At 39.8% G+C, this 71933-nt stretch overlaps 6 protein-coding genes and 1 pseudogene across 8 annotated transcripts; 2 read left to right on the top strand and 5 right to left on the bottom strand.

Moving 5' to 3' along the window:
* Positions 1-2344: 2344 nt before the first annotated feature.
* LOC135467718 (transmembrane protein 127-like) lies at positions 2345-11907 on the bottom strand. The gene is made up of 3 exons (XM_064745539.1): positions 11390-11907; positions 10072-10242; positions 2345-9116 (listed from the first exon to the last, which is right to left on the bottom strand). Exons 1-3 carry the CDS (start codon positions 11760-11762, stop codon positions 8800-8802), a joined length of 861 nt encoding a protein of 286 aa, XP_064601609.1. The 5' UTR covers positions 11763-11907; the 3' UTR covers positions 2345-8799.
* Positions 11908-11973: 66 nt separating this feature from the next.
* Positions 11974-15282, top strand: LOC135468416 (mediator of RNA polymerase II transcription subunit 28-like). Its single transcript, XM_064746670.1, has 4 exons — positions 11974-12072; positions 12340-12406; positions 12779-12891; positions 13672-15282. The coding sequence occupies exons 1-4, from the start codon at positions 11989-11991 to the stop codon at positions 14008-14010; spliced, it is 603 nt and encodes a 200-aa protein (XP_064602740.1). The 5' UTR covers positions 11974-11988; the 3' UTR covers positions 14011-15282.
* Positions 15283-17640: 2358 nt separating this feature from the next.
* LOC135467895 (palmitoyltransferase ZDHHC16-like) lies at positions 17641-26467 on the bottom strand. The gene is made up of 10 exons (XM_064745812.1): positions 26415-26467; positions 24693-24733; positions 23836-24044; positions 23197-23388; positions 22557-22668; positions 21984-22117; positions 21028-21105; positions 19962-20198; positions 18892-18962; positions 17641-18553 (listed from the first exon to the last, which is right to left on the bottom strand). Exons 3-10 carry the CDS (start codon positions 24028-24030, stop codon positions 18433-18435), a joined length of 1140 nt encoding a protein of 379 aa, XP_064601882.1. The 5' UTR covers positions 24031-24044; positions 24693-24733; positions 26415-26467; the 3' UTR covers positions 17641-18432.
* Positions 26468-26498: 31 nt separating this feature from the next.
* On the top strand, positions 26499-45916 carry LOC135467893 (putative oxidoreductase YteT). Of its 3 annotated transcripts, none has more exons than XM_064745809.1 (13): positions 26499-26586; positions 27893-28037; positions 28759-28843; positions 29179-29252; positions 30071-30130; positions 40811-40975; positions 41556-41741; positions 42452-42544; positions 42818-42946; positions 43205-43306; positions 44184-44247; positions 44555-44658; positions 45258-45916. In XM_064745809.1, exons 2-13 carry the CDS (start codon positions 27936-27938, stop codon positions 45366-45368), a joined length of 1275 nt encoding a protein of 424 aa, XP_064601879.1. In that variant the 5' UTR covers positions 26499-26586; positions 27893-27935; the 3' UTR covers positions 45369-45916. The 3 variants fall into 3 exon arrangements, with proteins under 3 accessions (XP_064601879.1, XP_064601880.1, XP_064601881.1); XM_064745810.1 differs by lacking the exon at positions 26499-26586 and adding an exon at positions 27158-27341; XM_064745811.1 differs by lacking the exon at positions 26499-26586 and adding an exon at positions 27552-27615.
* Positions 45917-54877: 8961 nt separating this feature from the next.
* Positions 54878-59855, bottom strand: LOC135468588 (radial spoke head 10 homolog B-like). Its single transcript, XM_064746926.1, has 2 exons — positions 59712-59855; positions 54878-57526 (listed from the first exon to the last, which is right to left on the bottom strand). The coding sequence occupies exon 2, from the start codon at positions 57517-57519 to the stop codon at positions 54997-54999; it is 2523 nt and encodes an 840-aa protein (XP_064602996.1). The 5' UTR covers positions 57520-57526; positions 59712-59855; the 3' UTR covers positions 54878-54996.
* Positions 59856-63818: 3963 nt separating this feature from the next.
* Positions 63819-65567, bottom strand: LOC135468097 (tubulin alpha-1A chain-like; annotated as a pseudogene).
* Positions 65568-68846: 3279 nt separating this feature from the next.
* LOC135469147 (tubulin alpha-1A chain-like) lies at positions 68847-70774 on the bottom strand. The gene is made up of 2 exons (XM_064747686.1): positions 70552-70774; positions 68847-69976 (listed from the first exon to the last, which is right to left on the bottom strand). Exons 1-2 carry the CDS (start codon positions 70670-70672, stop codon positions 68847-68849), a joined length of 1251 nt encoding a protein of 416 aa, XP_064603756.1. The 5' UTR covers positions 70673-70774.
* Between the last annotated feature and the right edge of the window lie 1159 nt (positions 70775-71933).

The raw sequence follows: 71933 nt of genomic DNA on the forward strand, positions 1-71933 counted from the left end.
GATGTAAAACACATAGACCGCTATATTTCATCATTCTGAATGCATATACAAGTAGATCTATGAAAGCACTCGCCGAATGAACCTTGGCACGAACTATTTCACTGATACCTCCTGAGTCACTACTACCACTATAGAATCTGATGTTTTAATTAAATGTTTTTTTTTTTGCCTTTGAGAAGTGTCTTACAAAATGCACAACCTAATTTATTTAATGTATATATGGTTGCGGAGCGTAGAAAAGGGCAAACTCATGGGTTAAAGGATTCACTAGAACTGTAATACTATTTGTCACCCAGAAATACCCTGAAGCTTATCTAAACACAAATTTAAACACAACAGTTATTTATTTATTTATTTGATTGGTGTTTTACGCCGTACTCAAGAATATTTCACTTATACGACGGCGGCCAGCATTATGGTGGGTGGAAACCGGGCAGAGCCCGGGGGAAACCCACGACCATGCGCAGGTTGCTGACAAAACTTCCCACAACAGTTTTGTACGTCATGTCTACTCTATATCAAGACTGACGTCTCAAAGGTGTATATAACACACATGTTAGCATTCAGAAATCTATATAGGCCCTAGGCATACTTAAACCTTACCTGTTGTAAATAAAATAAATGTAACACCAATATTTTGCAAAATCCAATGCTAACTTTGAATTGCAAAGGGAGCGCACCAGTGATTAAGTCATGGAGACCTGGTTTCATGAAGTAAACCCAAACTATTTTAAAAGTTCACAAATGTGATACTTTTTTCTTTTACTCCAGATGATTTCATTCATTACTCTAACGGTTGTGATAGATCGATGACACTTGTCCAAGCATCATTTGATAGACCTTGTCGTCGCGCTTACTTTTCTATATTTGAAGAAGAAAACAATCTTACTCAATCTTACACTTCACTTAACTATTTGTGATCATGAACTTATGCCAGTCATCGCGTAGTTGTTTGTATTGATGAAACCACTGTGGTGAAAGTGCACAATACAGTTTCTAAGTGATATATTGTAAGTGTTAATGGATATTGTTTAGAAACAAATTTGTACGGTTGTTATTATTTGTCTCAACTTCATTATTATATGCATATGGCACATATTTTATATTGATTAATTTCGCATATGTATACTGTAATAGCATCTTACGCAAAGCCAATATATGATACGTGTATACTTTATCAATATTATAAGCGATCATTCCCACAATATGGATAATACTGACACAAGCGTACAATGTTAGAACATTTCATGTGACTACTTGTACAAAAGGCTGGATTTTGCAATATCAGAATTAAATTTATTTTTTAACGGTTTAAATTTAAATTATGTCCATATATCTGATATGGAAATTTGTCATTAAAGGCTGTTTTTCGTCAAACATGAGTTCTCTTTCATTTCCTTATTTATTTGATTGGTGTTTTACGCCGTACTCAGCAATATTTCGCTTACACGACGGCTGCCAGCATTATTGTGGGAGGAAACCTGGCATAGCCCGGGGGAAATCCACGACCATCCGCAGGTAGCTTCCAGACCTTGTCATGTACGGCCGTAGTTGTCTTTCAGCTATATATTAAAACAGTGCACTTCTGCATGATGGTAGAGAAAAACATTTCTCACAAAATACGGTAGCCAGATTAGTCATGTCACATGAAAGAAACATACCAAATATATCTGACAAAGATAACAAAGGTAAAAACTATATAAGAAGTAGATCTAAGAACTGGATTGACTGTCCAATGCAGAGGGGCTATCAGCATAACAAAGTGACGGCAGCATTTTCTGACCTCACGATTATCCGGGGCCGCTTGCTCTAAGCGATTGCAAGCTATGGTAGTTACAATCAACTTAGTGTATGATCGGTTTGTGCAAGAATGAGTCAAGTTAAGGACAGAATGGTAGCGTGGTATTATTATGGAAGAGCGATTCGAAAATGGTTTCCCATTTAGTTCACCTGCAAAACAATCGCTTCACATTACAGATTACATCAAAAAAAAAAACGAAGAAGACATGATACAGTGGACATAATGGTAGTCACAGCATTTGATTAATTTATTTATTTGATTGGAGTTTCACGCAGTACTCAAGAATATTTCTCTTACAGACGGCGGTCAGCATTATTGTGGTAGGAAACCGACCAGATCTCGAGGGGAAAACCTATGACCATACCTTCCGCAGCACTTGCAAATACATGCATAAAACAATGTAGAAGATATTTTGAGCTAAAGCTGGAAGCTACAATTAAATAAAGGTCTATTCTGTTTCGGAATGCAAAACAAACTAGATACTTACAACTAGATCTGAGAAAACTGAGCACAGGAACATTTGTAGATTGCATATATATCCACAACTGACGTCCACAGTAGTGATTGTATCAAGGGTATATCAAGAAATTTCTTAGAATTGCATGGCAGGGTAAGTACGTATACTTTCAACAGAACATGCGCGTTGCTATTCGACGTCTTTTCTTCCATCAAATTTCCCTGACTCATTTTAAACACGGTCATATAAACAGAAAAGATCAACAAAAACGAGAAAGAAAGTTTTAAAACATACCAAAAACCCGATCTCTTGGTGTGGATTCATGCAACGCTAAGTCTAGAGTACCCTATAAAATCCATTACCGCAGAATGTTTTCCAGAGTGAAACAGGTGTTAGATATTTCAGAATTCATTCAAGGCGTTAACCGATACATTTTTATGACATTTTATGATGAAATCTTTGGCAATAAGAATATCTAAGGAAAGTACAATATGCACCTTTTACAGAACTGTGGAACATTCTTGCGAACTTCACACCCGCTAATTATGTATATGATGTGAGAACATGCAGATTAAAAATTCCCACATGTACACCCAAGGTTGCTTCTGGACAAGCTTGATCAAGTGCTCCCTTATTCAACACCAATATATGGACTTTAATGTGCAGTTTAACATGTACATATACCAGTACCACGTTTTATCGGTGGAAGGTTTCTTTGATGGTTACGTTCAAACGTATGGGCATCTCACTGATAACTGGATGTTGTTTGCTGCTGCAAAGAGCTAGTTTACCTAGGTTCTCTAAAGTTATCACTTGCATGCCAAGCTGTTGGTAACGGTCAAGGCAATATGCCTATAACGTTTACTTCAGTACACCGTTTCTACATGCACGTGAAAATTTGACTTGAAAAATACACGATCATTCACAGGGTTTCAGAGATTTTCCTGTTTGTCTGGAGCTTACATGGTTGTGGTATGAAGAGGTTTAAATTTCCATCTCCCTGAACATCCATAAGCTCTTAGATGTTCAACATGGATCATAGAGTGATAGCCTGGAAATCACAAAATCTGGGGTGTATATGGGTGGGAATACCACGGTAAAGCTGGCTATCGCCCCTTGCCTAGTTGCATAGTATGATAGCATCCACAAATGAAGGACTGTGTCCATCTGGCAGTTGTGAAATAAGACATGCTTGCACATACTGGGCGAGGACACCACGATTGTCGTGCATGGAACCACGAAAGGCAAAGTACACCCATGACCCATGCACTGTTGCACATTTAGGGGTTTACACGCACATGTAGCAGCCTACCCTAGTAGTGAACAAGTTTTATTCACTAGGTGGAGTACTCAAAACATTACGAACTACCTGTTATAATAAAATCCAAGTTAACATGACCAGATCCACGTGGTTCACGGTTTAACGGCTCAGAGTTGCTCCACTTACAATGCTGTATGTTAACCAAACTGAAATATGTACACAGATCAAGTGCACTGACTCACTTGTCACTTACCACATTAACAAGACCCCTGCATGGGCAAAGCGTGTTATTTCTGGTCTGGAGCACAAAGCGGACTTCTTGCATTTGGATAACGCAAGTTTTCCATGCATCATTTCTGAACGGCTTTCGTGGTAATGTCATCGCTGGTGTTATGCATACGCAATACATCAGGCAGTATATATGAATGCATGAAACCAAACTACATAGCAGTTGCAAAGCAAACATTTCTGAACATTTTAAGCCGAAGCCTCATTTATAGACATTTATTACAAAAGAAGGCTGAGATTTATTACAAGTTCACCAAGCACACTGAATCACCCTGATTGTCATCTGAACACAGAAATATGAAGGAGACACCTACGTCAATCAGTCACAGTGGAATACAGGTCAGTTTTAACACGTTCACTGACAATACCTACGCTTATACACTGGTGTCGTTTCACACGGCGGCTTCAGAGCTAGCTGGGGATTGCCTTCATAAAACTTTCCATAGAGTGTTTATACGTAATGATCTTGCCTACCTTGCCTAGGTCCAAAGGCAGTGTTAGTGCATGCTACATGCTAGATGTAGATGAACAAGAACACGGTATCACAGTAACACAATACAAACTGCTAACCATGACCGCGACTGTACCAACGGACACAAAATCACACAGATCTGCCGACATTGCACATGCTGTATTTACAGTACTCGTTTTTTTCACCACACGTATTGGCTAACAGGCTAACTCCTAAGAATGATCTAACCGGGCATATCATCATATCTGTACAATGTGACTCATATAAAATAACATACAAGTATAAGCATTACAGTATACATCAGTGGTGTAGAAAATATTACTCTGTCATAGCTCTCTAGTGAACAACCACATCCTGAAACAGTACTGCCTTGGGTTTGTTGAAAAACACAAACTAAAAACTGTCAAAATCATCACACTAACATGATAACCACACGACCATAATCATCGCAATCTTGGATACCACTGAAAAGTGTATCCATCAAAAACGGAAAATGTCCATTTTTGTTGCTCATTGGTTCTTGCCAATGCATGCCTGTTTCAATGTCCACATTAACAGGAAACCATTTTAGTTCCCAAAGCAAGACATCAGTACTACAACAGTCGGCCAAATCGCTCCCAACTTCTTTTGATCCAATAAGACATAAATAGCATAATTCCAAAGCATAGATACTTCAGGTAAAAAATGAATAAAAAAAGTCACATATTTGACAATTCAATATTTGGACAAAATCAGTTGGACTGTCATCTTGAGGATATGTACATTTACTAAAAATGACAAATAAGGGTTTGTTGAAATTTGGACTTCTCAGTCTTTTGTGAAGTATCTATGCTTTTGCATCATGCACTTGACTCTGTCACAGAATGTATTCAAGGTAGGCTGGTGAAAACATGGCAGCAATACAGTTTGGAGGTAAAATACAAAAGTCATTTGTAAAAACACATCAAATTAGAAGAGATTTGAATGAAAATAAACAACACTCAGAGAATGCAGATGTGATGGTATAATGAACTCGAATCTCTGTCCAAAAATCATAATTTTCAGAATTATACAAGTCGATACTTCCAAAACACCCAGTGAAAGTGACTTCATACTGTTTTTTCTTCTACAACTTATAATATGATTATTTTTTTCTTTACCTCAACACGTTTATAAATTGTTTGATATTAAAACCAAAACTACTGTTCACAACAAATTCTTTGAAGTTCATTCTGACACAGGTAAATTGAGGTTCGTTTCATTAAAAATGCATACAATTTGTTTTATTAGCATAAAATATACCATATTATTTCAAGAAAAAGAGATGTATATCATGACCAGCCTGCCTGGTGAATAACAAATTATATATTAAGAGTTTGCAGAAGAAAGCATATATGAATTTTTGTTATATACTGTACATATCTTCACAAAGATTGCACTCTACCATATCAGTTCTGTTTTCATCAACAGGCATCACAAGAAAACAGGTTTTCACAATGTCCCTAATAAATTCTCAGGCACAAATTATCTTTCAAAAATGTGTAAAAAATAAAGCACTGGATACAATATACAAAATTTATGATACCAGAATACATAAAAGAAATTTAAAACACAACAAGTCATTATAAAACAGTGCACACAATTATAGCTACAAGTATGATGTACAAAAAACATGGGCTTTCAATGAAAACACTAAATACAGAATAACGAAGAAAGGTGAAAGAAATGAAGACAGTAACAGGTAGCAATACAGACTTCTGAGTTGTACAGTACCCGCAATGGAGAGACATCTTTCTGTGTATTATCAGTTATTACACTACAATTTGACATGATAAACTTTCATGCAGCTTACGGAAAGAAGCTATGTACAATGATGTATCCAGAGATTTTTGGTACAAAATTGATCAGTGTAAACCCAATCAAATTTTGCTATTATTTTAGGCCAGCCCAAATAATTTGAATACTACAAATAGCAGAGGCATGGGTCTGATATTTACTGAAAGGCAATAGTTTGAGCCATTCTTGATGTAAGTACGTAAAATTTTATATCATTACCGAGTACAGATATTTTGCTAAAAATCTCTGGCACAGCCTCCTTAACATTAGGTAGTATATACATGAACGGTAATTATCTCATAAAGTACAGTGTAGTTGTGTAAAATCAGGCAATGGTGATTCAATGACTTTGAAGGCTGTGAAATTCTGGTGGACTTATAAACTCTGTAAACGTGTGGCCTCAACTAAAGCCATGGTCTACATTAAATTACCATTCCATACGTAGAAAGATGTCACTCAGTTGCCGAAACATCACAACTTACGAACCATGCACTGGCATTGAGAATGTTGAGTTTAAACATTTCTGGTATACATGTAATACATATGTTTAAATGTATGTATCTATACACTATACAGATATGTGCAGATAGAATGTATACTAAACATGTGTATACTGTTTTATACACATGATGTACATAAAGGTTAAGAACTTATCTTGACCTACAGAGAAACATGAAAAAAGAATAAATACATATCTACAGATTAAACAAGTGTAAAGACCATAGATTAAATGTAGGAATAGCTTAAATTCTATTCATATTTAATTACCACCACTGCTTAGCAAGACAGCTGTGTTCAGAGCAGTGCTTACAGAGTTTATTTTACACTGAATAAATATATCCATCGTTCACACATATAATATTACCATAAATATACAGATGTACATGTATAAAATCAGTGAGCTAATTTACATAATATACTCTACCACAGGACAACAGTTAGACTGTTGGCAGGGGGTGGGGTGGCGGGGATGAGGGATGCTTTGGTTTCTCTCTCTTAGTTTGGCATGTTTGGTTAACCTTTACCATGGACACACTGTGTCACTCTTCTTACCACAGAATATTGACATTTCCATTGCTAACATAATTAATTCCATCTTCTTGCCACAGAATACTGACATTCCCATTGCTAACATGACTAATTCTATCTCTATCTCCAGTCATGACAACACATTATGAATCTGCCATATTATTCATATATAAAGATACCAAGGAGTTTGAAATAGCAATTCTTTCATAGAAACCAAGAAACTGTCTGTGTTGTAATCAGATGATGCCATTCATTTAGAGCCTTGCCTTAGAAACAATCAGATATTTCTGATATGTGTAATAAATAAGCAAAGTCACTCTGAAGAAATTCATTTTGACGATCTCAATATTTCAACTTAATTAAGTTATCCTCAGGGGAATTGTGCCCTGTGAGGCACACTTTAGCTATTTATACATGCGCACAGCATATATAGCTGTATGAATATCACAGTTACATGTACTTCGCTTATTTATTGTGCTAAGCTGTTCAGTTAATCAACTAGATTCTTATGATCTTACTACTTGTTTTAATTTAATGTTACATGTATATGTACACAATTTTTTAATAGCTTTCCATCGAACTATAATCAGACACATACTTCTGTGTAGACCAATATAAATGGTCTTTAGTGCTGTTTTTTGCTCAATTTTAGACAAGGGTAAGCGACCAACCTAATACCACCCCCTGCCTACCTTCACATGTAAACGCTCTGGTCAAGACTTCTTTCTTAGGAGTTAACTAACAGCTGTGGCCCCTTTTGACTCACTATTATTAGAATATACCAGTATAATTGATAATGTTTTAGCTTTTTTTTTTTTTTTTTGTTAATTTGATTTAAGTGAGGCTGGAGTAGCATAAGCCATTGGAATATGGGATCTGAATGGCGACCAGACAATATGACAATATGACAATATGACAATACGACAACATTGTCATATTGTAATGTAATGTATTAATCTGGATTATCACTACCACAAATTGAAACACAACACTCAATTTGATTATTTATCATAGCAATACAGATAAAGGTAGTTCACATATCACAAATGCTGCAACAACACATGAAGTTTTACAGATCATGCATGTCACAGCAACACAATCTTTGCATATCACATCTCCATACATACAGGAATTTATGCAGCGTGCAATTCAGATATTTTTTAAAAAGTCTGCACGTCAGCACATTTGTGTACATATATCTTTAGTATAAAGCAGATGAAAGCTACAGATACTCTGTAGCATTAGACGAAGATTGCTATTCACAACGGAGCCAGAAGATTAGCTCAGATATCACCAACACAGGTAAACAATCATAATACATGTACATACATGTAAGCAAATCAAATACAGTAAATCTGCTCACTGAGTATACCAAGGGTGGATGATGCCTTGCATACACTGAATATATATATTTATTTATCTATACAAACCAAGTACACACACCTCAATTCTTCAAACTCTTTGTACAAAAAAAAAAAAAAGAAAAAAACACAGGGTTTTTCATCATGACATTCTCAGAATTTTCAAGGTTCCACTTTCACTTTTACAGAACCATACATTTTGGCAAATTCCTACATGCAAGCCTGCCTTCAACATGAACGTACTGCTTTTAATCTAGTTTTAATACAAAAGGTTTGAAGAATTAGGGAATGGTGTATGATCTAGGTACTGCCACCTCAAGGGGAATATGCGGGTGGAGGAGGCATCTGTGCCAAGGCAGAAGCTTCAGGTCCGGTGGGAAGCAGTGCCTCCACCCCATCGTAGTCATCCAGCAACGACTCTGTCTGACTCTCCTCATAGATCGGATAACGACGCAAACAATTTGATGCCGTCGCAAGAACTGCCACACCTCCCGCTGCTGCCACCAGATAGAAACTTACATCGAAATCTACCTCAACTTTGCTACTCTGTTTTATTTTTGTATTTCTCTGCAGCCTTTCGATTTCGGTGGTCACCCAGTATGTAAATCCATTTACCACAACGCAAATCACAACTGAAAAGCAAAAAACAATAACACTTGTTAATCTGACTTTCCTTCCTCACTGGTCTTCCCGCAACATGCGGATATGCCTGGTTTTCTCCCACAATAGAGCTGGCCGTCGTCGTATTAAAAGTGAAATACTCCAATCAAATAAATCGCTAAATAATTTGGTTTTTCAGTTTACATAATAGGAAAGATCAGAAAAATGGAGAATCGAATTGTGAAATAATGAATAAAAGGAATGGCCAAATTTCACTCAAGGGGTTCTAGTATCCTTACAGGGAGGGGCAGACAACTCTGAAATTAGTGTGCACATGAGCTATGAACACTGAGATTATCTCTCTGTGAAGTTTAAGGGCATTAGGGCAAAGACGATTTGCTATTTGTTACAAACGCAATTCTCTGGAAATCTTCTGATTTACACTACATACCTGATTTTCACAGTATTGTCACTAAATTACCGAGTACCATCAATTAACATGTACTGTTAAATCCCACTGGGTTACCTCCCTTGGTGATCACATTCCAGTGGTAGAATGACCAGTTTGACCATGGGCACTGACAGGTATTATTTATTACAGATTCTTTCAAGAGACTCAGTGTAAATAGTTAGCACAAAACTAGTAACTAGCTTCTGTTCTTAAACAATTACATCAGTGTCCTTTGTTTTTAATGTACTTCCTGAAAAAACCTCCACCAAAGCACTCAAATCTAATTATATCAAACACATAGCTTACCATTCATAAATGTTTTTAATGCAATAACATGTGGAATACATTCAAATAAGATAAAAAGGTAATAATAGATATTATATTACTTCTATGATTTTGTAACATATGTATATTAAGATCGTATTTGTATTATCTGTTGTGATAATAACAGATATAACACTTGCTAAAAACAAAAAGGAAATGTCAGCCTTACAAGTTGCCAAGACTTTCATGTGAACAAATTTCTCATGCATTACCTGTTAGAATACTTAAGAAAGCATTGCGTCGAATCATTTTCAGAGATCGTCTCAAAGGCCCAATTAAATCCAAAAGGAAGGCGAAAAAGCTGCACAGTATCGCAAAGAAGATGAACCCAATGATAGTTTTCATCAGAGCCACAGCCTTTGGGGTTACACAATTTTTCATAACTGTGAAGAAAGAAAATGGAACAATGAATAAATACATGAACATGTATTTTATAACCATAAAAACTTACGAGGAACGCTTTCAGTGTAATCTCCAAAAGCAATAAATATATTTACATGTTTATAATACTTAACTACACAGTTTATTTGTTCAACATTTTTCAAGGATACCCTAAATGACCTGAAATTTTGTCCAAAACTAAGATGCGCATTTTTCCAGATTTTACGAGTTCTATAGATTTTAGAAAGGTGCTTTGAGGTGTTTAAAATGTGGGATGATATCCTACTGGAAAAATGTAAATTTTTAGCACCAGAAGTAATATTTCAAAGAGATTTATTTGCCTCCAAAAATGCTCTTTTGTGGCTGAATTTCAGGCCATTTAGGGTATTTGAGATTTCAGCCGCACAAAATATAGTCTAAATAACACTGAAGTTAATACAGTCCAAAATTATGTTTTTTGATGTTCACAACTTACGTATACTTTGTGGATTGTTGTATTGTATAACATTCTATAATTTCCGGTTACGAAAATTTCGTTTGTTGTTCTCCTATGCCCAATACTATCCCATCGATCCTGTATGATCTTTCAACTCTTCGTCCGCTATCCACTTCTGCAGGCTATGTAAAGTGCCTCGATATGCATGGTCGTGAATATATATATATATATATATATATATATATATATATATATATATATCGGTCAGCCAATACAAAAGTGTTGCCATAAATAGATTGGAAAAGAAACCCTGGCGCCCAGCCTAGTACATCACAAACCTACAATTTAAGCATTGGCTAGGACAGTTGTAAAACAAGTCACACTAATAGGATTCATCACTGGGTTACATCACTTTTGTTCATCACATTACCTCTACGTATTCTATTTAACTTTTTTTCCCATAAATACCTGAGTACTGCAATAACATGCTATAATCATTGACATTAACAATACTGACATTTACTTTTCTTAGCTAAACAACAGCCAGCATTACATGACGGGAAATGTGAAAACGAACACAAGGAAAAGCAAGGAAAGTGCACCAAATTCTATCAGATCTCCTAGAAACAAAGTCACTGGGGTCAGATTTAAACTCTGATTCGCTACATCACTTGGCAATTTAATTCAAACCATAGATTCTTATATATACTTACTTCTACCAGAACCGTAGTGATAAATTTTATCTGCAGACTGAGTGTACTGAATGGGAAGATTTTGAGATTTGTGTGGACTGAACGACGTCTCAAAGAAGCCACTGAAGAAAAACTGATAGGCTCCGATGTATCTGAGATTGCAGCCTCCGCCGCTCAGTGAAATCCACTTGGACTCAGCCAGGGCTGTACACAAGATTACAATCACAATCATGCTGCAAACGGCCGCAATAAAGTTCCTCTCCTTGTGTTTCAGACGAAATCGACGGCTTCTGTTACTGTTGGAACTTCGGTGGCGATGCGGACGTGAACCGCTACTACTGCTCTCCCTGTGGACGCCAGAGTCGCGATTTCGTCTGCTAGATCGACCCGGCATTGTCACCTCAAACAAAGATCACCTGCGGCTGAGAGCTTAACAAGACAATGGGCAAAGAAAGATGTCGATATCACACATCTGGTCGTCCAGAAAAGCGTCAAAGTTGAGAGTTTGTCTTCAGGTAATTTATCACTTCCTTCCACGATAGCTTTCATTAGTAATGACAACGCTAGGTGGCGCTAGTTTCAGACTTCCGTTTCCTTTCAATTACCAGAACAAACAAAGCATGGCAGGTCCGCCAACCACTTCGTTTCCTTCTACGAACGCTTCTGGTGGTCATTTGGTGGAAGATTTAGAATCAGCTTTTCAGGTAGAAATATGATGAGTAAAGTACATGCAGAAGAATATCAAATTTGTATATGGGAAATAAATTTGTTCCGTCAACGACAAATGTGGACTGTTGGAAATTGGCACTTGAGTAAGCTTACAGGTACCATCATTTTTGGGATTGGGGCACCGCTCTCGAGCACATCACAGACCCTCCTGTCGATCTAGCACTCCATCATAGCTTCCATGACTGATGTTATTTACATTCTCACATACATGTCTGTAATATGTATTTGCTTTCTTCACATAGGACTGCATAAAGACCCTCACTGCCCAGGAGTATTTTAATGCAAGTGATTCTGATGAAGTGAAATCAAGTAAGAAATCATGCCATGTCTGATGTTAAAGGAATGTAATTAAACTGTTCGTATGGATGTCGCAGGACGAATGCAAAGGATGTTGCAAAGTGCATGTTTAATTACCAAAATACAATTGTAACAACTTTATTGCCCGATGCCAGAAAAATTTCAAGATGTCAGGGATCGTCCCCGCTGTGGACACTGGCACACACGGTGAAAATACTTGGTATGAGAACTTTCAACTTCCACTCTAAGTCAATCATTCTTTATGTGGGAAGGACTTGCTGCAGGTTTCCCCTAGGCTGTGAAATGAATTAGTGCACACTCAAGCCAAACTGGTACACTTGGGGTACTTATACATTCATGCAAAGGTTTTCAATTGTTACACAGGTGTAGAGCAAAACCTTCAGAAGTTTCTAGACCTGGCCAGGCAAACTGAGGCAGTATTTCTGCAGAAAAGGCTGTTGGTGTCAGTGAAAAAACCTGAACAAGTTGTGAAAGAGGTAAATTCCCAGAGGCTCAAGGTTTAAACAGTTTGTTTTTATCATAATATTTTGTGGCAAAGTGTTTACATCAGTGCATTGTTAAAATGTGATAGTTGGAGTGGCAAAATATACGTGCGATGTAAGGAAAATGTATGATCAAGTAACTGTATGAATGTTAAATTATATTTGTAATGGTGCATAGACAGCACATAGACACAAAATGTACATATGGCGTTAATTTGGTTACATGTATTTCAGGATACTCAACAAGTCAAATTTACAATACTAACAAGAAATGTTCTCACTATGTTATGAATTATTACAAGGATGAAAGTTTGTATATCCTGTATTATCGAGGGCTTCCCGATGACGATCATCAGAAATGTTGTTCTCAGTGCAGACAACAAGTCCTGTATGATGTAGGTTGTGGGTTCAAACCCATGCTGATACTGGTTGCACCCTCACTTCGCTGTATTCTCCACCAATAAACGTAGGGATACTGACAGAAATGCTCAGCACTGAGAGGTTAGAGCAAGGAAACAGGACTGATTGGCTCGACGTCAGTGTAATGTGACTGGGGGGTGTTGTGTGTGGTGCCTCAGTGGCGGCATGGACACACACACTTAATGACTCCCCTTCATCATACATGACTGAACAATTGTTACATACAATGTAAAAACTTAAGCATATGATGCACACATATATTTATATAAATAAAATAATAACACATACATAGACTCATGTATGGGTTCATCACATTTTGTACATGTACCAATATAATGTATCATTTTTTCCAAGGACATCCAAGAACTGAGGCAGGAGTTAATGCGAAAGGAAGCAATGCTTGTAAAACACCAAGAGAAGCTTCAGCAGTGGCAGAACCTGATGAGGTCTATACAGTCTGGACAGCCAGTGCCTAATCAAGCAGCAACAGGCCTATCTCACCCAAACCAACCGTCCCAACAGGGCATGCCCACAAACTTACCCCACCCAGGACAGCACTCCCAACAGGGGCAGCAGCCTGCCTCCCAGTCTATGATGATAGGTGGGCAGGGACACCCATATAGTGGGGGACCAGGACCTTTGGCCTACCTGGAACAGACCATGTCAAATATTGGTATGCCAGAGAGACGATGATATCTGGGACATGGGTTCTTTGGTATCCCTGAGAGACTTTGACTCTTTGTGCAGAACGACAGCATTTGTGTGGTTCATAGGTTTATTGGTTTATTGCCAGAGAGGACACTGTGTGGGACATACGAGTAAGTCCTGAGAGGCTCGGACACTGTGTGGCACATACCAGTCGGTCCTGAAAGACCTTGACACCGTATTGAACATTGACACTTTGTGAATTATAGATTTACAGGCATGCCAGGGAGAACAAACTCTCACACATTGCAGTGGTATCCTTTAAAGACGACGCTTTGTGTGGAACACTTATCGGCATACCAGACAAATGCTGACACTATGACATTTTCTGTAAATCATAGGTCTGTTGTTACGCCAGAGATGATGACACTATGTGTTGATCATGGGTCTGTTGGTATGCCAGAGGTGATGAAACTTGTGTGCAGATCATAGGTCTATTGGTATATAGGGATGATGACACAGTGTGTGGATCATAGGTTTATTGGTGAGCCAGAGATGATGACAGTGTGTGTGGATCATAGGTTTATTGGTGAGCCAGAGATGATGACAGTGTGTGTGGATCATAGGTTTATTGGTGAACCAGAGATGATGACACTGTGTGGATAATAGGTCTGTTGGTATGCCTGAGATGATGACATTTTGTATGGATCATGGGTTTATTGCTAGGCCAGAGATGATGACACTGTGTGGATCATAGGTCTATTGGTATGCCAGAGATCATGACAGTGTGTGTGGATCACAGGTCTATTGGTATGCCAGGGATAATGACACTTTGTGTGGATCAAAGGTCAGTTGGTGTGCCAGAGATGATGATACTGTGTAGAACAAAGGTCTGGTGGAAGTCACGAGAATTAAACACTTTGCATGGAGTATACAGATATTATAGTACCATTAATGTGTAACCGGTAAATCTTGTGCTAAATGCATCAGCTTATTCCACCTACATGTACATATAATTACGCCCGGCTTGGATTTATCTCCCTTTAATCTGTTGTCCAGATTGAAGGGAGGTAAATCCCAAGGCTGTTTACATGGACAAGCTTTTGAATGAATGTTTATCAATAATTTTTGAAGTAATATGATGTCCAGGATCTATATTGGTGCTGTTTTGAGAGATCCATTTGAATCTCCTTCTGAACCTGTGTAATTGTGAAAACTTTCACTATGTTTATATGGTTTCTTGATGTCCTGAAATAGACTAATCCAGCCGTCATTTTGTCTCTAGGATCAAATTATAAAAATGTAAAATTGCATCCGTTCCTTTTTTTCTTTTTAAAATTAAGACTGGGGGCAGACAACGCTGCATTCCAACAAAATACATGGAAATAACACTTCTTAAATGAGCTTATGAGAACTGTTATTGTCTCTGTAGGCTCTGTGTACAACCAGGCTCTGTACAATAATGACCATTGGTAGCCCGCTGGCTGGCTGGCTGACTGACTGGCTGGCTGACTGACTATCTGGCTGGCTGCAACTATCAGGCCCTTGACCATTGAGGTCACCTTTTTAAATCAGATTATTGCTGATTGGGCTGTGGTTTAAAGAGATTTGCCAGGTACCTGTTCGGTAGTTTTCTCTAGCCTCGCACTCCAGTTTTCTCCAACCATAAACTTTACTGCCATCGTACAAGTGAAAAATTCTCGAGCACGGCATTTAATACCAGTCAAAGGAATCGACAGCTCCGTGTGCTTGAGATGCGTCGCAGTGTAAAAGTATACAGCACAGAAACGCACAGTAGTGATGCCAATGTGAATTTTATACATCATTAACGATTTTATTCTTACTGTTTAAAAAAAAAAAAAAAAAAGTGCAGTGATGCTAGTATCAATTTATTAGGCGTCCCTGGTTTAGAAATAATCAAAATGCCATGTTGTCATCACATTTGAAAGTTGTTGTGAACAACCTTGTACCCATCCAGGATAATACAAGCATGAATTTTACCAAACAAAATGGAATGTAGAGTTCTGCCAGTTACAGATAAAAAAGAACAAATCCGAACAGAAGTGACGGAAGCATTTGTACTTGGGCATATCTGTTTGGTGTCTTGGTCAGTCTCATTTTCACATCCCGCTGTGAACCCAAACAATCATCAATAACATAAAGGCTACAATCCTGCAAAAATAATTTATTTGCATTTATTGGGAATGTCTTAATATCTACTTTTAAATTTGTGTAAATGTACAAATGTATCATTCAACAAGTTAAACACGTACATTCATACATGTACTTATATTATGTGTTCATTTATTACACTGATGTCTTCCATCATACTTACGAACATTTAACTGGTATAATGACAAGCTGGTGTAAAAGAGTCTAGAGGTTGAAGACCGACCACATCTCCCCAGACACCCTGAGGGAAAACCATCACACCTCCCAAGGCAGCCAGGAAGAAACTTATCACACCGCCCCAGGCAGCCTGAATCAGCCACACCTCTCCATACAGTCTGAACCAACCACACCTCCATAGACAGTCTGAACCAACCACACCTCTCCATACAGTCTGAACCAACCACACCTCTCCATACAGTCTGAACCAACCACACCTAAACCAACACCATAACGCACATACACTGTAAGACTGAGCAGTGAAACCCACAGATTTATGAGCTCCATGAACAGCTTATTGTCACCAATTTTCCAGGAATGATGAGAACAGAGAAACACAAGGAGAGCTAGATTAAAAAAAAACAATGAAATTGGTCAAAAACCTGTAATATGACTTTACATATTGTTTAGTCACCCCTAATGCTTCCAAAACAATCTACCTCAAAATATTGTCAATGTGAACCATGTTGTACACTCCTATGGTTACCAATGAGCGGGTCCGTGGTTTCTCTACACACACTACCCTCATTTCTCAACCTTTTCCCACAATGAAAGGGCAACTTTCAATGCAATTTAAGCACATTTTTATTTTGATACTGGAGACAAAAAAATACATTGGTTGGGTTGGCCAATTTCAGAACTTCACAAAAAGTATAATTTTATCAGTCTACACAGAATGATGCCTTCAGAATATGCTTGAATATGCACCTTACAAACATGCGAAAAGGTTGAAAAATTACAGTACATACGAAACAGAATTAAAAACCATATCTGTCTTGTAGACTTGTATATAAATAGTATATATATATATATATATATATATATATAGTGTTACATTACAACATGGAGACCATCAAGCATACTATACACATACTATACTATAACTGTATAGTATGTAACATGGAGACCATTAAGCATACTATACACATACTATACCATAACTGTATAGTATGTAACATGGAGACCATCAAGCATACTATACACATACTATACTATAACTGTATAGTATGTAACATGGAGACCATCAAGCATACTATACACATACTATACTATAACTGTATAGTATGTAACATGGAGACCATTAAGCATACTACACACATACTATACTATAACTGTATAGTATGTAACATGGAGACCATTAAGCATACTACACACATACTATACTATAACTGTATAGTATGTAACATGGAGACCATCAAGCATACTATACACATACTATACTATAACTGTATAGTATGTAACATGGAGACCATCAAGCATACTATACACATACTATACTATACAGTAGCGCATGATTACTCCAATTTGTGGAGATGTAAAGTGAGAAGTCTGAAACTCATTTATATCAGTTACACAGCACAGATTAACAACAATGTAGCAGTACTAGATGGTTTAGTACAGGACTTTTTAGTACTAAGACTACATAAACATCACTGATGGGAAAATTCCTGGTGCGAGAATAGGCATTCATGAAATTCATTAATACCTCATGACAGGAAAATTCTACTTCAAATCTTGTCTGTGTAGTCCTTATGTCAAATTTTGCGTGAACTGATTTATTTATCTAATAAGTGTACATTTGAGCGAATTGTTACTTGCACACACTGTAAAAGTGGTCAAGTTGAATTGTGTAGGTATAATAATGAGTGAACCTTGAGCCTCTTGTCATGTCACTGTCCCACACTTCATCAGAAACAAGCCAGGAAAAGTCAATGTGATATCAAATCACTGGTGTGTTTACATGATCTAATGTTATGTTACGCAGCTGAAATGTCCAGTCACTGGTGCTTTTATTGTATATGAGCTAGCGTTGTATAACTGACATAATTGATCGTTTTAAACATTTGATTCATAGATCATGAAGCTAGTATCAAAATCGTACATGTACACATAGAACCAGCAGTGTGTACACATAGAACCAGCAGTGTGTACACATTTTTTTAACACACAACAACATGCAAGACTATGACAATGTTTGTTCTCCGCAATATTACAGGGTAAATAAAAACAGCACTAGTCAATTTTTGACACTCACAGAATGGCTGCTGACACATATAAAAAATATTTCTGGAAACAATACTGTCATAATTGGGTTACTGTAGTGTCTTCCTTTACACAGACGTCATGATCACTCCTTTGCCATATAAGCCCCTCTCCATATGGACTGTGGGTTGACGGAAACAGTACATTTTTAAAGAATGTTCTGCAAAAAAAAATAAGAATACTTAATAATGCATTCTGCATTTTACATATTCAAAAACTAAAACAAACTAAAATGTTAATTATACAATGCATATGCATACATGGTAACCCCAATGTCCGAGTTTTCTTTCTATTTTTCCCTTGATTTCTATTCGCAGGGATAGAATTCATCTATGTTTTATTTCACGTATGCAAAGGGAGCAAAACTTCGCAGAGCCCATGGGAAACCCACGACCGTCTGCAGGATAATGTGACCGTGCTGTAGATGTATTATTAACAAAATTTAATAACAAAAGTAAAACACAACTAGGGTACAATATTCATTTTCAAAATATTTACCTCCCATCCTCTAACCCAAGGAATATTTCCCAGTTTTTTCTCCATCCAAAGTCATAGGGATTTTTAAATACCTGCAGAATGGTAATAAAGAAATGTGACAACAATTACACAATTACTCCAAGGATCCACTAGATTATGTATACTGAATGCTAGTCGACATTCTAGTTTACCAGAAAATGGCACACTGATTATATTACATGAACATGTTAACACAAGTCAATCCCCAGAATCCTTTCAAACTTCAACAAACAGCTGGAATAACTCTGCAGGGTGGAATCCCACGTCACATGCCGATGACAAAAACAAAAACCTGTTGTACCAGATCTCTTTACATGTCTTATATCCAAAGTTGCCATGAAGATCTAGAGAGTGACAGTCAAAAAGGGGCATAATTCCATATGCATGAATCTAGAAATACTGCCTTTCCAATATCCCTTTTGATCATACCTCATATATGAAAAGTCATATATCCAAATTGAGTTTTCTCAGTATCTCTGTTTCTCGTAACTTTTCACCTAATTTTGAGATGAACACTTCCTTGCCTTGGAAGACTTCAGAATTATTCAGAATTATTGAGAATTCTTCTGGATAATAAGCGTGGAGAGTAATCAGTTTTACTACAGAAGCGCCCAGCTGAGCTCATGCTGGCTTTGTCTCCAGTTGTGCGTGGGAAGGTTTGGTACCAACCTGCGGATGGTTGTGGGTTTCTCCCAGGCTCTGCTTGGTTTCCTGGTTTCCTCTCACCATAATGCTGGCCAAAGTTATAAGAGTGAAATATTGTTGTATACAGCTTAAAACACCAATCAAATACAATGTAAATAAATAAATAAAACAGTACACCATGCAAAAACAAAGCCTAAACTACTTTCAAAGAATAACAGAATTTCCTAACATCAAAACCATCCTTGTGTAAACCAGCTATCTGCACTACCATCTGATATTGTGCAGTAAAGACATCTGCAGGTCTAGTCTTGATTTCTTAAGGGGTGAGTCTTTAAAACATAAACTCTCAAGTTAACTGAGTTACTCTCACTGCTCTCCTCAACAATGGTGCATTGGTTTTCACTCACCAAGCCTTTTTCCTTCAATCTTTTTCTCTCCTTCTTGTTAATATGAGCCTCAATGCTGGTCTGTCCAGTGGCAATAAGCCTCGCATGCCAGACAGTCAGCAAACCAAGGGCAATAACCACACCACTGCACAACATAAACTCATACACTATGGCACTGTGGACTACTTTTTCTGGGGTCCAGTCTGCCTCACTGACATGATCTCCTGTGACTCCCTCTGCTTCAGCAATAGTCTCATTCTGCAACAGTTAAGAGACATCAGTCGTTAGGCTGCTGAGATCACATTATAACCATCTATAGCATCATCACAGTTAGATATTAACTGTTTAAGTTTATGATCACACAGTTAATTTATGTAGTTTTATGTACATAAGAGCTATTAATATTCAGTCAAGGTCATGGTCCCATATCTGTCAAACATCTGAAGACTTAAAGTCAAAAATTTAAACACTGCTTATAAAATGTTCTGCTCTAGCTAGGAAGTTTAAAATTAGCACACTGATTTTGTAATGCAGAACATGGTACAAACTACGACTTGGGTTCATCCTCTCCTGAAGTCAGTGTTTTCAGGACCTGTATACAAGTATGACTTAAGTCATTATAAGCTGTTTGATAAATAGGAACCCTGCTTCACAAAGCAATTATAGCATTACATGCCTGTAACCCTGATGACATAAGTCATACAGAATTTACTTGTATGCACATGGTACACTACTCAAGATTTTTGAAACAGGCACCAAATCATTTTTCAATTTCAGTCGTTTCTGTCCAGTTTTGGTCACCATCCATTCTCCGCAGAGATCTATTTTTTATTGATCTGATTGGTGTATGTATCTGAATAGCGTACTCAAGAAGTTTTCCCTTCTGTAATTGCTCAGGTTTCAGCCCTTCAGACCGCAGTCTCAGAGACTGAGTTCTCAAAGTTGGCAATAAGTCTTGTGGCATCCAGAATGGGCCATCTTGAGTCAAAACATACAGGGGTAGACAACTCTTGAAAGTCGTCCCGTAAATGTGAAAAGTGAAATGAACACCATAACTGTATGACAACTGGATTCAGATTTGCCCTACCATTCCAGGCCTGCTATCTCCCATCACCAAATGATGAGCCATGTTCAATGGGTAGAGGGCACCAGGAAAATAAACATCCTGTAACAACAAGTAAAGCATAAAGTACATATTAAAATAATTGAACATTGTTTAATCAAATACCAGGCTATCAAACACACACATGTACATACAAAAATACTGCACATATCATTATGAAAAGTTATATTCGTCATATACTTCAGCACCGTTGGATAATGTGATGATTTCTTTATTAATCTGATTGGTGTTTTACGCCGTACTCAGGAATATTTCACTTATACAACAGAGGCTAGCATTATGGTGGGAGGAAACCCCTGACCATCTGCGGGTTGCTGCCAGATCTTAACACATCAGACCGGAGACAAAGCCAGTATGAGCGCAACATGAACTGATGACATGATGAGTCTGACACACTAGGCAACACAAAGTAGCTGGAATCTATACTGTAAATACTGCACTTTACATAAGCCAGTCAGAATCTTAAACAGCATCGTAAAACATCCATGCAACGGCACAAAAAGTGAATCTTTCAAAAACCAGACAGGATATCTTTCCAGGTCTTGCCATGCTGGTGAGGCTCACTGAGGTGTGACAGAGGTATGAACTGCTGTCACTGATCGACTACTGATAATTCCCCACTCCCCACAGAGAGATTACGACAACAGCCTTCAAAAGGCAGCATGGTATAAAGACGGTACACTACATATGGCGAACAGAGGTACCTGTTGGTAACAAAAGTCCTGACCCACTTTCACAAAACTTCTTAAGTCTTTATTTTTCTTCACATTCCTCTGAAATTTCATTATCTTATGGTGTTTTAATTCCAAAGTTTTGCGAAACTGACCTCTATATCAAACTCATAGTCCAAGCACTACATCTCAACATTAACAACAAATCACCCCGACACCGGTAGTTAGATCCACTTTACAGTCCCCTACCCTTGATCCATAGAAGTGCTCCCTGAAGAGGTCATACCCTGTGATACTGACATACACAGTCCCTGTCCACATGTATACACAGAACAAGAAAAAATAGCGGTGGTTGAAAAATCCAACACAGTTGTTCAACCAAGCTGAGCACATTATTAAGGAGAATGTAATGTTGTTACCAATCATGTAAATGTACATGCGACATAGTTACTATAATTTTCACTCTTGTTCATCAGTATGTGATTGCTGCATATGTACACATAAACCAAAACAGTAAGAACATTTATCGATTAACTGATCCAACTAATAACTGCATTTTAATAACTAATTGTTTAATAAAATGTTTAATAAAGGTGTTTTGTTGTCAGCTTCTATTTGTCTAGCTCACTAAAAACAACAGTACATAATATTTATAGTTTTTTTCATCCACATAAATCAGTATGTTTACACAAACATATTTACAATGGCCTTACCATAACAAGCTCTCACACTGTGAAAATTGTTTTCTTTTTAAAGTCACAGTTAACAACACCTGCTTGAATGCTTTTATTTTAAACATGACTGAAGTTTTCAGAAGGATACGACAGTGATGGTCCATCTTAAGCACACACATCCTGCAGACACTACAGTGATGGGTGCGCGGAGGTTTGGCAGATACGCACTTCTTACACAAAGACACTGTCTGGGGCACTTCCTGAAACAATCAAGAAAACAAGAAAATTGAATAAAGGTCCTCCTGTCAGGCTGGATCATCAAATTTTATGTTCTCTGAAATCACATGTGATTTATGGAGAAAGATCTAAACCAATACCATCAATACATCCCAGATCATTGATTAATTTGAACATTCTGCTCAGAAAATCAAATTTTACCACCATGTTTGGTTAAAATCATCAGTCGTGTTCAAGAGTTTCAAAACAATTTAGTGCACTTGAAGATCTGCCAGTAATCTGCGGATGGACGTGGATTTTCCCTGATTCTGCCTGGTTCCCTCCCACCATAATGCTGGCTGCTGTTGTATAACTGAAATATTCGACATAAAACACCAATCAAATAAATAAATAAACAAAAACAATTTATAAACAAATTACAATGACTGACAGATAAGAAATAAATGAGGATATGTGTCAATCAGAGGTACATCAATGCTATATTTTACCTGTGTTCTTAAATTACCTCAAATGATACTAAGAGTATCTACTAAAGCTAAATCCCAGCTTACTGTTGGAGGTTTGCCTGGGTCTGTGAAGGCAGCCATGACATAATGAAAGATGATGTTGACCAGGAGCCAATGGCCAAAGAGCAGGTGAAATAAGGTCCAGCCAATGCTGCGGTTAAATATATCAGGCAGTATACACAGGTAAAATATGACCACTACAGACGTTGTCAGGCAAACAACCAAAAGCATGAAAATCTGAAAAAGAAAGTATAAGTCATTTTATTAAAGCTAACCACATAGCAAATCACTTATGAATATTCACTCATTTGTTATCTGATCTTTAATCTTAGGAGACCAGATTTATTTTTATAGCTGAATCTGCAATAATTGACTTATAATCTGATAAATCACCAGATTCAAGCAAAAGTGAATGTAAGCCAATAAAACTGACCAAACATAAACTTATTCAGGTTTCTTAACACAGCTGATGTTGTGTGCTTATTTCAATAGCACCAGTTACAGTTCAAGTTAGCTCAAGCTACAAGAGCTTTGCACAAGATCATCCTACAATGCAAGACAATGCATGTGCAAGAGCCATACATCCTGATATGTAAACTTTAAACTTTTTTTTTTCACTTTGAACACACAATGACAGTCAAACACGAAAGTATAACATTAACAATCCTAGATGTCTGTACTTACTGGACCGAGATATCTGGCAAAATGATCCACGAACCAAAACAATGGTTCCATGCTCAACTCGAATGTAGAGCTCCATGTTGTAAAAGAATTAAAGCACAGAGTAAAATAGAGTAACTTGAGGAGGTGCCACTTTTCTACAAGTTTAGCCCACAGTCTGCATGGAAAGCGAGTCACTGTCCATTCTAATCTGGGCATTACGGTGTTCCTGGCTGAAAATACAGAAGAAGGCACTGAAGAATGTCCTGCCAATCAATCATTTGAAACATTTGAGACATAAGTACATATAGACAAAACATTTTACCCATTTCCCTCAAATCAATCAGTTTTAAATGTTACTGGGAATTACTTCATGTTATGTACGAGGTAAACATCCTAAAATTCCCCAATGCTGAAGATTTCCTTAATAGAAAGATGTTTTGAGGTTAGATTGATGATATCCTACTGGGAAATGTAAGTTGTAGCTCCAAAAGTAATATTTTATGAGATTTTTTTGCCTCCAAAAGGAATTTAATTGTAATTGTACGTCATATAAACAAAAATAAGCTTTCTTGTGTATTCTGTACATTTATCGTTTTCAAGTGCATGCTTTGTGAGGAGTAGGCTTATGGAACAGAACAACTGTGCTCACAGGAATCTCTTTTTCTGGGCGGATCTGTGTTTTGACCTCTTATGTTCTACACATGTAATTATAAAACTATATAATAATATAATTGCTTTTACTCATAAATAGTTTACAGGTAACATTTGCTAAGCAATTTGAGGATTTATTCACCTAGGCAGATACATGTACCTTTAGCATAATCATTAATCTAATGTCTAATTCACACAGCTATTTTAAATAATATACCGGTACTAACCTATAAAATCATTTGTTGATAAGAAATATGTCACACCTCAACTGGAAAAGAAAATAGATTGTCATTATCACATATTTGTGAATATATACAGTTACATTAGGCCCCAATATCAAATTACTAAAAGTAAACATCTAGGTAAGAAAATATATCCAGAGCATAAACATCACCCAACAAAATATGTATTTATTTGATTGGTGTTTTATGCCGTACACAATAACATTTCGCTTATATGACAGTGACCAGCAATATGGTGGGATGAAACCAGGCAGAGCGCAGGGCAAACCCAAGACCATGCACCCAACGAAAAATTAGCTTCCTCAGTTGACCTAAGATTGTCATCAGTAAGTTCAGTGATGACATTATTTCCCATCATACATGGAAAATATGTATAGAATAGAAGAGATACATCCTGATACAAAAACCGGAATCTTCATTTTGAAGTTACTTTTCAAGTATTCCTTAACGTCAAATGTATGTACTGGTACTAGTATGTATGCTTGTGGGTTTACTTCACAATTTTTTCAGTCATATGATGACGAGAAGTCATTAGGTATGTGTACATTTGCATATACTATGCCTTCTTGTGGCAGGGCGAGTCTATGGCGCCACAGTGCTGTCACCACTTATGTATCATGTCAAAGACAACAGACATGACACCTCACCCAATCACATTCTCCTGACACTAGGTCCTAGCTGTTTCCTTGCTCTGACCTCTCAGTGCTGGGTTCCAAGCGAGGTAGCAACAAGTGCCATTTTTAAAATCTCTAGTATGACCCACGTCTCCTGACTTCGAAGCAGACACTCTAACCATTAGCCACCAAAGCAGAACATCAAATACAGCCTGAGATATACTTGTACTATCGAAGATGTAACCACTCCCCCATCAAAATGTGCAACCAACCACTGAGTATCAGCAACACTACACTATCAGTAATTACCAAGCCAGCTAGGTGCATTACAAACAGGAGTGTCTAGATGTTTGTCAACATTAGTTAAGTTCTCCTTAAAACCACGCACAAAGCCAGAGGCAGGGTTTCTGGGGGTACGGATGCAGCCCTGTTCAGAATCAGCCAGCTCGTAGTCCACATTGGTTCAGATATTTTTAATAATTAAGTATTAGGCTCCGCTCATAACTGTCTATACACACTGTATTTTTATTGGCCTTTTAGAACCCCTGGTGTCTCACGGTATCCAGACCACATGATCCCCCCCCCCCCCCCTCCCACCCTCCCCACCACCCTCTAAATGCTGGCTATGGGCCTGATAAATGCCATACAGCCGGCTCGGCTAGCTTTAGCCAGAGCATAGCGGTACCGTATGTATATTTTATCTCCACCATTCCCATGATCAGAGTGGCTTGCATTCAAAAGTGCTTAGGGTCATATTTTTATAACTTTTTGGGACCTGAGTTCCCACTTGATATTTTTAAATGCAAGGCATTCAGGCTAGCTCTTAACAAGCCGTAAGACGCTACGTTAACATGATAGTTTTTTGTAGAGTCTTAGGACTCATGGATTAGGAAGCATCTTTGCAAGCGACAGAGTTATTGAGGGCCCATTTTTCGATACGCATTTCCCAGCGCTTCCATTTTCATACATGGCTAATTTGACAGTTTCTGTATCAGTGATGCATTTTTAACAAACACTAAACGATGGACGCCTTCAGTACATGCAACCAGCACTGAATAAAATGATTACAACCAATTAAATGATATCCACTTACAAGATGCAGAGTTTCACTTCTTCACGTATATCAAACTGCGCACAGTGACAGGTCATGTACGCCCATGAATATTGCCGGACAGGAGTTCACACCACACGAGGTTCAGGACAATGGTGAAATAGGTTTTCACTAAAATTTTGGCACAGCTGTTCAAAAATATTGTATCGTACTGGTACGATGTTGTAAAATATGATTCATTCATATTATTCATAAGAAATTTATCAATACCGTTCTTTTTACTAACTATATATATACAGGTCTACATTGTGTGTCATATACGTACAAGTGAAATATTGTTCAGTACGGCGTAAAACACCAATCATATAGATTAATAAAATCTACTGGTAATCTAACGTAGGCCCAATATCTAGTCCTAGCGTTTTGACATTTTTATCTTTTAGTCATCGGTTCAGAATGCCGCTATTAATATATCATATGGATAAATGCATATCAATGGTTCTAATCTGCATCTTCGTGGAAATTCAGCAGCTGTTGAAAAGCACAGGCTTTCATATAGGCATAGCACACAACGTGCACCACATGAATGTGGTTCAAACAGCTTAAGACAGGCACTACATGTAGGCCTTGTAACTGTAGACGTATATTTACACAGTAATCCGGGGCGTAAGTAAACGGACTTTATTTCTCGCTGACACCAGTGTTAACAAATAGATTTGATTTTTTTTTTTTTTTTTTTGATTGGCGTTTTACGCCGTACTCAAGAATATTTCACTTATAAGACGGCGGTCAACATTGTGGTGGGTGGAAACCGGGCAGAGCCGGGGGGAAACCCACGACCATCCGCAGGTTGCTGACAGACCTTCTCACGTACGGCCGGAGAGGAAGCTTAACAAATAGAAATTTCCATTTTAACATGGCCGGATGTACGGCGCATCGTCTCAACAGAGTGAATGTGATGACCTACATGTACGTGTGCAATGGTAGTTATCCCCCCTGAATTCGGTTATGGCTACATTTTAGAGAGCGTTTGTTTTTCTGATCATTTTCGCTTAGCAACGATGCGCAAGATAAAAATCAAGAAAAAATCTTTGTACGGAATTTTCAATGAAATATCAATGGGGACCAGCCAAGCCATGGGGGCTCTCATACGACAGGACAGTTATGGGTGGTTTCTTGTGATTCATTGTTTCTTCTTGCTGTTTCTATTTTGATTTTGATTTTTCCTGTTTGTTGCTTTAGGGTAATTTTTGATTTTGATTTGTTGATTATTTTTCTTCTTCTTCTTCTTCTTCTTCTTATTATTATTATTATTATTAAAACTGTGCATTATTTTCACCATCGTCATAAACATTACAGGTTATTAGGCCTATTGTTGTATTATTTCCCTTTGGTTTTAAGTTGTGAAAAAGACTACATGCAGCCGATGCATAAAATAAATCATTGCTACATATCTTATGTAGGACTAAGCCTCCATGCCAAGCAGATTAAATAGACTTCTTTACCCATTGCATTAACAGGTTATTGCAAATGGTGCATATGTCTAGAGCTAATCCGTGAGCTATGTCGGAAGTGACCAGGCCTGCCACCGTGGTGCTAGTGGGGTGTGGCGTGAGAGGCCAAAATTACGCGTCATATGCATTAGCGCATCCCGACCGACTCAAGGTACGTCTGACCTGGGATAAAACATGCTGTGCGCAATACAAAACAACAGTCCTGCCCTTCCAGTCCGGATTGCCTCATTGACCTTTATCGTTAAGCCCTGGCTGGCTAATTTAGTAACGGCGTCACTCTCATAGCTCAGCTAATCCGGTTTTGATCAGTGCGAACGTCAGCTGCTTGAAACAGTCCCTAATGAATCGGCTGCACCTTTGCGAAAGACAGGATGTTAAAATCAAAGGACACCACATGCATCGTGTAGCGGTACTCCAGAGTACAGCCTTAAACGCCATATGTAGGCTATAGGGGCCTATCAGATCAATAAATTATAGGGAAATAGAATTGTCCTCCGTCGATTTGATACCACGTGAACTATTATAGACAATTAAGCACAAAGGCTGAGGTGAAATTTAGAAAAGCTGTGCAAGAGAAAAAGTGAGCGTGTAAACTGATTTACGAAAAGCTTTGAATTCTGACTGAATAGGGAAAAGAAAGAGAGATATAATATATCTATATACAGTACTGGTAGATTGTCCCTGGCCTTACAAGAATAACATGTATTTGCATGTAACTCATCCACGATATATAATTCATTAGGACATAAAAAGGACACAAAACATCATTTTCATTCAAATGAGGTAATCCAGGAAAATCAGAATTTCTCATTTTCAGTTGTGCTCTGTACATGTGCGTTATTCAGTTGCTATTCGTCTTTGATTTCCTCCAGATTGTGGGTATAGCGGAGCCACGGGAGTACCAGCGCAACCTGGTGAAAACCCACCACGGCATCGAGGACGACAAAGTCTTCACAGGTTAAGTATAACCACATTCCCATTAAACAAAGGGTATTGTTAAGTGCTGAACAATAAACTCTGACTATATCGTGCATGGGAGTGATATGTTGTACATGTGATATGTGCGAGCGCTACGGTACAATTTTTTTTTTATTCTGATTGTTTCAGTGGAATTACAGAGGTCGTTAGAACTACTGGCATCCAACTGATGGTTGCTGATCTGAATAGGGTCAGCTTGGATAATTGATTGAATCGATCATGAAGTAGCCCAGTGACCAAGCACATGGATAACGACCAAATCCTTCAGCACTTTTAGATTATTACTTACCTACTCTTATATACCCTTTTCGCAGACTGGACGAGTTTGGTGTCGCAGCCTAAGTTTGCAGATGGTGTCATCATTGCTACCCACACTCGGCTTCACCAGGTATATAGGTTATATATACCCTATATGGAAATCGCCAGGATCAGTTGCTTATTTGAGGTGGTACTTTCTCGAGATTTGTATATAAACCAGCCAATCTAAATAGGTGGATATATGTTTGTTTTTAACCTTTTATACCTTAGTTCTTATGTCCGTGCAGTATGTAAAGGATGGAGTTCTACAAATTTTACCATAACAAAACGTACTGAATTCACCAGGAAGAAGATAAAACCATGTACCGGTAGTGTAAACATTATTAGCCTTCTCTATCTGCTGATGCATGTACACCAGCTCTCTGTGGACTGGTGATGCAGCTAGAATTTCACTGTCTCTTAGCATTCTAATATCAACTCATATACTGTGGACTGCCGAAGAGTCTGCAATTCCAGTTTTTTTCTTCTCACATATCAGCTCCCAAAGAACTCAGAGATATGCTCCACTTTCTTTTTGATGTATCAACTCCAAGTGAACTTGTGGAGAGTCTAGAATCCAGCAATATTTGCTGATGTATCAGTTCCCATTGGAGTTTTAATAAGCCTAAAATTCTAGCTTTTTCCTGAATTTTGATATCAGCTCACTGTGGACTGAGGAAGATTTTGGAATTCCAATTTTTTTGTTCAGACTAAGTGTTAAAATTGGATCTCGGCTTCATTTATGTGACCCTTCAGATTCTGCTGCATATAGACAGGGACACGGGTACTTTTATAGTCGCCTATCAGTCTGTACGCAAAGAAAATAGTGCTGTTAACACTGCATGTAATAAGTGATTTGTGTGGGCATCCACACCACACTGGGCAATTTCCTTTCTTACATGTATGCAGGCTCCGGCAGTGGCATTTGCTAAAAAAGGATACCACATGATGCAAGAGACGCCCATGGCGGTGAGTTGACGACAGTACTTGTGAGCAGTTGGTTATCTGTAGCTTATGTTTGGCGATGGTCATGAATCATGATTACTTTAAATCGTAAACCTGATTTCACTTGCAAAAATGGTCATACGTAGTGAAAACTGGACAGGCGGTACCAGTAAGTATCCTAGATTGACTTTGGTGACCACTGCAATCCACACTCCTCTCGCTGTAATGCACACTCAACGAAATCCACTCTCCTCTCGCAGCAGTCCACGCTTCTCTCACTGTAATCCACACACCTCTTGCTTTAGTCCACACTCCTCTCCTAGTAACCTACACTCCTCTCACAGCAATCAACATTCCTCTCACTGCAATCCTCATTCTTCTCCCTGTTATCCACAGTCGTCTTACAACAATCCACACTCCTTTCACTGCAATGCACACTCCTCTCCTAGTAACCTGCACTCCTCTCACAGCAATCAACATTCCTCTCACTGCAATTCACAGTCGTCTCCCTGTAATTCACAGTCGTCTCACAACAATCCACACTCCTTTCACTGCAATGCACACTCCTCTCACTGCAGTCCACACTCCTCTTGCTATAATCCACACTCCTCTCGCCATAATCCACACTCCTCTCGCTGTAATCTACATTCCTTTCACAGCAATCCACACTCCTCTCACTGCAGTCCACACTCCTCTTGCTATAATCCACACTCCTCTCACTGTAATCCACACTCCTCTTGCTGTGATCCACACTCCTCTTGCTGTAATCCACAGTCGTCTCACAACAGTCCACACTCCTTTCACTGCAATCCACACTCCTCTCCTAGTAACCTGCACTCCTCTCACAGCAATCAACATTCCTCTCACTGCAATCCACATTCCTCTCCCTGTAATCCACAGTCGTCTCACAACAATCCACACTCCTTTCACTGCAATGCACACTCCTCTCCTAGTAACCTGCACTCCTCTCACAGCAATCAACATTCCTCTCACTGCAATTCACAGTCGTCTCCCTGTAATTCACAGTCGTCTCACAACAATCCACACTCCTTTCACTGCAATGCACACTCCTCTCGCTGAAATCTTACAGTCCTTTCACAGCAATCCACACTCCTCTCACTGCAGTCCACACTCCTCTTGCTATAATCCACACTCCTCTCGCCATAATCCACACTCCTCTCGCTGTAATCTACATTCCTTTCACAGCAATCCACACTCCTCTCACTGCAGTCCACACTCCTCTTGCTATAATCCACACTCCTCTCACTGTAATCCACACTCCTCTTGCTGTGATCCACACTCCTCTTGCTGTAATCCACACTCCTCTTGCTGTAATCCACACTCCTTTCAGTGCAATCCACACTCCTCTCGCTGTAATCTACACTCCTTTCACAGCTGTCCACTCTCCTGTCACTGCAATCCACACTCCTTTCACAACAATCCACACCATCTCGCTGCAATTCACACACCTCTGACTTCAATCCACACTCCTCTCAGCGTAGTCTATACTCCTCTTGCTGTAATTTACACCTCTCTCGCTGTAATCCACACTTGTCTCACAGTAATCCATACACCTCTCACTGCAATCCTCACTCCTCCTACCCCTTCCATCCATCCTCTGATCACACGTCCACTTCACCTTTAGTCTCGACCGCTTATGATCTGCCTGCCTGACGGGACTGGCGGTTTCTGAAAGCCTTTTCCATCATTTTTTCTAGCCTTTCCTTGTAGAATCGTGTTCGCCCTTCAGCTTTCACCCTCTTAACCTCAGCTTGCCCCTGTATGGCCGAAGTGGTTTGGACTTTCCTTCTCACTCGTCGCATTGTTTCCTTTCTGAGTCTGGCTGCATTGGCCATTCTGTGGTCCAGGTTATCTTTTACTTTTGCACGTTTCTGCTTTAGTTCTATGGGTTCCAGGAGGCATGGTTTCCGAGACGAGAAGGGGTTCCCGTCAAGAGAAACGCAGAAGGTCACAATGCCATAGTCCTTTCTTGGAGGGTCTCAGATATGCAATATGCTGTCTTCTTTGCTCTAGAACCTATTGTTCTGTCTCTCTCTTTAGCGGCTTCTCGAGCGCAGTCTGGAGAGAAAGAAGGAGATAAATATTTTCCACATGTACGTGGGTTCATTACGCCTTTGTCAACATATCACGTGACACCATTGTTTACGTCACGCTCTTTAAGTCAGGGTCGCATGAGAAAATGTTACTTGGCATAAAGGGATAATGTGACGCTGCAATACAGATAGGGATGTTGTGTGACGTCACAATACAGACGGGGATAATGTGTGACGTCGCAACACAGACAGATAATATGTCACCCAACCTTCACTGAAAGGTGAAGTATGCATAATAACGTGTTTAGTATCTGTGCATCGGTGAACAGGACATACCAAAGACTTTATTAATTGTACCTCGCTTGACCCTCACCATTGTGCGATTGGAGTAAGGAAACATAAGTGGCTGGCAGGGTGTCGGTATAATGTCACATTGTTTCCTCTGGCTATTCTGCCGTTCTCCTAACCCATTATGATTGCTGTGGCTATTCTGCCGTTCTCCCAACCCATTATGATTGCTGTGGCTATTCTGCCGTTCTCCCAACCCATTATGATTGCTGTGGCTATTCTGCCATTTTCCCATCCCAGTGTGTCTTTTGTTTTCTCACCCAATTAAGGTTTGTGTGGTTATTGCTCCATTTCACACACCCCATTATGTTTGCTCTGGCTATTGCTTCGGTTCTGCTGTGGGATGGTCTGCCAGAAAGCTGCGGATGGTCGTGAGTTTTCCCCGGGTTTCCACCCACTATGATGCTGCCCGCCGTCATATAGGTGAAATATTCTTGAGTACGGCCTAAAACACCAATCGAATAAATAAATAAATAAATTATGTTTGCTGTGGCTATTGCTCCGTTTCTCCCACTCCTTTATGTTTGCTGTGGCTATTGCTCCGTTTCTCCCACTCCATTATGTTTGCTGTGGCTATTGCTCGGTTTCTCTCACTCCATTATATTTGCTGTGGCTAGTGCTCCGTTTCTCTCACTCCATTGTGTGTGCTGTGGCTATTGCTCCATTTGTCACATCTCATTATGTTTGCTGTGGCTATTTCCCCGTTTCTCATACCTTATTATGTTTGCTATACTGTCCCACCGAGCTGCTGCTTACAGTTAAGCTAACCACTATTTCAGTAGACCGAAATATCACGCGAAGTCCAGTTGTAACTTCAATCCAACAAACATGTGTACTTTAATCCTGTGGTTTTAAAAGAGTAGAAAGCTGTAGCGAAAAGCTATTAATAACAGTGTTTCACATTTGCAGAGAATAACGATGAGGCAATACGACACATACATTTTGTCATAACAAGTTGTTCCACTTGTAAGATAATGCTTTATTCCAGCATGAGTTATCTCCCTTTATTCGGTAAAACTCTACAATTAAAAATACTAAATTCCAGGGCCTATACATAACTCAAAGAATATGTGTATGAGCGTAATACATAAGCACACCTAAAATAAGACAGCAACAGATATGTTAAGCTCACAAGTTCTCAGACAACTGTGCACAGATGAGGTGTACCGAAGAGATACCGATGGGTTAGAAACAAAAGTCTCGATGCCACCGTAGCGTTCATGGCTACATTCTCAAAGGTGCGAAGATTTTAGGAAAAAGGTGATGAGTCGTAAAGTTAATGTAGGTATTTGAGCACAAAAAGTTACACTGTGGATGGCTGCAAGAGTGAAATTTAGGGTTAGGTCCGTTAGCGTCTGTTCTGATGTCAAATGTCAAAATACAACTAAACGTTCCTTTAAAACTGGAGAACGGTCACGATATCAAAGAAGAAGAAAAAACACGAGACGGGTGGCAGCACATTCCTCGCCTGATATATCTCTGATAGATCACTGAACTAACTTCATAGAAATGTCAACAAGAAATGTTCTGGAAAAGAATGTAAACTCAATAAAATAATGAAAAGTTAATTCTGTAGAAACAAGAATTATCATCTCCGTGACAGGAAGAAAATTGGCCTTGGATTCGCCATTCCTCACCACACGAATGTATCTGTCATTCCATCTTCTCCTGGAATGATATCAACGATGAATCCAGATGGCCACTGATTTCTCTGAAGATTTTTCACCTTGAGAAGTAAATCTCCGGTTTGATGTTTGGTTCATCAGATTTCCATTTACGACGCGCTTGAAGTGTATGGAAATACTCTCGTCTCGAACGAGTGGAGAATGAATCTGCTAAGAGTTGCACACGTTTCCAACGGTTTTTGTACATGTCCTTCAGATTGCACTATTCTATAAACTCATCACATTGGCCTGTTTTCTGATGCAGCAGAGTTCCTGGAGTTAAGATGAAGGGGTCCAGTAGATCTATCGAGAAGGGCACGATAGGACGTGCACTTACCATGGCACATAATTCTGCCGTGAAAGTGGATAAGACGTCATGAGTGATATTTGATGCAGCAACGCCGATCTTCATGGACTCCAAGATCCTCTTGGTGACCCCAGTGAGAAGCTCTCACGAGACTGTCAGTGAGACAAACCGCGGTCTCATCTAAACTGTTTTACCGGTCCTCTAAGAGAGTGAAATCTATGGTGTGTATTTATGAAACTGGATGAGCTGAGTTCTTCAACCAGTTCAATGTGAATAGCTCTGGTAGTGAGACAGGTGAATAGAACTGCCCAACGCTTGCTGTTGATTTGGCCTGCTGTGGTGCGTCGAGTAACGATACACCAACGTCCAAAAATGTTGACCCCCAAGTAGGTGAGCGAGAGAAGCTATCCGACTGTCTCTGTGAGGAGGTTTGCTTTCCCGAAGTAATTTCAGTTCCCGGTTGTAGAACTCTTGTTGGGCTTGCTTGATTACATGTAGCTTGACGTCTCTGTAGAACTAGGTACTTGGGCTTCAAGCACGTGTGCCAACCTTTACAATGACCCTTACCCTTGAAAGACTGAGCATTGTGAACAGGCTAGCTATTGCCCTTAGAAGTGATCTCCACATAAAAAAATCGTTGGAATCTATGAGTTCCTACTAGTGTGTCTGAAGAAACGTTTGATTTCAAGCATGTCATCAGAGGTCTGACCTCTCAGTTTTAGTCATGTTCACTCAGCCTCTCCCAGAGGCATATGTTCCAAAGCACTTTGGTCCCGTTAGCCAGGAGGTAGACCCTATGTTTGCTGCTGGAACTGCTCGCCATCATCTGGATTAAGATGAGTTGGAACATATGACCATTTGTGTGGACTTTTGTGAATTTTCTGATACGTTGTACTCTGTTGGCCACGTATACATAGAATCTTCTAGACTCCTTATGGAGATATCCCAGTGCTACCTTACTGTCAGGGTAGAATTCCATTTCCTCCACTGGGACGTCCAGCTTCTCCGATACATTTCTGCGACTTCAACTGCCAGTAGTGCTCCGCAGAGCTCCAGACGAGGAATCATTTGTGCATCGGATGGAGCAACTTTCGCCTTACCAAAGATAAATGTGATACGATGTGTACCATCATCTTGTGGTAGTTTCAGGTATGCTACTGCTGCAATGGCCTTTTCTAAAGCATCGGAGAAAACATGAATCTCCTTTTGAGTTGAACACAAAATGGGGTTCTGACGTGGAATCTCTAGATTTTCAAGACAGGTTTTAGATTCCTTCCAACATTGTCATTCCTCTTTCCGTTCTGGAGGTAGAGGTTCGTCCCATCCGATAGCACTGTCCATCAGTTCTTCCCTTGGATAATTCATTGATTCCACGAGTCCTGTGGGATCGAAAATGCTGTTTATTGTGGATACAATCCCACGACGTGTGTGTGGTTTGGTATCTCTAGAAATGTGAAGACATCCTGTTGTAGAGCCCATGATAAGCCTAAGCTAAGTTGTAGTGGAACTGTGTCGATACCAAGGCCTAGTTTCTTAGAGCCTTAGCATGGTGGTCTGATGGGAATGCGTTCATAACATCAGGGCTGTTAGAAGCAATCTAGTCACAAGTTCCCTCCCTGCTGCAAGGACTCCTGTGTGCGTTTCATGAGGCTGACAGCCTCTTCTACTGTAGGCCGAATACTTTGTCCATCGTCGACATAAAAATCTCTTTTAACAAAGTCTACTACGCCTTGCCCAAATTCTTGTGTCCCCGTCATGGCAACATGACGAAGACCTTAAGTTGCAACAGCTGGTGACATGAACACAGTTCCTATAATCAGCCAGTCCGTTGTCAGGATTGTTGTCTCGATACCACAGAATCCGGAGGAATTTTCTGTGATCCTCTCGTACATGGAAACTGTCGAACATCTGTTCAATGTCAGCAATCACGGCGATTTCTACATTCCTGAACCGAAGAAGGATGCCTAACAAACTGTTAGTGAGGTCAGGTCCTTTCAGAAGAACATCATTTAAGAAAACACCCTGATTCTTAGCCGACGAATCAAAAACACCCCTAACCGGGTTGGGTTCCGTTGGATAATAAATCCCAAATAAGGGCAGATACCAGCATTCCTGACCATCTTCAAGAGGCGGTGTTAGTTCTGCGTTAGTCCCTTATCAAACACCTTTTGCATGAGGTCGACAAAGTGCTGTCGTTTGATTGGGTTTCTCATATTGTGATCAGGTGACTTGGCTCTTTGAACCGCTAGAGGCCTATTGTTCGGCAATCGCTCTAAACGGAAGAGGAGCTACCAAAAGGCCCTGTGAGCCTTTTGTAAGTCTCTTATCCATGATTCTGAGGAACTGACGATCCTGTACAGGTATGCCCCGTTTTTCGTCGTTCTTTGTAATCTGGGAGATAGACTCGTCTATGTCACTCTCTTTTAATTAGAAAGTATCCTTCACGTCGAACTTCTTTGGACATGGTTTGAACAAAGTTGTTCTTCCATATGCTAGAAGCCGTGGCTTCTTGATATTTACGCTGTCTGGCTTGTGAACCTTTCCCAGGTAATTTTCACCTACGACTACCCAACAAAGAGGTAGTTTTTGGCCATAGGGTGAATTACGTGCCTGTACGCTGATAACGTCTGCTCAACAGCAGAATATATGCTTCGTCGTCTGCGGGAGGAATCTGTCTTGCGATGTCATGGAGATGACGATGGCGGAATGGTACTTCAAGAGTACCTATTTCTTCCGTGATCTTATTGCATTCAATGAGAGTAGGGAGATCCATTCTGAAGTCCTTTTGCAAGGCTTCAAAAACGAAGTCACTTATACTCTTGGCTCTTATACCTGACGTCTGAACACAGCCAGCACAAGATGAAAGGGAGTTGGGGATGTCGTTACCTTGCACATTAAACATCTCAAAAAAGTCTGATCTAGCCAGGGACACGTTGATCTTGTCGTCTAGAACAGCATACACTTTCTGCGCTCTTTCCCGTGCCACTTAGGTAAACTCGAACGAGGAGGAAGCGCAACAATGGTAGCAGATGCGATGTACCTTGATCGCTGTCTTCCTATCCTCAAGCGACTTGGTTCCGAAGCCTTTGCTGTCATTCAAAGACTGTATAGTTTTGTGCATCGGGCATTTTGGTGTATGAGTGTTAATCATGGATTTTGCTTCATACATAATGTCTGTTTCTGAGCAAAGACTACTGACCTCAGGTTTGGGTGGCCGGGTTTCGGTCTACCGTCAGTCTGGTTACTTACATACAGAAAACTGGGCTCGTTTTTGGTCTTACTGACATCTAAATTCTACGAAGAAGGAAAATGGTGGATAGGTGACACCTTTCTGTCTCTTGTAGATCGTAGCCTGATTTGTCCATTTCTCCTGAATGTTGTATGGCAGCTTACTCATTATAGGAGACACACCAGGTGAAGCGCCAAAGCACGAGAGTACAGTTTTGTGTCTCAAATCTTCCTTCGTGGCATTACACAGGAGTTGGGCGAGGTCATATAGCCTCCTATGGTCCTTGTTGGCAAGCTTAGGAAAATTCTGCAGTTTTGTCCTAAGAACAGCTTCGACTAACTCTGGGGCGCCGTAGCGCTAATCTAGCCTCTCCCATACCCGACTCAGACCTCGTGGTGGGCTGCTGGTACTGGCGGCTCTGAGACTCGTGGCGTATTTTGATGACTCAGGACATAAATATTTGACTAAACAAGTCTAGCTCTTCTATGGAGGTGACTTGTAGTTCTTTCACAATCACAGCAAAGCCTGCTTTCCATACAGAGTAGGATTTCGGCAGGTCGTTGTAGGATATAAGTCGAGATAGTAGGAGTTCCTTATTCAACAAGAAACGACTGATATCCAAGAAAAGTACTATCTGTGCATGAGGCCAATTTAGGTGATGTGCTGTCATTAGCCGATGGGTGCAAACTTAGCGCCTTGGGGTTTAGTGCGGTGTGGAATCGGCGTAGTGTTGGTGATAACTGCTTCATTAATAGGTCGAGGGATCTCTGTGTAGGAAGTTGGTATAGCCCTTGATGATGTATTTGAGTTCTGTACCGGTATAGATTCCACGTAACGTTGGGCACGTTCTTCGCTGTGGTCGACTGGTATGGAGATGCTTCCTTCTTGCTGAATTCTATACCATCCTGAGCAGCCTCAGCCTAAGTTCGCTCTGTAGCCAAAATGGAGTTTATAGAAGATTTCACAGAATGTCCTGATTTATTGACCTTGATATTCGCGTAGACACAAATGAGTAGCTTGACTGCCTCTGGTGTTAGCTTTAGCCCCGCTTGCCAGCAGTTTCTGCTGTGGGTTCATTGGCTTTCAATAAAGAGAGTCACGTTGACTTTCTTCTATACCATCCTGAGCAGCCTCAGCCTGAGTTCGCTCTGTAGCCAAAATGGAGTTTATAGAAGATTTCACAGAATGTCCTGATTTATTGACCTTGATATTCGCGTAGACACAAATGAGTAGCTTGACTGCCTCTGGTGTTAGCTTTAGCCCCGCTTGCCAGCAGTTTCTGCTGTGAGTTCATAGGCTTTCAATAAAGAGAGTCACGTTGACTTTCTTGTACGCTTATGACGTATACGTTACGTGTGAGGAAAGTAATATACTGCTGTGATTGTGGATAATATGTCTCCATGCTATTCCTGATATTACTTTCAGTCTGGCGAAGAGATTTAACATTATTAACATAAGGTGTTGTTCCACGTTTTTCCATAATTTCTGTAACTTGTTACATTGTTTAATGCAGACGTTTTCATACTGTTCTCTCCCTGTATCTGTAAACCCCCGCATACGTAACTGTCTATCAAGTAATGTCAGGTCTAATTCACTGTCAAGGTTATGATGCAAAAAGAACTGTCGGGTGACATAATGAGATTATATATACTAATAAACCTCATTTTACAACATATTGTACATGTATATCTCTAAAGCACACTCTATAGGCATTGTCCGTTGCCCGTTGTGTAATCTTCTGTTGGGATATCTATCAACACTGCTGTGATGAGGTGCGGCTTTCGCCTGCTTCCTCTAGGATAGGTTCGTCATTGTCTATTTACTATACTGTCTCACCGAATTGCGCCTTACAGTTAAACTAACCACTATTCCAATAGACCGAAAAGTCACATGAAGTCCAGTTGTAACTTGAAACCAAAAAACATGTTTACCTTAATTCTGTTGTTTTAGAAGGATGAAAAGCTGTAACAAAAGAAAGAAAAGCTATTAATAACAGTGTTTCACATTTGCAGAGAATAACGATGAGGCAATACCATGCATACATTTTGTCGTAACGAGTTGTCCCGCTTGTAATCTAATACATTACTCCAGCGTGAGTTATCTCCCTTGATTCGCTAAAAATCTTGACATTTGTACAATTGAAAATACTAAATTCCAGGGCCTATGCATTACTCAAAGAATATGTGTTAAGCGTAGAACATAGGCACACCTAAAATAAGACATCAACAGATATGTTAAGCTCACAAGTTCTCAGAAAACTGTTCACATATCAGTACAGACGTACCGAAGAGAAAGTTGTAGGTTAGAAACAAAAGTCTAGATGTCACCGTAGCGTTCATCGCTAAAATCTCATAGCTGCGACAACTTGAAGAATTTAGGGAAAGGGTGATGAGTTAAAAAGTTATTGTAGATATCTGAGCACAAAAACTTATACTGTGGATGGCTGCAGGAGTGAAATTTAGGCTTAAGTCAACAATTCAGTCGAGAGTGTCTGTTCCGATCTGAAATGTCAAAACATAACTAAACGTACCTCCAAAACTGTAGAACGATAACCATATCAAAGAAGAAGAAAAAACATGCAACGGGTGGCAGCACAGTGGCTATTGATCCGTTTCCCCACGCACAGTATATTTGTTGTGGCTATTGCTCCGTTTCTCACACCTCATTATGTTTGCTGTGGCTATTGCTCTATTTCTCACATCCCATTATGTTTGCTGTGACTATTTCTCGGTTTCTTGCACCCCATTATGTTTGTTACAGCTATTGCTCCGTTTCTCGCACCCCACTATGTTTGCCGTGGTCATAGCTCCATTTCTCACAGCCCATTATGTTTGCTGTGGCTATTGCTTCGTTTCTAATTCCCACAATATTATGTTTCCTGGGGCTATTGCCACGTTTCCCTCACCCCATTATATTTGCTGTGGCTATTGTTCCGTTTCTCTCACCCCATTAGCTTTTGATTCACGGACGCCACATAGGTAGAGTAGTAAGGCCTTGAAACGACATACACCAAAGACATGCAAAAGTAACGCTATGGTCACATGAGGAACGGTCTATATGTCCGGGAAATAACTTAAGAAAGAATTATTCCTGAACTTTCAGTTGACCATGGAGGGATGTCAAGAGGTTTACAACGCATGCGTGGAGAATCAAGTGATGTTTTGTTCCTGTCACGTACTTCGGTACTCCCCAGCAGCCAGTAAAATAAAAGAATTAATCGACTCCGGTGCTGTGGGGGATGTTGTCAACATACAACATATAGAAATGGTAACGGAAATCTTTGAACACGTTTAGCAAGAATCGTTATTGACGGAATTGTAGCTAGCATACGTGTAATGGGGCCTAGCCTCATGTTTCCCTCGTTCAGATGTGTCGATCTCTATTGACAAAGATGTGCCTAATCACACTCATCATTTAAAAAACCTTACAGTGAATATTTTGAATTATTGGACCTTATTTATTCTAGCATTTAGTGAAAGGAATACACAGTTAAAACGCCAATTTGATAACCAAATCAAATACCACGTTAGTACTTAATAATGAGATTGTTTTGACCGTATATGTTTGTTTTTTGGCCGTGTCCGAAGTACGAAAATGTTCCGAGCATGAAGCTAGGAAGTGTTTGTGTTTTTTTGTTTTTGTTTTGTTTTTTGACTGCATATGAAGTAAGGAATTGTTTGTTATTTACCGTGTAGGAAGTAAGGAACTGCTTGTTTTTTGGACTTGTCTGAAGTTCTAAACTGTGGATTTGTACCATGTATGGATCTAGCTAGGAACTGCCTGTTTTTGACCATGTTTGAAGTATCAATGTGTTTGTAACTTTTTTTTTTTTTGGCCGTGTATGAAGTACGGTACTATATACAGTACGCATGCCACAGTCCGGGGCTATCACCGTCGCCAGGAGATGTGTGGAGCTTTCGTGCTCGCTAAGTCCTGCCACGACCTGGATCTCATCTCATACTGGATGGGCGATAAGAAATGTACGAGTCTCTCAGCATTTGGCCATCTAAGCCACTTCACGAAGGCCAACAAGGTAATTAATTTAATGCAAAGAAAATAGGCAACGATACATGCGCCGCAAAAATAGTGCCACGTAATCAACGTGTAGATTGTGACCACAACAGACTTCAATTCAGCATGACTGAGGCAGTAGTCTGAGATATTGAGAACAAACTGAGCGAATGCCAGAGTGGAAGCACCTTATTGCCCAGTATATTTTTGATACTTCAAACTGAATGTCGCAGTAACCATTCAAATTAAGCCATGTTTATGAGGTATAAGTAAGTCTAGTAGAAAACAAATAGTGGTAAGATCTATTATATAACGTTTGGCCCCAAAGCCGTAATCAGTAGACAATGTGAATTTCCTATATCTGTTTTAAATGAAATGACCAATCAATTGGGTTTCATATGTAAAGGTAATGAATGCCAGCCCGCGCTGAATGCATATCCACTGAATGTCTGTCCACTGAATGCATATCCACTGAATGCATTTGCACTGAGTGCATTTGCACTGAATGCCTAATTTAAAAACTTTGAAAATCTATGTTCTTATAGACGCTATTGGTAATGGCTTATCTTAGCCTAGACTACTGCTCAGAGTTGCCTTGAGTAACAAGAAAAATGACAATAGACTTATTTGTGGCTGTAGATCTCTGATTTGGCTGATAGGGTGTGTAAGTGTACATCCAGGAAAGTTACTTTCAGCATGACTGAAGGATTGCTGTACCATGTATCATTCCAGCCTCCAGAAGCGAGCAACCGATGCTGGGAATGTCCTGTGGAAAGGAGATGCCCATTTTCTGCCATTAAGAACTATATCGAACCAGTTAAAAACGTAAATACAGTTCCTAAGACAGGAATACTTTAATAGATGAATGCATGAGGAAGCTTTCTACATAAAAGTACATTTAAGATGTTACACATACAACCAGATGTGTCATATGATCTCACAATGATCAGCATATAATTGTTTATTTGTTTTAACATTGGATTCAACTTTTTATTTCCAACCGTTTTTCTTACCGTGACGGACGTTTTCTTTCACGTTTTATCATTTTATCTCTGAATTTATAGTCATGCTGTTTTATTTTATCCATTTAACATGTAGGGTTTCACTGGATTTCCAGTAAATAACGTATCAGACGTCCTCGACGTTGAACACGTGACAGAAGCGATTAAAACAGGGCCTTTTGGGAAGTGCGTTTATGACATGGACAACGATGTTCAAAACCATTTGGTAAGCTTTTCTCCATCTACCAGACTTTCAATCTATATATTTCGTTATGTTTTCATTTTTACAAAAATTTATTTTCCAATCGAATTGTTAGATCCAAAGTACATGTTCTAAATAAGCAGTTACTTTTTAATCAAGTGCAGTCCCTCGATTTGAACAACTTTTTCGTAAAGAAATTGTTGTAAGACTAACGAAATACTCATTCAGATTAGTACTCATTTAACTTTCAAAACTTTCACTTTTAAATCCTTAAACACCTAGGTGATAGGCTTACAATTCGAAGACGGTGCAACGGCAACCCACACAGTTGTGGCTTTCTCGGAGTTAAACGGAACGCGTGAAACCAAGATATTCGGGACAATGGTAAGACCTACCTACCTGTATGAGGTATCTTACGCTGACAGAGAAAACTTTGCATTAGCATTTCATTCTATCATCTTAAAACAAGGACTTCTTTAAGCCTCCTGTCTGATTTACCAAGCGTCTTAAAAATGAGAGGGTGCCTTGGGGGGATCCGTGGCTCATTTGGCTAGCGCAGCGTAATGACCTAGGAGCCTTTCACCAATGCGGTCGCTGTGAGTTCAAGTCCAGCTCATACTGGCTTCCTCTCCGGCCGTACGTGGGAAGGTCTGTCAGCAACTTGCGGATAGTCGTGGGTTTCCCCGAGATCTGCCCGCTTTCCTCCCACTATAATGCTGCCCGCTGTCGTATAAGTGAAATATTCTTGAATACAGCGTAACACACCCATCAAATAAATCAAATAAATAAAACGACAGATTTTCGTCTCCCTAACAGTTCTAGCATGCAGTGAGTTGCTAGGTTGAACCCTATCTCGAGATCTCGTTTCTGATGTATCTATAAGCACAAAAACTAGATAGAATAACCTTCTTAGACAAGTAGAGCCAGGCAGGTTGAATTACAGGTGTCCATAGTCTTGTAGTTGTATTTTTTCCCTCGCCCGGCAGAGTTTTGACGTCCTGGCCCAATTTCACAAAACCTCGAAGGTTTTTTTTTTCTTTCGTAATTTGCCTCGTAAATGATGTCGCCTTGTGGGACTATAACCTTTAGCTTACGTCATGTACGAACATTTTACGAGAAATCCGACTTACGAAGTTTTAAGAAAGCGGGACCCGTCTACTCAAATGGGTTACTCACTGAGCAGTTGACGTGCAACACGACATCAATATTTTGCGGGATGTTTCAATTATTGTGAATTTGCACTTCTCAAATTTCTTTTTAGGGTGAAATTCGTTGTCGATTTGGCGAACCTCTGCAATATACTGATTTTCGTACAAGGAAGACTAGTAAGTGCATTTCTATTTCGTGGGTTTACAGTATTTTGAAACTGTTTTCGCCACACATCGAAAACTTGTCTCGACGTCTTATTAAGGAAAAGTTACCTTGAAAGAAGTCGTCTTTTGACGAGATTCAGAGATGAAAAAACAGGCATTATATAAGTCACATCATTCAGAATAATCGAGGGTTAGTAAACAACAGAAAGTGATGAATTATTTGCGGTATATTCTGTTGTTTGGTAAGGACATAAGCCAGATATGGCATGTAGAGCATATTGAAGAATTGCGGGTATACACCAGGCTTCTGGTTTTACAGCGACGTATACCCTGGAAGCACCCGGGCAGGACGTCCCTGAGCCTTTAAAACACTATTGGGGGTCGGACTATAACGTGATACACTGCTTCACCAAGGCGCTTAGGGTAAGTTATAGATAACTCTGCCATATGAAACAGATGAGTCATACACTATTGGGAATCAGACTGTAAAGATACACAGCCCCACAAAGGGTGCTCAGAATAAGGTGAGTAATAAACTATCGTGGATCGGACTATAGCGTGATATACAGCTTCGTCAAGGGTGAGTGACAGACTATTGGAGATCGGGCCGCAACCTAATACACTTCTTCACCAAGGCACTGGCTGATAAACTGTTGGAGATTGGACTATAACGTCATATAACATGATACACTGCTTCATCATGGCGCTCAGCCTAAGCTGAGTCACAAACTATTCGAGATCGGACTATTCACCGAGGCACTCAGGGTAAACTGAGTCGTAAATTATTGGGGATCGGACTGTAACGTGATACACAGCAGCAGACAAACATGAATTAATTAAGAGCGCGCTGTGTGAGAGTGTTTTATGTTCGTAGCATGGTTAAATACGCGAAAACATTAGTCAGACAATGGTATGGAATCAGTCTTTGCGTAGCAAGGGATCAGTTGTCTTGACGTGATTTAGATCACTGGTAACCGTGAGTTCGTCTGGCATACATTGTGTAATCCTGTTCTGTATTTCAGGAAAACAACGCGGCATCGATACAGACTGATGTTGCAGTTTCCTTGGCTTCCCACCAGATGGCGTTTGCAGCGGATCAAGCTTTGACACACAAGACTGTTGTTAAACTGTAGTTTGGTACTTTATTATGGATAGTGGAACGTTTGAAGAAATATATTAAGAAGGACAAGAGACACCAGTGTTATTATACTTCAAAAAGCATCCGATGCCATGATGGTGGTCACGATGACAACAAAACATTACTGCTGACATTATACTTCACGGACAGACTATTAATAAGTATAAGAAAATCTAAACCCTTGTAAAATTTTTATATTGTAACTATTTTTGCCGAATTACAATTGCAGATATTCTGAATGGGACAAAACGATAATACCGCTTTTAAGATTCAACGTATATTTTTAAGAATAAGTGGTGTGCACGACACAAGAGACCAACAGAAATGCACAATTATAAACTTTTTGGGATGTAGTGGTTTTTGTGGGGTTTGTTTTACAAGAAGGCTATATGTGATAGTTACAGTGCTCACACTGAGCCTCTCGGTTCAGTATAAACGTTCAGAAGAAACGTACATATATGGTTGCCTAAACCTGTAGCGTACTGTATATCACAACATGGAAAAAAACCTGTAAATCAAAAGTAATGGTTTTGACTTTTGAAATACCACATTAATTGATCTTTGCTAGACTTTTGTCGCAAGTTCTGTGAAGATTTTATTAGTTGTATTTGATTACTGTTTTCCGCATTAGTCAAGAATTTATAGCATGGAGAAAAGTGAAAAGCGCGGACCGTGCTTTGTCATCTATCTGACCAACCGCCAGATTTAGCGCTCTGTTTATCCACTCATGAAGTTTTGTCCACTGATGAAAAAATCGACACTTTTGACATATGGATAATGACACTAATAAGGAATAGTACTCATAATAAGGAAAAGTACACACCAATTACCTTAGCACCTCATCCGCGATCGTCTCATCCTGCATGTAACATCCTGACGGTGCTGTTTGGATACTGATACCGCTTAACATATTTTAGTATTTCAAACCCTCCAAAATTAAACACTTCGCACTGGGAATGGTAAACTACAAATTCCTCAGACCACAAAGTGGATTGGAAGGTTAAAGTGACATTCATTGGAAGTTCATTATTGTTACAAAAATCACGTAGCCGACGCAACATTGATTTATAAAGTTTGAGTTCTTCCCAGAAGTCACTGCTTTCTTCTGAGATTTGCCTATCAATCCTTTTAACACTGAACTCGTAAAGCAACATGTCGGCCATTGACATTTGCCTAAGCTTCTCCTTCTCATGATCCGTTAAACTAAGTTCAGGTTTTTCACTGTTGCTGTTCCTTGGTATGTAGAGTATATCTTGTAGGCTCCAGCACATGAATCTCCGAATCAACAAAAGAGACTCATCCATTTTTTCCATAACAATTATAACAGAAAATTCTCTATTCAGTTTCTCGAGGTGCTTTTGAACGTTTGTGACATTGTAAAAGTCTTCTTCCGGTAAGTCAAATTCATATGACATCGTGTTGATCAAGAGGCGAGTACTTTTGACAATCCCGGGATTTTGAACAAAGGATCGTAGTTTATTTTCACCTGGAATTATTTTGGGAAAAAAGAAATATACGGCGGACTGAAGAAGAGAAAGTGGCTCTCGGACGATTCCGACATACACGGTGTCCCTGGCCATGACAGCCTCCATGCGCTGGCGGGAGTACACGGCATGGCTACACAGTATATCGTAGCTCTTCCCTGTTGGAGGTTCCATGAGGCTTAAAGGCTGGTCTCTCCACAGTGATATAATCACTCCTTTCTTGGGCAGCGCAAATGTAAGCTTCCTGGAAACTCCAAATCGGAACAGGATATTTGCAATGGTGGAACTTCCGGCTTTATGCACCTTGATGAACACTAAATGATGTTTCTCTTGACATGATGAGGGAGGAGTTATCTTTCTTGGCGTCGACAATCTTACCTTCCGATAAGGAGGGTGTGGTAACTTCTCTCCGCTACCAGTCCTTGTCGTGAATTGAAGTCTGGGTCGCTGTGCTGTCATCACTATGATAACAACGAATCCGACGACAGTGGCAAGGACAAATGTTATCTTCCTGAAGAGAAAAGCAATTAGTATTGAGGACATTGAGCTACACCTCGACATAATTGATACAATACACATCGACCTTTATTGGAAGCGGACACACTTTGTGTAACTTCAAACATGTGTGACAAATCTTTCTGCTGTATTCACTGTAACTCAATAAGCTTCCACCTTCCTCTGCGTTATTTCAAAGAAATGAAAAAGTCTGATGTTCTCGTTTAGCGTTGCACTAAAAGGGAGAGATAATGGTACTATATGCGGCTGGCCTCTTTCCAAGTTGTTATATTTTTTCGCTTAAGGAGCTAATGTAGTTTCTTCAGTGACGGTTTTTTTTAAGAAAGAACCTGGTGCGGGAAAGCTGCCAATTTTCAATTTTATGACCTATACATCGCTAGCATAGATAAAGACTCTCTTTAGTGCCAGTTTGGAACTTGCTTGCCATATAACACCAAAAGAGGAGTAAAACAACTGAGAAAAAAGTGGCCTTTCGAAGCTGTCAGCAGCTCTGAGTGGTAACTGTGGTCTGTTTCGCTTCTTGAAGTGCACATTTTCTGGCACAGGGGCCGATTCCCCGTCTGACCATACCGTGTCCTTTGTTTCTGACTCTCAATTATATGCAGGTGCGCTTCAGACTCAGGGACGGATTTCTTAAAGTGTAACTGTTATATGTCATTCATATAGGCCTTACTTAATACATGCCAGACGGACAATGAAACGGCACATGTACCAGTGAACTCAACTCTTGTCTGCACTAAATTCTTTAAATTTTCTTCAAAAACATAATGATATTATATGAAATTGCAGAGAGGTATTTTATTTTCGGAAATGACTCTTTCTAGGTTAGATATGAATAAATTTCGAACGAGACAAAATTTAAAAAGACAAACTATTGTTTGCGGGTCGAAGAGGTTACGCCTGGATGTACACGTTTTACCTATAATAAGCCTATAATAAAGCAGTTTGAATATCTGAAAGGAAGACGGCTTTTGTACATGGACTTTCTAATACTATTTTTATTTATTGATTTGACTGGTGTTTTACGCCGTACTCAAGAATATTTTACTTAAAGTCAACCATATATTGACACTCGTGAAATTATTACAGGAAATTTCACAATTTCCCATAAGTCTACCATCCAAGTACTTTACATTTCGATAACCCCTCTATAATTCCCAAGTTTCATACAGCCCAGAAAACGACTGTTTCGTGGATCTTATTGGTAACGGACACAGTCCTTCTCATTTTATCATTCATTTCGCCATGGCATTGTCGTCGCACATTGATAACGTTTATCAGTATTGACATTCATTAATTTTTAAGTGTCTGTCCCTCCCTGGGTTTAAACATTTAATTTCCAATAGTAGATGGCTGACAAACTATTATATGCATATATGATTAATATGGACAGTGTCCAGAATCTCTGGTACTCTGCTTATAATTGTGCCTGGTTCCGCTTACCCGAGACCAGGGGCTGTATTTACAGCATGTTGAAATATATCACCACGTTGTATATATGAACAGTTGCAGTCAACGCACAAATAACTGAGATACATATTTGCTAAACGACAACTTATAACCCAGCATGATGTGCGACTTGTATAGTGATTTAGTTTATACACCTGTTCTTTGTCTTTTTCCGTTCAGCACTGAAGACTATTGCTCACTTCTCTTTGCACGAATACATCACACTTCCTTACCTGATATCCTTTCCTAGTTCTTGGTGGTTTATGTCGAACTTGATCGTATAATTAAGAACTTCAAAAAGCTACTAGCTACTAAAAAAACAGTAATGACGGGTTCAAGCTGGCATTTCTTTTTTGAACTATTGGTACATTTTGATTCAGCTTCCAAAACTGCATTACGACAAATCGCTAACGGTGTAGAAATATATGACTACAAACGAAATTGAAGGTCACATGACACTTTCAACGAATATGCCTAGCCTCTGTGCACATGCAGTTTAAATTTCAGCTCAGTCGGTTGAGTTGTTTTAGGGAAAGGGCTTTCGTCTAAAAATCACACCAAAAGTTTTATATACCCATATACTGGTCTATAACAAAAGAGGTTTCATTAATTTCTGTTTTTGCTGCAGACATGACACAAATTAACTTCCTGAGTCCTAAGCATGAAATACATTAAAAACTTTTTGAGACGTCATGTTTTCGGCCAACTTTAAAGGTTCAACGAATTTTCAATGCAATTAGTTCATTGACAAAAGTTCACAAAATGCAGAAAGTCACGTGACCAAATTTGCCCCATTTTCACATCGCAATGCTTTTAGGTCTACCCTAACACATACCTGTCTTATTAAAATCGGATAGCATCTACTGCCACTATTGCCGGTAATAAAAATACCTAGAACTAGACATACTAGACACACCATTCAAATCTATCAACTCTATGCTCTTTTGAAAGATGCCAGGTTTTTCTGATGCGATTAAGAAACAGACGTAATCCATATTGGACAATGAACTCTCCTCCGCACGAGGAAATTACATTTACTTCGGCAAACGAGTACAAATTTTCATAAGTCGAAGTAGAGGTGTGCCTTCATTAATATTCAGATAACTTACCCAAAGGCAGCGTGTCGACCACGAAGTCTCGCATTCTCAACGACAAAAAAAGTTAGCAATACCAGAAATGCGTGTTATTATACGGCTTCCAATCGTTCTTCACACACGGTTTTCGGCGTCTGCTTCCGAGCAAATCTCAGTTATGAACAAAGTTAATCTTCACGCTCATATTTTTTTCTGTTTTCGTACAAAACTAACATTGTATGATGGAAATTGCACATATGTTGGAAAAGTAAAATTGTTTTATGCATGATTATGTACAGAGATAGAGTAAAAGATACATTTGAACAGTGCAACGGCTCTAACATGGTGGCAAGAAGGAAGTTATCATTCAAAATAATGAATAGTACAGGTGCAAATGTGTATATATTACACGTACACTCACCCAAACGGAAATGTAAGTATAATACAGTGTTCGTAAATCGTATAAACCGTTTTGCGTCATTGATGAATTTGCATACGTGGCTCTGTGATCGAGATGTTTAAAGTTTTATTCAAATTCTCACCACCATAAACAAATAGGATAGTAGTGACCTGACGCTCTTACATAATTACACACTGTACGACTTTGCTCTGTATATAAATGACAATGGATCAAGTAATGTTTTTAGATTTTTCAGATATCCACATTTACAATTATCTCTGTCAAATGGTTATTAAAAAGATCTCCATTAAACTACTAACACAGTTTCTAAGTCGGTTAAATAGCATAGCACATGATGTGTTTACTACAAAGTATCAGCAGGGTATTTTCAGTAAGCTGAACATATTATTTAACTAAACTTTAAATTCTTCAGTCAACGTCCCGATGTAATATTTTCTGGTATGGTGTTCCAGTCCTTAATGGTAGTAGGTAGAAAGGTCTTCTTAAAATGTTCTGTTCTACAATGTACAGAGGTTAACTGATTTGACGATCCTACAGAGTACGGGTTACGATCTACTACGTGTTCTGGCAGGAGTATAGCCTCACAAAGGTCTGGGTTTTGAATAATGCAATGTAGATAAGCCAAACGATGAATGCCTCTTCCCTTGTGAATAGGAAGTAGTCCAGATTCCTGGTATAGCAAATTAGTAGCGATACTAATGGTCAGTCCCGTAATTATTCGAATGCATTTTTCTTAATTGTTTCCAGCCTGATTATATTATATCTGGTGAGATTGGCCCAAACTACATCTGCATATTCTAGGCATGGCCTAATAAAGCTCGTGTACATAACAGACAGATTTCCAGTTCAATATATATTTCAATCCTATAAGGAGAGATTTTATTCGCTGTTTGAACGAAGATAAAATATGATTATTTTAAGTTGTCTGAGTATTCAAAGTAATGGCAAAATGCTTATATGTTTGGCACGACGGAATAGCTGCATTTTAGAAAGTCAACTGAGGGCATGGAGGCGTCCTACGTCTAGACACAAGGAAAGATTTAGTTTTATTAGCATTAAAAATTACCAAAATACCGTGAATGACCACGAGTTAATATTGGATATACCTTGCAACAATGTTTGGTTGAACTGTGCTTGATAAAGAATTATCTAACACAAAATACAAAATAGTGCGGTCAGCAATGAGTTTGATTTACAATACCTAAGGGTAGGTCATATATAAACAATCAAGATAGCAAAGGTTAAAGTACAGGACCTTGTGGCACACCACCATTTGTAATCTAATTTGTAATGTAACAAATTCAGACCACCCTCAACAACTCTGTTTTCTATTATTCAAAAAACTTCATTTAAAGTCATCATCAATCCCAAAACTTTTCATCGTGGCGATTAATCCCTTATGCTATACTTTGTCAAACTCTTTGAAATGTAAAAAAATATCTTAACTTCGTTAAGTGCTTTAGCTATGTCAGAATATGTATCAAGGCGTTGAAGTGCGGCCGCTAAATTTGGAAGAAAATCATATTGTTTCTTACATACTTAAAAAATAACTTTTTCAACAGTGACAGTGAGAAATTATCCCGATATACTGTCATTTTGTGAAGACCTAATACCTTCTTCTCTGTCCCTGGTGATATTTCCTGAATACAACTTGAGGGAGTGCGACTGACCATTATAAATACTTTGCCTGCCAACAGCCAGCTACACAAGTATCTGTGGAATTCCACATACAAACTTGACAAACTGACGACACCAACATAAACACCTGCCGAGTCACATACATTTATTAATTTCTTTATTTTATTTGATTGTTTTTTACGCCGTCCTAAAGAATATGCCACTTATACGGCAACAACCAGTATTATAGTGGGAGAAAACCGGGCAAAGCGTGTGAAACACCGTGCATCCTGTGTACATTCACTGCCAAGCACAGCATAGCGATTTAAAATACCAAAGGGCGGATTCAGGACATATAAATTATATAGTCTAATATTAACTAGTGCTCTCATCGCGTGAGGATACCTGTAACTGTAGGCGCCCACAGGTCTATATAGAACGGGATGGAGTATTTGATCTACAACGAGATGGAGTATTTTACCATGTTCATCGAGTATCATCGCTGTACTTATGGACGGCTGCTCATTTTAGTCACAAATCAATGTCCCTGAGCTATTTAATAATTGTTGATATTCCTCTGCTTCCTTTGTTGGTTGAGCTTTGGTGGAAATCGGTTGACAGTACTCATCAGAGATTCATACCGCTATACGTTAAGCTCATTAGAGATCACTTGTCTTCCACAAATGTCATACACGATAACCTTCTTCAGCATGGGAAAGTTGGTAAGATATTTGCTAAAAGACCTGTGGTTTACACCGGGATCTCCGATTTCATTTACTCATATATTATATGTGGCCTGTATAAATAAACAGTTCTTGAGAATGACTCTAACCATTTATGAAATGAATAACCTGAAAATATAAAATGCGAAAAGGTTCAAACTTACCGGAAATTCTGCACACACATCGCTTGAGCATTCATGCTGTCTGCATCCAGTGTTACGCTGCATGCACCGCAACTGTGATCTTCACAGTTGACACGCTTTAATCAGTATACACAGTATGGCGGGTATTCAAACCATGAAATGTATAGAGAATAATACCGTCCGTACAATAAATGTAAAATATTTCATGTGTAAATGTTATATTGCAGCTAATAACTGCAGGGCTTATCACGGACGTATCCGTCAGTTAATGTTCGTTTTGTGAACTTGATTCAGCTGTTCACACACACACGCTATTGTATAGTGTGAACAGGGAAATAGGGGAGGCCTCATTTGTTAACAGTCTCACCACCAGTGTTACCGAGATCGTGTTATAGAAACGTTTCCTCTTAGTTTCAGTGCCGCTATATACACCCTCAAATAACTCGGTGTTATATTTTCCGCCCCTCATGTCTATCGTATACATTTTTTCTGCTTCAACAGAAATTTATAAATATACCTGTACGTATATGTCCAACGTTGACAACGCACAACACATTAATCAGTTTATTAATGCTCCATCCCACGACTTTAATGGTTGGTTGGAGGGTGCTATATATCCGTTCGTTCGTTCATACACACACACATATATATATGTACACAACTGAACCATTATAAAACGTATTCGATTATCTAAAACGTCTTGAGACGAAGCACCGAAGAAATACGTTTTCAGAGTGATTTTCACTCAGATAACGCTGGAGGATTAACAAAATCCCAGTGAAAAGCGTTTATTTCGGATCATAACTGGGGAGTTGGAAAATCCTTTTGCCATAAGGGGTTCTCTGTCCACCCCACCTCAACCCCCACCCCTCTTCTCTCTCCCCGCATGGCATTTTCTATTGCACGCCTTAACAACTAATTATGTTTCGGAGGTTAAAACTAACACATTTTCACCACTGCACATTTTCTAAATTATAATTTTTTCATTTCATTAGTGATTAACCTCGAATTTTTCACCAACGTACATGACGGGAGTTGAAGAGACCAGAGTGCTCGAAATAAACTGCTGCCCCAAGCCAGGTACCTGACAAATTTCCTGACGAAAAACTTCAGATCAGGCTTCACTGATTTATTGATTGTTTGTATGACTCCAATATACCCGCGGTATGGTCACGTGATTGATTGAAATCAAAAGCCCTCCGTGACAAACATTGTGGATACGATTCATGAAGACGGTTTGTGAAACTCGTGCGTTGAGCTCGTAACATAAAGCCCTACAGATGAAGATTAGTCAGATTTATGTACATGGAAGGCTGATGATAGCTTTTGTGCTGGCCGCCTCGCGATTTGATTCAAGATTCGCCAAAAATCTACTGCAATTTTTCGCACAATCCACCACGTCTTTTTGTACAATCATTCCATGACTTACGACAGCCCCCTTCCCCACAATTTTCCGCTTGTTGGCTACCTTAACTAGTCGTAAGTGTAGGCGTGACTGAGTAAGTGTAGGCGTGACTGAATAAGTGTAGGCGTGATTGAGTAAGTGTAGGCTGAGTAAGTGTAATTGAGTGATTGAGTGACGGCAGCGGCCAAAATAAAATAAACCACCGACGTTCAACATGACAAACCTCTTCGCTTAAAGCCACAGTGGAAACAGCAAAAACTGGATTCGAATAGTCGGCGTACTTGGCCCAGCGCCTGAATGTCGCAGAGCCAGCGTTAAGTGACTGCCATACCTTATGACTGAAGCTGAAAGAAATAATGTATTTTGCACGATCATTAAGAACTTCCGTTCGGGTCACAAAACTTCATGACCTTTATGCGTGCAGAGCACGTAAATCGAGGCTTTCTTAACTGAGCATGATGTGTAGTGGCTAGAGCGTCTGTCTCACAGCCCGAAACACATCTTGTTGCCATGGAGTCAAAACTAACGAAATTTCGCCCAAACAAGGAGTGAACCAAGGGTAAAGTTGAGATATATGGTGCACAAGTACGAATTCTGATCCACGAAGTCTAGAAATATTTTACCAATTTGTCATATCAGATTTTCAGAAGAAAAACTGGTCAGTATCTGGTTTACATCAAAAATAATTGTATTTTTAACCAAATATAAATATATTTCACTCTGCAGAGTAAAGCTTGTTTCAGTGGCAATTCCAGTGAATAAGTAATATAGTTTCAATGAAAATCTTGAAATCTCACGCAACTTCAGTAATTTCAAAGTTCGGGGCCTGACCCAGAAATAATTTCGATCTACTTTCCTCTAATAGAATTTTCTTGATTCTCTTCTGGATTTCAATCATTTTATCTGCGGACGGAAAGAGTTTCCGCACAAAGAAAATGTGGACTTGGTGCGTCCAGAAATTGAAGAGTCTAGTAGCTTCATCTAATTCTTCTTCTTCGTCTTCATCAACAGCGGTCACAGTGTCATCCTTATCACCAGCCGTGAGTGACGCAGAGCTTTGCACAATTAGATGGTTGTCCTCCAGGGCGGTTTGTGAGCTGGTCAATGGTGGGTTGCTCTGTTGCTCGCTGATCGCTCTCAGATCGCGCCCCTGTTTGGCGCTGCCTTGATTGCTGTCGCCTTGACGAACGATATCCGAACCAGACGCAGAAGTTTGACCCTCGCCCTTAACTTCGGTTGCTGACATGCCACGCCCAACGCTTGAAGAGTTGTCCGGGGTGTTAGCCTTTTGTGGCGACGACTGAATATTGTGATGGTGTAATTCTATGTTGTCCTCCATTCGACTGTTGGCTTCCCTTGACGGCGAGGCAGGCATTGAGTACATCATCTGTTCAACTGTGAGGGCTGTACTTGGACGAGGTGTAGTTGGATCTTTAACCACCTTTTCAGTCACAAAAATTTCAGCACACCCTATAAGTGCCTCGAAAAACTCTAGAAAGGTCATTTCCAGTTCCAAATTACAGCAGCCATCGTCGTCGCCCACATTCGGGTCGTCTGATTTGAGAACACCTATCACAGCTTTTGCCGTCAGATCCTCGTTGATCAACTTGAAGTCGTTAATCATATGTAGAAATTGGCGCATCTTTATGACAGGTTCCTTGGGTTGGGATTTCCTGGGCAAGGCAAGCTTTTGGTAAACGTCGTAAGCTTGGTCAAGGTGCACTAAAGCATTGATGGCCCTCCGTGTCTCGTAATAGAAGTGACCTTTGACTTTACAGGCATGTTGGAGGACTTTATCGGAGATCAGCCTTGAAAGACACCATCCAAGAATCGGAATGGAACCATCATGTTCGTCGCCGTAGATGTGGTAAGCCAGTGTGACCAAGTTGTTGATGAACTGACGCTGGAGGATTCTCTCATAAGGGTTGTGAAGCTCAGACGGCCTCTTCTCTCCTCCTGTCAACCTGTCCATTTCCGTTAGGGTGACACCAGTTTCATGAAGCCGACAGTCCTTCAAGAATCGCCAGAACTGCATTTTATTCATTATGAAGGTGTTATCCAGGCTCTCTTCGTGACCCAGGCCGCTATAGAAAGTGTAGATCTTTTTCAGGCCTGTGATATATCTGGTGATAACACAAAGAACTTGGTTCACTTCTTCATCAGGATCAGTGTCTGGTAACATAGCCAACAGATGATCGATCTCTAGCTGGAAACTTGGGCCGACCGTATTCTTGCTGCTGTTACTGTGGACAGACGCAGCTTCGTGGGCCATAGGAGTTCTTGTGCGGAGCATACTGATGTCAGGTGTGTTTGTGCCATCCATGCTGAAGTCAGGGAACTCCACAATGTGGTCCTTCTCGAAAATACCTTCGTAGATTCGACCGTTCTTGAAGGTAAATTTCCCCTTTCCGTGTTTCATATTGGTTTTCCAGCCGCCTTCATACTTTGCCCCGCTGGCGTAATAGAAGGACCCTTGTCCATGACGAAGTCCACCAACGAATTCTCCGTCGTACATGTTCCTCAGAGGATACTGAGAGCCTGCTATGCGTGGCAGCAACCAGATATGCTGTCCCATCCCGTGCTGTATGCCATTCTCCCACTGGCCAGTGTATATCTGGTCTCGATCCAACCACTTCATAGTGCCGTCCCCATGTCGCACGTTATTAAACCACATCCCTTGGTAGATGTTACCTGAGGGGTACTGTCGTGTACCATAGCCGTGTCGGATGTTATTGACCCAGTCCCCGTCATAATATGATTTACCTTCGTCATCGTATTCCATACGTCCTTTACCGTTTCTCTTCCCAATTGTCCAGTTGCCCGTGTACAGCATTTTATTTCCCACACATCTGAAGGTCCCAAATCCATGCCGTTTGCCATCACAGACTTCACCTTCGTAGGAGCTTCCATCAGGCCAGAGGTAACACCCTTTACCAGTGATATGGTTCTTGTCGAAGCCTCCCTCGTAAGAGAGTCCATGTTCCCAGGTATATTTGCCCTTTCCGTGCATAAGACCCTCTGAGAACTCTCCTCGATACTCGTTGCCGCCTTTGAAGCTAGCTGTTCCTTCCCCAGAGTAAAGACCTCGGAGTTTTTCTCCCTCGAACATTTCTATGATCAATTCTGACAACACAGGTTCATCATACACTGGTTCTGGTGTAGGTTCCTTCGGTGGTTCCTCCATTTGCGTGGTTTCGGAGGCTTGTTCCTCCGGAGTGGGATCAGGAATTGGGCATTCCTTCTTCTCCTCTAATGGAGTTGATTCTTCGGACTTCTTGGCGCTTTTGCGCTCACTTTTTCTTCCCTTGGACGACATGATGATTCTGGGAAAATGAAAAACAAATGTTACGTAAGTAAACAGTACAGCTGAAATAAAACCGAAATTCCGTCCCATACGGGGCCGTGATCGTGCGATGCAGTATGCGGGCTCGCGGCCTGTAAAAAGTTCATATTATGACACACAGGGAACAGTGCAAATGTCTAGCAATAACATATAACCTAAGATGTTCCCCGTTCTCCGATTTCCAGAAATGTGACATCATCCATCAAAATGTATGTAGCTGACGTAATAAATAGGAACATTTGTGGTTAACAAAGCTGTACATTTTAAAAACAGCTCCAAAGATGAGTACACACATCACAGTTTACTGAGCATCACAAATGTGAATACTTTTAAAATCATTCTTACTGAGGGATTAAAAATAAATAAAAAAAGAAAAAGAAACAAACGTATTTAGAGAATCCTGACAGTTTGTCCCACTGAGCAGTAAGTAAAAGTAAAAAGTGATATTAAAATACAGACACACAAAAAGGCTTAATAGAAAGGCCAATACTGTGCCAGAGTATATATGCATCCATAAAGTATGCCACATAAACTTTAAAAAGCATTCTTTTCTTATTTTTGTAATGGTGCATAACCATAACAACACAGACAATATCGAAGGCGCCGCCATGTTATCATTTTTAATCACTCAGGGAAGTTATTTCTGTCATTCGAGAACGCAGCAGTTTCCGATGACGTAACCAGAACTCTGTTTTGCCTTTTAGTCATTTAAATATATGAGCTTGTGGTACGAGTAACGCAACGTCGTATTTTCGGTTTATCAAACATGGCATATAACATATGTATATTTTTAATATGCTCATTAATATTGTCATACTTCAGTTTTAACGCCTGTGTTTGGATATAATCAACAAGTTTACATTTAAAAACTTCCAGCATACCAACAGGTGGTCCCAAACACTTACCATACAAAAATTCTTTTGAAATGTTATTTTTTATTGACAAAAAGGGAAGACTATACTTAAAATAACCATTACACCTTTCATATGAAGTTCGCATCATTTATAATTGGCCTTTTCTTTAAACCACACAGCTCAGTGTAATGACATAGTCTGGGATAAATGCAAGCCAGAAAAATAATTCTTTTACATTCATTTGAAAGACTGGATTTTATTTTGTGAACATTTTACGTGAGTGGGCCAAACCCTACCACTAAAGCTTATATCTTATGTTCTTTAGTTGCACAAGCAATCAAATTTAGCCAGTTTCAAACAAAAATCTACAGTACAGTAGTTTTAATATTTATATCCTGAGGCAGATCAGATATTTCACTAATCAGGTATCCCTGTTTACATATGAATATGTTTTAATATAGTAAGAATGAATAAAAGTATATATATATATATATATATGTGTGTGTGTGTGTGTGTGTGTGTGTGTGTGTGTGTGTGCGTGTGTGTGTGTGTGCGTGCGTGTGTGTGTGTGTGCGTGTGTGCGTGTGTGTGTACATACTGTATATTTACAAATATGTAGATAATAAAATTTATTAGTATGCATCTTGAGAAAAACCAGTAACACATTTACATATGGAGTAATTAATAATTATTATTTTACTGTACTAGATAGTTTTACATTACGACTATAATCAAGATATAAATGAGAGCAATTTGCAACCAGGTTTGTTAAATATTATTTTATAAATTTAATTTGAATGCATACAGTACAAAACATCAGTATGTCCAAGATTTTACTAATAATATTATTTCTTTGGCTTGACATGTCACGAATGTAAATTTACATCAGAGATAGAATGTAAAACTGTTCCATATATAAGGCATTCTACTGTATTATCCATACATCCTATAGACATAGCACCTTCGATACCTAACAGGTTATTTTATTTTCTCCTTTAAAACACGTATAGAGCAGCGAACTTGCCAATCCTCGTGCGTTTTTCTATATTTATTTCCTTGATTAATGTCCAATGCCTTGTTCAAGAATTCTTCATTTATATAACGACAGCCAGGTTTATGTGTGGAGGAAACCGGAGTGCACATTCCTCAAGATTCCCTTTTCCCCACGATTCGCTAAACCTGAATCAATCTTTTCACAACTAGGGTGACGTACAACGTGCTGTTGACATTGTTCATTTGTTGTTGTTGTTGTTGTCTCTCAGACTCCCGTTCGACTCCTTAAACCTGACAAAGAAATAAGCAAATACTAACCTCTTATCTTGCTTATTTCAATCCTTCTGGTAATTTATAAGTGAACGATCAAAGTTAATGCACTGGACAATCGGTTTCCACAGAAAATGACGGTCTAGTTGATGTTATTCTCAGACTGCGATGAACGATTTAGCCCTGTCCGCCATGCTCTCTTTGTTTACAGTATGCGTCGCCAGGTGACGGCCGTGGCTCGCACACAGTGCTCAGTGTTCGATATCTCTATCTCAACTGTACATATCGGGACGTGCACATTAGTGAGAGTTTGCACGTGCTGCGGCCTTAGCCTTGGGGTATTTATAGCGAGGTGCGATGGTTTCCTAGTGTGCGTCGTTCTTTTTTCCTTACCCATTATAAACGTGATAACCATCGTATACTCGTGAAGTACGTTGAAAAAGTATAGATTTACAGTTAGGCTTATATAGACCTGCACGGGCTTATATAGGGCCTACATGTAGGCCTACCATATTTATGCTGAGCACATAAACAGTAAATAATAGCCTACTCCTTTATATCCTTACCACAGTAAAAAAAAAAAAAAAATAGGAAAGAGATAACACCTGCATTAACTCCAAAGCTAGATGGACTTTCACCTGACACAGAAATCGGATGAGTTTATGCTGGGAATTAAACATGTCCCTACTGGCCTATACCGGAATATATTTTATTTCAACACTGATAAAATTTTATGGGTGGCAAGTATAGATCTACAAGTAAAAATAATCGCAGTGAAAATGTTCCAAGTTGGTCAGATTTCACCAACAATATTCAGGCAATGAAAGGGGGAAATTAATAGAGGCTGACTGACCGAGAGATGGGGAGTTTGTGCAGGGGGAGGGGCAGCGCCATAAATAGACAGAGGCACAGAGAGGTAGCGGAGTATGAAATAAGCCCCACACGGAGGCACCAGATTTTAGCCCAAGACATGTAGTTTCTGCTGCATGCCAACGGATTTGTAGCTAAGATCAATAGTTGTTTAATAGTAGAATAGTGTTTAAATGACACTATTCTACTTCATAAATAGAAACGTAAGCCCGTGCATTTAACGTAGATTTTATAGTTAACTACATGGGCTGCAGGTAACTTGCCACATAGGCTGACGGCCTGTCACTCAGTCGGAGAAATGAACAACTCTTCCTCCTCTCCAAGGCTATCAACGGACAATTTTTAATGTTTGCACGTAAAGCCAGCCCTGTTCGCAATGCACCATGGATAATTCTCAACAATCCCGACGGCATTCCCCCATACCCCCCCCCCCAATACCCCCCATACCCCCTAGCTATCACCAATATAAGTCCAAAGCCATGGCCAAATATATCAGCAATTTCTATTCACACGTGTACCTTGCGTCATGACGAGCCCAAAAATGTAACTCTTACTAGGCCAAATTCAGCCATTAAGGAAGTATCGCGGTTTCCAGCTTCTTTTCAGGTTTAGACCTTACATACCCTTTAAGGAAGAGACGGGCTTTAGGAGGTAAAAGTAAAGTAACTACGCCATGGCTTTGGACTGGGGATCTTTTTTTAGACAAAACAACACACAACACCGCTTATTCCTCCTAACTCTTTAGACCAAAATTTCATATCTTTATACTCTCCTAACATTTCTTGTCAGCTACACGCACTCTGTCCTGGCCCGCTGTCAGAACTGACTTGAGCCCATGCAGATGGGACACTGGATTGAGGTGATTGCACACCATGTGTCGGGGAACCTGAAATGTACGTACTTAACCAGGTGCGGTGACCGTGCGGTGAGGCTTAATACGGGCAGGACGCTGTGGTGCATGGTCTTCAGCACTGGACGCATTGTATATGATATCTGGTAGTGTGGGGTTCAAACCCAATTGTCATGCTTTTTCTCCATGTTGTCTGTCTTTGTAAATACTGTTACAGTTTGCACATGCAGGTTGAATATTGTTGAATTGTCCATTGTGTATGTCCTAGGCATACAAATCTTGCTATTCGTCGTTATGTGTTAATGCCAAAGCTTAATTTTCCCGATCGTGGCAAATTAGTTTAGTGCATTACTCTCATAGTGATTTCTTATTTGACCTGATGCTTGCCCACTGGTATCGCTTTAAAGAATGTAACAGCTTTAATTTATTTTACAATGTTACCTCCACCCCACCTGCTTTCACCTCCCCGTTATTATCCTGTTATCCCGATACACCGTTAGAAGGTACCCAGCGTTTTTCCACAAACTAGGAGAGAGATTCGAGTAAATAAGAATTCTTTTATTTTCCCGTGACTACTGAATAATAAAGTCATTTATTAATTTTGCCAGCATACGTACCTTATGACATGCAGTTATTTCTTCAAAAATTTACTAGAGCTTCATGGGCTCTTGTTTCTTGATTCTTTAGTAATACAGTCGGTAGCAAATAAGTGAACTGAGTGTGCAAACGGAAAGTGGGTACGTAATTGTATGTGTGGTGTTGTTGTTGGGCAGGGGGTGGGGGTGCGTGTGGGGTGAGAGTATTCTGATAAAGACTGAAGAGTGTACAACACTGAATTGCACGTCCCTGATGTTTAAATTGTCCATACCTTGTGAGTTTGACTTCATGTTCTCTTTGTGCTCAAAACTTATAGAACAAACAAACCTGAATTTGCATCACATCTACACATAGAAGTCATTATAGGCTGTATTTCGCTGTATAAAACCAAAATTGAAAATACTGGCTCATGATAAAGTTAATAAAACAGCTATTTCCTCCATCCAGATTTGTGTTCTCTATGACCACACTCTCCCCGGTTGACTACATGACGGTCCTGCTGACATTCTGATCGGATATTTGTGAGTCATCATTAATAGACGGAATCAATATTGACCTCAGTCCGTACAGTCTGGGCGACTAGTATATATTTTATTCATGGTTCCCACTTAAACCGTTTGTGTGATATGACATTCGAAAATTCTCAGAGAAAACGAGTCATAGAATGTCACGTGATAATTATAGATTTTAAGCTGTAAAAATATGGAGTGGTTGTTCAAAAGTACATGAAAAGTTCTGATTGACACGAACCTAATTAATACTTATTCAGTTACATTATTATAATGGAGCTTAGTTAGGTCAAGACTAATAATGATACCATAGCCTTACTTCTTAGCAGGCATCTCTCCAGCTCTAAACTACATGTATAACTTATATCGTCGCCTATACTAAAATGAATGGAATCGTACGTTGTAATATACAGAATAACCCGAGTTTTCCTATTTACTGCATGTGTATAGGATAACTGGCTTTGTCTGCTTTATTTAAAACAAACGTGTACATGTACATCTATTTCAACATTGTCTGCCAGAGTAATGTCACTAAAAGTCATTGATTCTCTCATCAAAATTGTTCCAGCTACAGATTCACCAAAACACTGCATGCCAGTTGTAAGGATTAAATTATTGGTAGATTCTTTGGCTGATTGATAGTTGTATTGATTTATTTATTGGTCTTTAACCCATATATAAGTTGTGTATATTTCAATTATATGACGACAGCCAAGTGTATATGAGTAGAGAAAAGACGAAGGTATCAGATATCGTCTTAAATCTCCTAACTTAAAACCGCAGCCAATACACCGGTAGCTTGATTCGAAAACGTGATATCATTAATCAACGGAAATGTTCAGCGAATGTGCCAAATACACCGGGTGGATGCAGTACATTTTCCTGGTAGATCCGGAGTATCAATATAATGATCTACAACTATATGAAGGTCTTAGCATTTCCACTTCACAAATTGTTTACTTTGACTAGTTATTTTACCCTGAAATCTCGTCACAGTCAAAGTGGTTTTTTTTTTATTTATTGGACATGGTGTCAAACAATATACGAAATTAGGCTAATTCATGCGTGAAATTTCACACATCAGAATCCTTAGCATTATTTACTCAGTGCGATATACGTTTTAATCTAAGAACTCAATTAATCTAATAGTAATGGTAATGATGACTCATCACTTATTCATGTCAAAGACAACACATGTAAATTTATTGTCTTTATCGTTTATCACACTTATTTTTTCAACTCACAACTCTGTTTCACAAAGCACTAAAGGCTTTGAATAAAATACATTGCAAATGGTAAAAGAGTGTGTAGCGAAAGATCAACAGTTCTTTAGTACTCTTCAGCCTCGCCTTCTCCCTCGTCCTCCACAGAGTCGACTCCAACCTCCTCATAATCCTTCTCCAGAGCAGCCAAATCCTCCCGAGCCTCGGAGAACTCTCCCTCTTCCATACCTTCTCCAACGTACCAGTGAACGAAAGCACGTTTGGCGTACATCAGGTCAAACTTGTGATCAAGACGAGCCCAGGCCTCAGCAATCGCCGTCGTGTTGCTCAACATACACACGGCTCTCTGTACCTTGGCCAAGTCACCACCAGGTACAACAGTTGGTGGCTGGTAGTTAATGCCGACCTTGAACCCTGTGGGACACCAGTCCACAAACTGGATGGTTCTCTTGGTCTTGATGGTAGCAATGGCGGCGTTGACGTCTTTGGGCACGACGTCACCTCTGTACAACATACAACAGGCCATGTATTTGCCGTGACGTGGATCGCATTTCACCATCTGGTTAGCTGGCTCAAATGTGGCGTTGGTGATTTCAGCCACAGATAACTGCTCGTGGTATGCCTTCTCTGCGGAGATGACTGGAGCATAGGTAGCCAGAGGGAAGTGGATACGAGGATAGGGGTACCAGGTTGGTCTGGAACTCGGTCAAGTCCACATTGAGGGCACCATCAAATCGGAGAGAAGCCGTGATGGAGCTGACGATTTGACCAATCAGACGGTTGAGGTTGGTGTAGGTGGGACGCTCGATGTCAAGGTTACGGCGACAGATGTCGTAGATGGCTTCGTTGTCGACCATGAAGGCACAGTCGGAGTGTTCCAGGGTGGTATGGGTGGTGAGGATGGAGTTGTAGGTGCTCAACCACAGCTGTGGACACCTGGGGTGCTGGGTAGACGGCGAACTCCAGCTTGGACTTCTTGCCGTAGTCCACGCTGAGACGTTCCATAAGAAGGGAGGTAAATCCTGAGCCGGTGCCTCCTCCAAAGCTGTGGAAAATGAGGAATCCTTGTAAGCCGGTACACTGGTCAGCCAGTTTTCGGGTGCGGTCAAGAACCAAGTCGATGAGCTCCTTACCGACGGTGTAGTGACCACGGGCATAGTTGTTGGCGGGCGTCCTCCTTACCGGTGATGAGTTGTTCCGGGTGGAAGAGTTGGCGGTATGTACCGGTACGGACTTCATCTGTGAAAAATATAGACCATCATGAACGTCAGTATGATCGAAAAAATTTTGTTTACCGCAGTATATGTCAACTGTAAACTGTGAACGGAAGTGTCTGGTGGTTTCATAAAAAAAGCTGTACTATGTTGAAATTGTTTATGGAGCACTGTATTACGTTGGTTGATGTGTTACTATTTAGACAAGGTACCTACGTCACATGTCACACTAACTTCACGGGATTTTCGCAGGGGTCAACTTCCAGGTCACTATATTGTCACTGTCATCCATAAATATTATGTTTTATTTTTTACTTACTATTGTAAAGACAAAATTAAACTTAAACAGTTTATATAAACATTTTTTAAGAAGAAGCTTTGTTGAGATAACTTAAGTCACACTATTTCAACTTAAACACCTTACCAACAACAGTTGGCTCTAAGTCGACGAAGACAGCCCGGGGGACGTGCTTCCCTGCCCCAGTCTCACTGAAAAAGGTGTTGAAGGAGTCGTCCCCACCCCCGATGGTTTTGTCTGATGGCATCTGACCATCCGGCTGGATTCCGTGTTCCAGACAGTACAGTTCCCAGCAGGCATTTCCGATCTGGACTCCGGCTTGGCCGACGTGGATGCTGATACACTCTCTCTGTTAAAAAGATAAAACGTGATTTGTTGGTTATTTTTTAGGAGCAATCTTATTCCGAGAGAATCGTATTGATGGATATTTTGGTTGAGAGATAATCTTATTGGAGAATTATCTAACTACTTGAGAATCGAAGACAGCGATAGTGAAAACTGAAAGGCTAAAAACCGGTGACTAAGAAGATAGCAGCATTGCATTTGAATATGAACAAATTTACTTTCAGAAAAACAGACACAAAGATGAGATACTTTAAAACTTATAATAAACCTTCAATGAATGACGCGTGTAAAGATAAGGAGAAATGTGCTACACTGCTGGTAATGCCCACGCGGAAGCGTCCGATATGAACTATGCGGGACGATTGTTACAACATAACAAATATAGGCCATCGTGGGGGATCGGTAATAATCACAGTCGCACTGATATGTGACAGAGGCTGTGGATCGCCACTGCTACTAATCTGGTAAATCTACCCGTTAAACATCTGGATATTTCACACGCACAAAAAAACAACATTTTTTGCGTGACCTGCGGGATTCGAACCTACGACATCACCTGTCAAGTGAACTAGCGACAACAGCCATCAGATGACAACAAGAGATCAGTAATGAAAATATATACGTCCACAAAACCATGTTATATTTTTGTGTAAATTGGTGTGATCATTATCCCTATTCGTAGCTACGTAAAGAATATCAGAATCGTATTTATTTAGCACCCATTTCTCAAACACTCTGAGGAATATTAAGAGCTTCTAAAACAGGTGACTCTCAATACATTTCACATTTAAACAATCAATAACGCTATGGAATTAAGCCCTCTACACATAAATCACGCACAGGATCCGTGTACATTGGGTATAGACTCACCATGGTGAAGGGTTAATGTCAAGAGTCTCGTCTGTAGACTGTAATGTTGTCCAAGTGGAGGCTTGATCACAACTATGACTGGAACTGACCAAGCTGTTAGTTATATAGCCTGACGACTCAATCCCCACCCCTGAGTTGCCAAGACTGCAGTGGTCAAGCGACGGCTGACCTGTCTGAACAAGCTATTGACCACTGTTGACCCGTGCAACACAGCTGGAAAACAATTCGACGGGATTTAGACTACTTAACCGAAGTTCGATTTTCGTGCTGTTTAAGAAACCATGAGAAATGGTGGACACCGTTGTGCTACACTAATTGTATAACATGTATATGATTTATTTATTGATTGGTGTTGTACGACGTACTCGGGAATATTTCACTTATATGACAGCAGCCAGCATTATCTGGGGAGGAAACCGAACAGTTCCCGGGGAAATTCCTCGACCATCCCTGGGTTGGTGGCAGACTTTCCCACATACGACTGGAGAGGAAGTCAGACTTGAACGCACAGGGATCGCATTTGGTGAGAGGCTTGTGGGTATTTGTGCTGCACTATCACGCTATAACAAATAGGCCACGGAAGCCCCATACACATATATGAGAGTGATCCTCTACACAGGTGAAATGAGAAAAGTTGAAGAAACCCTGGTGTAAATTTACTGAAAGACTTGAAATTATAATGTTGGCGCTGTAAACAATTTAATTCTTTTTAATAGGTCTGCAGATAAATATGTGTAATTTTAAATGTATCTAAAAATATTATATGGAAGCAAATTATTTTATTATTTTTGGTTGATTAAGCGTTCATCAATACATCGGCTGTGCCACTGTTGTAATTGGCTGGACCACTGTTGTAATTACCATATCACAGAAATTCGCTTACAGTGGTGTAGATGATGTAATTGATATCAGTACATTACAAAGAATCGCTCATAGGTGAATAAGTGATTCCTTGTAAGTGTAGGAAATGTAGCAATCACCATAACAAGGAACTGCTGATAGTGGAATAAGTGCTGAAATCACTATGTTAAAGAGAGTTGCTAATATTGGAGTCGGATCTGTAATCACCATAGTATAGGGAACTGTTGATAATGAAGCTAGTGATGTAATCACCATATTATAAGAGACTGTTGATAATGAAGCCAGTGGTGTATTCACCATATTATAGGGAACATTCGATAATTGTTTATTTGATTTATTTGATCGGTGTTTTACGCCTCAAGATTATATCACTCATACGACGTCGGCCAGCATTATTGTAGGTGGAAACCGGGCAAAGCCCAGAGAAAACCCCGCGACCATTCGCAGGTTGTTGACAAAGTGTAGATAATTAATCCAGTGGTATAATCACCATAATATAGTCGCTGGTAATGAAATCAAAAGAAAAGTGTAATTGAAACATCTGACAACATAGTCGGTTAATATTCGTCCACACAATTCAATTTATCGAATATCGGGTTTAACTGATACATTTTACACATGTAAACGTATAGTTGATTGGTATCAATCTCATTTTGTATTGACTTTCTTATTTAGATCACCATCTAGTCCTCACAGGCGTATGGGAAGCCTAAACATTCGGGCAGCGAATTGTTTACCGTCGTATATTATACCTAAAGTGGATTTTCCTTAGCCAACCGTTGTAGGTCTACACCGCTTCAGTTGAGACCACTACCATATGATCGCGTGTTTTAAAAGTGCCGCCAAATCGACAGGAGATATACATCAGGCGTTGGTCATGTACCTGATGAAATAAGATCGTTTCCCCTGACGATGTTTTTCTCTGGCAATGGCGATCGATTCTCATAACGAAGTTTTTCTCTGGTGATGCTTTCGCCTTGTGATGGTTTCCTCTGGTAATGCTTTTCCCTAGCGATGGTTTCATTTGGTGATGATTTCCTCTGCTGATGGTATCATCTGGCGATGGTCTGATATCGCCAAATGAGGCAAGTGACCACAACGCTGACCGCCGTCGAATAAGTGAAATATTTTTGGACACGTCGTAAAACACCAATCAAATCAAAACTAAATAAATCAAGAAACAAGTGTGACACATCGATGAAGTTACAAACCTGAACACTAAAGCAAGTTACAAACCTGAACACCCACAACGGACAAATAATCCTGTTTGTTTTGCTTCGGGTTTTACTTACATTTCAGTCTTAGCAGGAAAGTCCAGAGACCGCCGGTTTCATACTTTGTATAAAGCCGTTCCAAGAGAAGGTCATTATTAAACCAGCGAGCTGTATGCTAAAAATATACGTATGGATCATTCAGTCACTGAATTAAGTAAATTTTAAAAGGTGCAAAGAAAAACCCCAATGCATTGTGATTGTATTCAGTATATTTTATTACTTCCTTCACAACGCATGTGTCAGTACATATACTCCGGACATTTTGGGTGGGTCTAGTATTCCTCGGCCTCGCCTTCTCCCTCGTCTTCCACAGAGTCGACTCCAACCTCTTCGTAATCCTTCTCCAGAGCAGCCAAATCCTCCCGAGCCTCGGAGAACTCTCCCTCTTCCATACCCTCTCCCACATACCAGTGAACGAAAGCACGTTTGGCGTACATCAGGTCAAACTTGTGGTCGAGACGAGCCCAGGCCTCAGCAATGGCCGTCGTGTTACTCAACATACACACGGCTCTCTGTACCTTGGCCAAGTCACCACCAGGTACAACAGTTGGTGGCTGGTAGTTAATGCCGACCTTGAACCCTGTGGGACACCAGTCCACAAACTGGATGGTTCTCTTGGTCTTGATGGTAGCAATGGCGGCGTTGACGTCTTTGGGAACAACGTCACCTCTGTACAACATACAACAGGCCATGTATTTGCCATGACGTGGATCGCATTTCACCATCTGGTTAGCTGGCTCAAATGTGGCGTTGGTGATTTCAGCCACAGATAACTGCTCGTGGTATGCCTTCTCTGCGGAGATGACTGGAGCATAGGTAGCCAGAGGGAAGTGGATACGAGGATAGGGTACCAGGTTGGTCTGGAACTCGGTCAAGTCCACATTGAGGGCACCATCAAATCGAAGAGAAGCCGTGATGGAGCTGACGATTTGACCAATCAAACGGTTGAGGTTGGTGTAGGTGGGACGTTCGATGTCAAGGTTACGGCGACAGATGTCGTAGATGGCTTCGTTGTCGACCATGAAGGCACAGTCGGAGTGTTCCAGGGTGGTATGGGTGGTGAGGATGGAGTTGTAGGGCTCAACCACAGCTGTGGACACCTGGGGTGCTGGGTAGACGGCGAACTCCAGCTTGGACTTCTTGCCGTAGTCCACGCTGAGACGTTCCATGAGAAGGGAGGTAAATCCTGAGCCGGTGCCTCCTCCAAAGCTGTGGAAAATGAGGAATCCCTGAAGACCGGTACACTGGTCAGCCAGTTTTCGAGTGCGGTCAAGAACCAAGTCGATGAGCTCCTTACCCACGGTGTAGTGACCACGGGCATAGTTGTTGGCGGCATCCTCCTTACCGGTGATGAGTTGTTCCGGGTGGAAAAGTTGGCGATATGTACCGGTACGGACTTCATCTGAAAATGGAGGTAAATCACATGAATTTTAGGCACAAATATTTAATTTACATTAACAACACAAAAGCCTCCTGGGATCACATGTAAATCTTTGGCATGAAAATACCTCGTAAAAAAAATGTATAGGGCACGTTTTACTATAGTGAAACCTGGTTTTATCGGGTTACAAATTTTGAAAAATAATTTTGAAGGAAAACGTCATGAATTGTAGGCACGTAAATGTGCAATTTGTAAATATTTCAAAACTGATATATTAAGTCACACTTCAGTCTTGAAATTGTTTATGGAGCACTGCATTACGTTGGTTGATGTGTTACTATTTACACAAGGTACCTACATCACGTGTCACGCTAACTTCACGGGATTTTCGCAGGGGTCAACTTCCAGGTCACTATAATGTCACTGTCATCCATTAAAATAATATGTTTTATTTTTTGCTTAGTATTGCAAAGACAAAATTAAACTTAAACAGTTTACATAAACATTTTTAGAAGCTTGTTGAGTTAATAAAGTCACACTTCAGTCTTGTGTTTTGTCTGGAGATGTGGCTAAATATTTCACTCTAAACACCTTACCAACAACAGTTGGCTCTAAGTCGACGAAGACAGCCCGGGGGACGTGCTTCCCTGCCCCAGTCTCACTGAAAAAGGTGTTGAAGGAGTCGTCCCCACCCCCGATGGTTTTGTCTGAGGGCATCTGGCCGTCTGGTTGGATTCCGTGTTCCAGACAGTACAGTTCCCAGCAGGCATTTCCGATCTGGACTCCGGCTTGGCCGACGTGGATGCTGATACATTCTCGCTGAGGGTGAAAAGAATGTGACATTTTGTACAAATCCACGAAAAACTGTTCATATTATATCACTCCCAATCGAACATATCTGTTATATTAACCCTGAAATAATGTCAGTCGAGATTGTTTGAAGCATGACCTGAACTAAGAGGCAAAATACCATCCAGCTTTTTTCTTATCAATCGACGAAAGGCCCAATATTCTGGAAAACTGTATTAACTTTGTAGGATAGCATATTAATATTCCTGTATACAAAAACATTTTTATACAATGTCATATACTGCACTCACCATGGTTAAAGGTTTATGTCAAAAGTCTCGTCTGTAGACTGTAATGTTGCCCAGGTGGAGACTGAATCACAACTGTGACTAGAACTGACCAAACTGTTAGTTATATAGCCTGACCACTCACATAATGTTTGTCTGGGTTGCCAAGACGGCAGTGGTTAAGCGACGACGGACCTGTCTGAACCAGTTACTGATCGTCACTGACGGGAATTTCTGTATTATGAAGGATAAATACGTCAATGATCCGACGAAACAACCTTAACTCTGATGTGAAAAATCGCTGGCCCCTATTCTCAACAGAGTTCTGAACGAAATATTTCAGAGCTGTATAGCCTGAGAGAATGTTTTGTCAAAGGCTTATCCAAATGTGTTAGTTCATACTTCTACTTGGTGACGCAACTTTAACTTGTAATAAGGTTACTCATTTATACCTCACTGTATGGCTTTTAAAGAGATATACCGGGGATATTTTGGCACAAAATCGATCACCACAAATTTGATCGAATATTTGCTATTATTTTTAAAATGGGCCAAATAATTCCCTTTCATAAATATCAAGCTCGTCTGTGTACGTGTTACCATTCAAAAGTTCCCTAAAATTAATCATTTCAGTACTATATATTACACAGGTAACATACAATCTGGTATTTACCAAAAGGCAATCATTTTGGTAATAACAGAAAATTTGATTTGATTAACGAATGTGTTTTTAACCAAAAATCTCTGGTATAGCCTCTGTAAATATCCCGGTTATTAATACGTTTCACATCTGTTCTACATGAATATGTGTTATGCTTTAAATAAATTAGGTCTCTCAGTAACCTGCGGATGGTCGTGGGTTTCCCCCAGACTCTGGCCGGTTTCTTCCGACCACAATGTTG

Source organism: Liolophura sinensis, chromosome 6 (genome assembly GCF_032854445.1).
Source record: "Liolophura sinensis isolate JHLJ2023 chromosome 6, CUHK_Ljap_v2, whole genome shotgun sequence".
Classification (NCBI taxonomy): Eukaryota; Metazoa; Mollusca; class Polyplacophora; order Chitonida; family Chitonidae; genus Liolophura; species Liolophura sinensis.

Excerpts from the sequence above, each read along its gene's own strand:
- LOC135468416 (XM_064746670.1), top strand. The coding sequence starts at position 11,989 with ATGGCAGGTCCGCCAACCACTTCGTTTCCTTCTACGAACGCTTCTGGT. Across the intron at positions 12,407-12,778 it reads TTCTGATGAAGTGAAATCAA|GTGTAGAGCAAAACCTTCAG; the intron begins GTAAGAAATCAT and ends ATTGTTACACAG. Across the intron at positions 12,892-13,671 it reads CTGAACAAGTTGTGAAAGAG|GACATCCAAGAACTGAGGCA; the intron begins GTAAATTCCCAG and ends ATTTTTTCCAAG.
- LOC135467718 (XM_064745539.1), bottom strand. The coding sequence starts at position 11,762 with ATGCCGGGTCGATCTAGCAGACGAAATCGCGACTCTGGCGTCCACAGG. Across the intron at positions 10,243-11,389 it reads TCACTACGGTTCTGGTAGAA|TTATGAAAAATTGTGTAACC; the intron begins GTAAGTATATAT and ends CTTTCTTCACAG. Across the intron at positions 9,117-10,071 it reads TTTCTTAAGTATTCTAACAG|TTGTGATTTGCGTTGTGGTA; the intron begins GTAATGCATGAG and ends TTTGCTTTTCAG.
- LOC135467893 (XM_064745809.1), top strand. The coding sequence starts at position 27,936 with ATGTCGGAAGTGACCAGGCCTGCCACCGTGGTGCTAGTGGGGTGTGGC. Across the intron at positions 41,742-42,451 it reads ACTTCACGAAGGCCAACAAG|CCTCCAGAAGCGAGCAACCG; the intron begins GTAATTAATTTA and ends GTATCATTCCAG. Across the intron at positions 43,307-44,183 it reads CCAAGATATTCGGGACAATG|GGTGAAATTCGTTGTCGATT; the intron begins GTAAGACCTACC and ends ATTTCTTTTTAG.
- LOC135468588 (XM_064746926.1), bottom strand. The coding sequence starts at position 57,519 with ATGTCGTCCAAGGGAAGAAAAAGTGAGCGCAAAAGCGCCAAGAAGTCC.
- LOC135469147 (XM_064747686.1), bottom strand. The coding sequence starts at position 70,672 with ATGCCCTCAGACAAAACCATCGGGGGTGGGGACGACTCCTTCAACACC. Across the intron at positions 69,977-70,551 it reads CTTAGAGCCAACTGTTGTTG|ATGAAGTCCGTACCGGTACA; the intron begins GTAAGGTGTTTA and ends CTCCATTTTCAG.
- LOC135467895 (XM_064745812.1), bottom strand. The coding sequence starts at position 24,030 with ATGCCCAGATTAGAATGGACAGTGACTCGCTTTCCATGCAGACTGTGG. Across the intron at positions 23,389-23,835 it reads TTGCCAGATATCTCGGTCCA|ATTTTCATGCTTTTGGTTGT; the intron begins GTAAGTACAGAC and ends TTTCTTTTTCAG. Across the intron at positions 22,669-23,196 it reads ACCCAGGCAAACCTCCAACA|GAAGTGCCCCAGACAGTGTC; the intron begins GTAAGCTGGGAT and ends TGATTGTTTCAG.